At 39.7% G+C, this 72,089-nt stretch overlaps 3 protein-coding genes and 1 pseudogene across 5 annotated transcripts; 2 read left to right on the forward strand and 2 right to left on the reverse strand.

The window, feature by feature from the left end:
- Nucleotides 1-2,207: 2,207 nt before the first annotated feature.
- LOC104587503 (pentatricopeptide repeat-containing protein At4g21065 pseudogene) lies at nt 2,208-3,665 on the reverse strand (annotated as a pseudogene).
- A 16,749-nt stretch (nt 3,666-20,414) lies between these two features.
- Nucleotides 20,415-23,410, reverse strand: LOC104587488 (large ribosomal subunit protein eL21x/eL21w). The gene is made up of 2 exons (XM_010245117.3): nt 23,119-23,410; nt 20,415-20,920 (listed from the first exon to the last, which is right to left on the reverse strand). The coding sequence occupies exons 1-2, from the start codon at nt 23,353-23,355 to the stop codon at nt 20,663-20,665; spliced, it is 495 nt and encodes a 164-aa protein (XP_010243419.1). The 5' UTR covers nt 23,356-23,410; the 3' UTR covers nt 20,415-20,662.
- A 14,317-nt stretch (nt 23,411-37,727) lies between these two features.
- On the forward strand, nt 37,728-43,968 carry LOC104587486 (uncharacterized). 3 transcript variants are annotated; one of them, XM_010245116.2, is made up of 9 exons: nt 37,728-38,001; nt 39,225-39,589; nt 39,944-40,119; nt 40,267-40,312; nt 40,410-40,492; nt 40,687-40,764; nt 40,913-40,966; nt 41,321-41,455; nt 41,571-43,968. In XM_010245116.2, exons 3-9 carry the CDS (start codon nt 40,021-40,023, stop codon nt 43,716-43,718), a joined length of 2,643 nt encoding a protein of 880 aa, XP_010243418.2. In that variant the 5' UTR covers nt 37,728-38,001; nt 39,225-39,589; nt 39,944-40,020; the 3' UTR covers nt 43,719-43,968. The 3 variants fall into 3 exon arrangements, with proteins under 3 accessions (XP_010243418.2, XP_010243417.2, XP_088755074.1); XM_010245115.3 differs by having other exon boundaries at nt 39,994-40,119; XM_088898948.1 differs by having other exon boundaries at nt 37,884-38,001; nt 39,931-40,119.
- Nucleotides 43,969-59,159: 15,191 nt separating this feature from the next.
- On the forward strand, nt 59,160-60,737 carry LOC104587485 (protein LEAD-SENSITIVE 1-like). Its single transcript, XM_010245113.3, has 2 exons — nt 59,160-59,456; nt 59,546-60,737. The coding sequence occupies exons 1-2, from the start codon at nt 59,330-59,332 to the stop codon at nt 60,412-60,414; spliced, it is 996 nt and encodes a 331-aa protein (XP_010243415.2). The 5' UTR covers nt 59,160-59,329; the 3' UTR covers nt 60,415-60,737.
- Nucleotides 60,738-72,089: the final 11,352 nt, after the last annotated feature.

The following is a 72,089-nucleotide window of genomic DNA, read 5'->3' on the forward strand; positions in this document are numbered from 1 at the left end:
CAAAATGATCATTCCTTTTAAAAGAAAACAAATTTTGGAGCACATATATTAAATGTTCTATGAAATGCATTAACAGATTATTGGATGAAAATATGTTTTTCAAACCATAAACTCAAGAAATGATAATTCCTTTTTTCATACATTAAGAGAAGACAACAAATGTGCCACCTTGTTTGATAATAAGGGTATCAATGAAGAAAACTTTTATGCTTACAATTCCATCAAAAAGGTTTCAAGAGAGGCAATGTTGTTGCTTAAAGAAGACTATTTTGGTATTTTGTCTCTTCGTGTAGGTTAACGGGCTTGTTGGTTTATGATTGGTTTTTGTTTTTTTTTTCTATTTTTTGAGCCTTGTATTAAGTTAGGATGAGAAGGTGAGGTTGTGCATTCTATTGTTGTGTTTCAAGGCAAAGTTGGTTTTGTCCCCCCCTGTATTGACTTGCCTCCCTTTTGATAATGTTTAATAAAATTCTTAGGCGGCCGCCCTTCCACCTGGAGTAAACTTAGGGGTATTTAAAAAATAAAAACTCAAGTAAACTGAAACAAAAAAGACACACATATACAACCAAGAACATGCTTCTATTTTATGTTTATTTTTATTTTTTGTGTGTTCTAAAAACCAATTTGTTTTTATGTATACCAAATGCACCAGTTATTTTGGATTAGAAGTGGGTTTGTGTCAACTTAGGATTGTCAAAAATTATGAGGAAAGGAATTTCTTTCTTTGCATCAACCTTCTATTCCTATATCTAAATGTGGAGAGAAAATCCACTTGAGTTGCCTTTTCCAATATTGGTGATATAGGGGTTGATGAGATTCAAAGGGGAGAGAGGCTATGAGCCTTGGTGGTAGCTAGAGATGGAGAATGAAGGTGGTTTCTAGGTTCGATTATCTCTCAAGGAAGTCTTGCTCTTTACTTTGAAGCTTAGAAGGTCTGAGGCATGGTGGAAAACAACAATAGTGCTTTGATTCATGGGCTCAAGAATAATAGAAAGGATTGGCTAGTAGAAGTCTTTTCCATTTCTCACTATTTCACTCCATGCCTCTCTTGGCTGCCTCCTAACCCTTCTATACCCTTCAACTTGTATATGTTATCTTTTTTCTTTATTGATGGTATAGATTTCCTTCAATATACACATGTCTAACCATCATAAGTTTTTTTTTTACCACCTTTGGGTTATAATACTTCACCATTCAAGGAAGAAATAATTTGCATCAAAATTGAAATTTGTTTTTTCTTATTTTGATTTTTAGCAATTGGCGATTGCTAAGCTTTTTAACTCTACTTTCTTCCTCCGTGTCCTTTTCACCTCTATTTTTTTTTTTTTTTTTACATTTTCCTGTTTTTGTATATGTAACCATTTGGTTGAAGGATGAGATTGGTTTAATGAATGAAATTTCAATCATTTTTATTATTATATTTCAAAAAGTTATAACATATTCAACTGAAGCATCTTAACAATTTGTTCTTGGGAGAAATGGTTAAGAAATTTATTTCTGACATATTGTTCAGGTTATGTGCTTAAATCATGGAAAGAGCATTTACGGTTTTGTTTCCCAAAGCATGTTTATATACCTGTTTCAGTATACTTGTATATATGAACATGGATGGTGAGAGAGAAAATGGTGTCTAGAGATCCATGAATAAACCAAAGTAGGCTTAAACAAAAACAACAAATAACAACAGATTAATCGAGTAACCCTTTTGAAAACAAGTTGTGCCTTTTTTCTTTGGTATTACAGGAAAGGGGCTTGAGTTGGGGAAGGGGAGGTTAATCCATTGATTAAAATGTCGATACTATACGCCCCATATCAGTGTATCCAAATATGTTTGGATACATCGACACACAAATACTTTTAAAATTTTAAAAGGTCCCAGACTTATTATGGGGCTCCTCAACAAATGGGTCATCAATCTAGTTCAAAATATGTGAAAGAAGGGATCTTATATTCACATGATTTTGTCTAAAATTCTTATCTTCATTGGGCAGTTAACCTATTTCCTAACCCGTCTCCAAATAACACCATAAATGCATTCTTTAAGAGGGGCATGGATTGGCCTTAAAAGCACACGAGGTTTAAAAGGAGGAAGGCATTACTTTGATAATGGATCGAAACTTGAAAGGGGCTCCATGGATGAAGCCTCAAGGCCTTTTGTATTCCCAGCTCACGAAACTGTTAAATATTGTGAAGGAACTTAGAACATGTCAAAGCCATCTAAGTTGCCCTACCATTTGATCCATCAACAAATAAATTGAACAAGCTTGAGGGTGTGATGTGTCTCTGGTTACAAACTCATGAACCACATTATTTACTTCAATAAAACTATAACCAAAGCTCTTTCTAGCTCCTCTCCTGAGCCTCTCCACATCACCCCATCTTTCTGAAGTTGCAAACACATTCGACAACATTACCAGATCCCCTGCATCATCAGGATCCAGCAACCTTAATCGACCAGCTGCTATCTCTGCCAACTTGAGGTCCCCATGGAACAGACAAGCACCCACCAATGATCGCCAAACAGCAGCATCCGGCTCAATGGGCATTTCACTAATAAGACTATAAGCCTCCTCTATTTGCCCCGCCTTCCCCAGAAGCTCAACCATACATCCATAGTGTTGGACCTTAGGCTCAACTCCATAATCCCTGATCATTCTATCAAACCACATCTTCCCCTCTTGCAACAGTCCTGAATGACTACACGCACATAAGATGCTGGTGAAGGTCATGTCATCTGGCCTGATGCCAACTCTTTTCATCTCATTTAACAAGTAGAGTGCATGTGTACCGCGCCCGTGCATGGCACATACATCGATCATGGTGCTCCATGAAACAATGGTTCTCACAGCCATCTCATCAAACAACTTGCATGCATCGACGAAGCTGCCACATTTCCCATACATGTCGACTAGTGCATTGCCCAAGGGAACCACCTCACAGAACCCACTTCTACAAGCAAGACCATGAACCCATTTACCCAAGAACACTGCCCCTATATTAGCACAAGCTGAAGCAACGCTAACTAAGCTGAACTGATCAGGGCTCTGATTATCCAACCTCATTTGACAAAAAATTCTCAAAGCTTCCCTCCATCTCTCACTCCTTACACAACCAGAGATCATAGAATTCCATGTCACAAAACTTCTGTACCCAAGTCCATAGAAGATGGTTTTAGCAAGGTCCAATTCTCCACAACTTGTATAGAAGTACAAAAGACTTGACTCGACGTGTAAATCAAGCAAAAGCCCGAGCTTCACAATCTGGCAATGCACTTGTTGGCCTGTTCTTAGATCCAACAATCTTGAACAAGCTTTGAGTAGAAAAGGGAATGTGAATTTATCTGGCAGAACACCAACACCTCCTTTATTTGTCATTATAGAGTACCAGAGGAGAGCCTTTTCGGGTTCTTGACTCTGTGAAAATCCTCGAATTATGGTATTCCACATGAAATGGGCTGGATTCTCGACGTGGGTTAGCATTAGACAAGCGTAGTTTAAGTCACCATTATCAGCAATGGATAAGAAGGCCAGGAGCTTGTGGAGAGCTAATGGGTTTGTGTCCATGGCTGTTTTGATGATATGGGCGTGGAGTTGTTGAAGGTGGAGCATGTTGGTGATGCAATCTAGCATGGGTAAGCACCTCCTTAGTCTGTCTGCAATTCCCATCACAATCTCATGGGGGGTGCACTCTTCTCAACAGAAGTTGGAGGAGTCATAACTAATAATTGGCATAATAATATGCTATGAGGATGTTTGTAACAGTGCTTCTCTCTTAGTCTGTTTGCAATTCCCATCACAATCTCATGGGGGGTGCACTCTTCTCAACAGAAGTTGGAGGAGTCATAACTAATAATTGGCATAATAATATGCTATGAGGAAGTTTTATTTTAGTGCTTCTCTCAATGGGTAGGTAACATTCACTATTTTGATGATGTGGTGCCTAATAACGCCTAAGTGTCAATAAATAAGTTCATTATTGTTTTTCTCAAATTTTTAAATAAATCAAGTGCAAAATGTTTAGTAAATAAACATCCATGGTTTCAAATATATACTATATTTAGTTGGGCTTGACACGTATGGGGCATATGGATTGATATGTGTTTTCATTGAGTTTGTTTTTTATGGTTGAGAGAGCACCATCTCAACCTGCTACAAACTCTTTTCTTTGTGCAAATTTCTTAAAATACTCCTATGGTTTAAAAAATTGACTAACTCTGCACTTACTATTTACATATTGTCTTAAAATACTTTAAACTTTGTCACAATTAATATCACAAAAAAATAAAATATCATATTTGCCCTCAACTATTCCTCAAATTTTTAAAATAAAACCCATGAAAAATTTTAGAAACTAGAATTAACCTGTCAATGGGTTAATTACATTGAAGGTGAGATAAGCTGATTACACAGTTTCCTAGCAAAGTTTGAATATAACGTCCACTTATTTTGAAAACTTAGGCTCAGTTTTGAAAGAGTGCAAATGCATACAAAATGTAAGATTTATTTGTATTCTACATATTTGCATTTGTACTCCTTCGACACGAATTGCTGATAGGAGTAGAGACCCCACATGCGGTAGGAAGCCCCACGGCTTTGGTCTGATTCAAAGTAACACCAAACTGGGCTCACAAAGACATACTGGGTTGGTCTTCAAGACCGTCTTCAGTCCCACTGCAACACGACCCTAGTGGCATGTGTCCACGATATTCAAAGGCAACAAGGAGATGGCGCTGCTTATCGATGATCAGTCTTAACTTTTTCCTTGTATTTAGCAGAAGATGTCATCACAAGCCCGTCCGTTAGAAAACTGGACCTCTATACCCAAGAAGGTTTGCAGCTCCAGCTTTAATGGAGCCTATTAATCTCTTGTTAATTTGTCCCTGTTAGAGATTAAAACCTATTCAAGGACCTCACTTAACAGCTTAAGCTTGTAGGTTGAATGTTTTATTGAGTTGGTATCAGAGCCACTTTGACCAAGTGGTCTAGTGCTCAATTCTTATCACCCCCATTATAATTTATTAAGTTTCAGCATAAGGTATGGGTGGGCCGGTGCTGTCCATGCTTCAAGTCCAATGGGCTCTCATATGAGGGGACATGTTAGAGATTAAAACCTATTCAAGGGCCTCACCTAACAGCTTAAGCTTGTAGGTTGAATGGTTCTTTGAGAGTCCCGCTTCTATATACACCAATCCACTTTTTTTTCTTAGATCACGCAGTTGCACTGATGGCACACAGTGTTTAAGAGTCAAGCTAGGCCACACCAAGGCAGTCTTCAGATTCAAGATAAAAAAACCATTATTGGTGGCACACAGTGTTTACGCAGTTACGCTTAAATGGAGTCTTTTCACTTGAATGCTTGTTGTTTTAAGGGGTGAGATTTTGGGAACATGTGGTTTGTCCTTGATTGCCTTCACCAATCCTCCTTGATCTCAGTCAAATTTAATTTTCAAGGATACTGATTCACCAGAGGCAGAGTCGGAATTAAGGACGAAGATGGAGATAGAGTCAAAGAAAGAAATAGAGATAGAGATGGAGACGGAGAGGAAGATGAAGACTGAAATGGAGTGGAACCCTAAAAGGGTATTTTAGGAATTTTAAAAAATATATCAGTTACGTGATGTCATATGTGAATAGAGTGTAATGGAAAGCTAATGGCAAAGGAGGTTTTAGACATTTGTCAGAAAACTTAAGGGTATTTTAAGACAATACTTAAACAGTAAGGGTATAGTTAGTCAATTTCCTAAACCATAATGGTACTTTAAGAAATTTGCCATTAATATAAATGGGTGAAAACTATGTATTGTGACATTATATATGAAATCCACTAGGGGAAAAATCTGAGGCTCAAGTTTGGGCTTGAGCGTAATTCGAATTAGAAACATGAGATCAAATTTGGCTCAACTCAAAAGTTCATATATTCGAGCTTGACAATGAACAAAAAAAAATTATATATATATATTAAAAATTTTGTATATAAATAATTATTTCTTATTATACATATAAGAAATTATCTACGATTATATATATAAAAATTTAAAACATTATATATAATATAAACTCAATTATTCTTAAGAGCTTCATTGTGTTTGAGAATAGTCAATTAACGAATGAACCTATATGTTGGGATAGAACTTGGCTCAAAGCTCGGTTTAGACCTAGCCCAATCAAGCTTTTCATGAGTTGAACTCGAATTACTCATGTAAAGCTTGGTTTGTACCCACCCGTAAAAGTCACTTCAACTAGAAAAATGCATGAGTAATAGGGGTGGCAAATGGGAATGGGTTGGGTCAGGTATGGGTTAACTGATAATCCACCAATTAGTGACCCACATCCACTTGCCATCCATATTAATTACATGTTAGTGTGTCATATCTCACCCTAACCCACTCATATTACTGCCACATGGGAATGCAGGTTGAGTCAACCTTCAAGCCTGAAAATTCTAGTTTAATGTTGTATTTGGATTGATAGAAAAGGTAGGGAAAGGAAGAGAAAAGACATGTAAACTTTTGTTTCTTTACTTCTTCTTTCAAACCAAACACAACCTAAACAAAGGTAAAGTTTTGTCCCTTCTCTTTGTTACCACATGGGTCGAGTCAACTAGTATAACAAAAAAATGCAAGAACTTGCAGAATTTTCTATAAAAATTGTAGAAAATTATTGAAAAATTAAAGAGAATTGTAGGAAATGTAGAATTGTTACAGAAAAAAATGCAAGAAAAATGGAGTTGTAATCCGAAATAAAAGGACTAGAAATGTACTAAATGTAATTATAGTTTTAAAATGGACTAACTATTAATTAAGAAAGTTAATAAAAAGGTAAAAGACTTAAACAAGTTTTTGGAAATTGACTTAAAAGATATCTTACAATTTTAAAATGAACTTAAACATATTGTAACTTTTTTACCCTTTATTTTCTTTAAAAAATTCAAAAAGCAATAAAAGAATTGCTGAAAGTAAGTTCATTTACATAAAAGGTTCTATTTGAGTTGGGGGTTGAGTTCATAATTTCCGCTCTTCTTAAATAAATTCGTATTCAAATCAACGTAGAAAAAAACAAAGCAGAAGAATAGTTGAAAGTAAGTTGATTCGTGTTCAAATCAAATTGAACATGAATTTGTGTTCAATTTTTTTCATTGAATACTTAAGACAATCCAAATACAATGATTGGAGAGAGCCTCACTAACACCCTTGGGTATAGACACAGAATCAAGAGAAGAGAGAAAAGCACGGTAGGAAGGAGAATGTCCACTGTAGGATAAGTATTGTGATATGCAATGAGCAGTGCACTTCCTCTTCCCTTTTCTAAGAGCAATAGGGAGATCAAGGTTATCTGTAACAGTGTTAGTGGGACCAATGGGAACTGAAATAGTAGAGGGATCAAGATGAATACCTGGATCTGTATCAGCCGAATCTGGAGTTTCCAAGGGATCGACAGGAAGTGGTGTGAGTTCTGCTGTAGTGGAATCGACCTCCTTATGAAGTCTCTGTCGTGAGTAATACTGTGAGACGGAACGCAAAGGGGGTGGCAATGTAGGTGACATCGGATGGTTGTCAAGCACAGTAGTAGACACAGGAACTGGAACTGGGAGAGGGATAGACTGCTGACTTACTTCCCCAAAACACACCCCCTGAGAAGGATTCCGTGAGAAGAAGTATGTAGATTCGAAAAAGGTGATGTCCATAGTAACAAACCGGTTCCCAGAGACTGGATCATAACAGCGGTACCCTTTTTGATTCTCTGCATATCCAAGGAAGACACATTTCTTTGCCTTGGGATCAAGCTTCGAACGGTAAGGACCAAGAATATGCGCAAAGCAGACACACCCAAACACCCTTAGAGGAATGTGAAACATCTCCCCCTGAGGAAAAAGAAGGCTGAATGGAGTACTGAATCCAAGTATACGAGAAGGCACCCTGTTAATCAGATATACTGCCGTGAGAACAGCATCACCCCAAAAACGAACCAGAACTGTAGTTGTGATCATCATGCTTCCTGCCGTCTCAACAATGTGTCTGTTCTTTCTCTCTGCAACACCATTCTGCTGTGGACTGTAGGAGCAACTACTCTGATGGACAACACCATACTCCAACAGATATGAGGCAAGATGTCTCTCAAAATATTCCCTAGCATTGTCAGATCTAAACATCTTGATTCTCGTTCCAAACTGTGTTAATACCATCTGGTGGAGTTGCCTCACCAAGGATGGTACCTCATCGCGTGATTTCATCAGGTAAATCTAGGAATATCGAGAGAAATCATCCACAAACAGGAGAAAATAGCGATAGCCACCCATAGAGGGAACATGATAAGGGCCCTACACATCCGAATGAATAACATCAATAGGAGAAGAACATCTTTTATTACTCAGTTTAAAAGAGTGTCTATAATGCTTTCTAAGTTCACAACCTTCACACTTCAACCTTGACAGACTCACAGACTCAAACAGTTTTGGAAACAAAGAACTTAAAGAAGAAAAAGACAAATGACCCAGACGATTATGCCAAAGTATAATTTGATCGACAGGTTTTGACTCATTGTCCTTGCAAACATGATGACTTTGGTGAATTGGAAGAGTATCCAGGAGGTAGATTCCATTCACTTCACGACCATTCCCAATTGTCCTCTTTGAATCCAGATCCTGCAAAATACAACACCCAGGAGAAAAAATTACTGAGCAGTTCAGATTCTTAGTCAAACTACTAACAGATAACAAGTTGGTGCTCAATCTAGGAACATGGAGGACAGAGGATAAACAAATGGAATCCTTAATCTTGACATATCCCTTTCCAGCAATAGGAACATGGGATCCATCAGCTGTGGAGACCCTATCTCTACCAGAACTGAGCTGGAAAGAGGAGAAAATGGTGGAGCAATGGGTCATGTGCTCTGAGGCTCTAGAGTCTATAATCCAAGGAGATCTCTCCTTACCTGAAGCAGAAACATAGTTTGCAGTGACATGTGGACTACCTGTGTGGGCATAGGAGGTAAAGTGAGCTCCACCTATGCTACCTGTACCTTGTTGTCCGGTTGCGGCTGAATTGGAACTAGTTGTATCCCTATGATTCAGAAGTAACCCAAACCTCTCAAGCTCGGCCCTTACTGCAGCAGCTGCAACGGATTCCAAGGCAGCTGTAGTAAGGGGGCCAGAGTGTCACCAGTAACTGCCATGTGTGCATTTCATTTCTTATTCTTCAATCTGGTCGGCACAAGATGTGGGTGAAGTTTCCAACAAGTATCTCTTGTATGCTTTGGTTTCTTATAGTAGTTACAGACTAAGTCCCTTTTGTCTTCCTTCTTGTTCTCATTGCCATTCCGTTTAGATTTCACAGCACTTACCATAGCGGACTGATCAGACATGAGATTTTTCATCATTACATCCCTCCTGCACTCCTCTCCTGACACAAATGCATATGCTTGGGAGAGAGTGACACTGTCCCTGGAAAGAAGATGTTGTCGTGCAATGTCATACTCAGGGTTAAGGCCAGCAAGGAATTCGAACACCCTATACTTCTCTAAGTGTCTTTGATAGGTAGCTGCATCATTGATGGTTTCCCAAGCAAAGGTCTCTAGATGGTCAATCTCCTGCCACAGGGTCTTAAGGACTGAAAAATAAGCTGCAACAAATCTATCTCCCTGCCTATTAGCAATAATCTGATTTCTCAGTTGATAAGCCCTAGCAACATTCTCCTTCTGTGAATAGGTTTCTGCAACCCCATCCCATATCTCCTTAGCAGTATTTGCCCATAAAAAATTTTTACTTATATGTGGCAACATGGAATTATACAACCATGTCATCACCATATAATTTTCCTGCACCTACCGGGAGTTGCCAGTTTCAGGTTTCACCTCTTCACCAGTAATATACCCCAATTTTCCACAAGCCCCAATAGCCATCTTTGTAGATTGGGACCATTCCAAGTAGTTTGTACCATCCAACCTAATTGTAGTAATGGTTCCAGCTCCGAAGGGGTCTCCAGCACCTCCTCCCACAGGTCTCATTTCATTCACGGGCTTATATTCAACTCCGTATCCCTCCATGCTTCTCAAAAGGATATAGAAAACAAATAAAAAATGCAGCAAAAAAAAACAAAACACCTTTTGGAACCAACAACACTTCTTTGGTGTCCTAAACTTTCTCCCCACGAAAGATTCCTTTTCTGTAGGACGGGAAAAGAGAGAGAAAAAGCAACCGCCCTCTCTAGAAGCCTCCAAACCACGTGGGACTTGAATCGCCCCTTATAAAAAGCTCCAAAGAACCTTAAAAAAATAGGGCGTCACTACCTAGGTCAAAATTGAAGAATCCAACAAAAACATGACTCTTCCCCATTCTCCAGTTTTTCCTGATTCTTATGAGAAACCCTAGACCAGCTACAGGGCATATAGATCCATCAAGAAAATCCAAAAACTGGGCTTACCTGAGAGCTTCGATCAGCCTCTTAAATCTCCATGCAGTCGATCGATCTAGGGCTGCATGAGAGAATCACTTCAAGAATCTCCAACCTGCTCTAATACCAAGTAGAAAGCCTTATGTGCTGATTCAGTCAAGCTTCTTGTGAAAGGAAGAGGAGAAAGTTGTAGATTTCAGCAATAGACAGAGGAGAGGAAGAAAAGAAGAAGAAGGTCAAATAGGATTGTGTAACATAACCCTAGCCGCCAGCCCCTCATTCTATTTATAATTAACTTAAGTATGAGATATTACAAAGATGCCCTTAGTAGGGCGGCAACTCAAACTAAATAATTACAGCTCTTTAAAAAATAAAAACTAATGGGCCCAAGGCCCAACAACATCTTAATTTAAAAGAAAATAAACTAAACACAAGTTGGCTCACTCAACAGTACGATTACGCAAACAAACAAATAATGATATTTCAAATCCAAATAGGGCATAGAGGGAGGGATTGGGGCTACCATTGTCCTCATGTGGTTATTGTGTTTCAGTTTGGTGAGTTAATTAGTTACTCAGTTTAGTCCTAGAAATTTATTTTAGGTGATAAAAAGTAAGTTGATTTATTTCAGCGATTCTTTTACTCTACAAATTTATTTCAGTTCTTTTGTTGCTTATTATTTGTTTGAGGTAAGTTTTTGGTTCACCTAGGTTAAACAGTTGTGGTATTCTCTTACGAGAAAATTAGGTTTTGTTATTCACTTGGGTTGAACATTCAAGTTCAATATTTTATAAACCGATCGAGAATTGGAATCGTTTTGGCCAACGATTTCTGGATCAATGGTCGAATCATCCAGTTTGAATAAACAACCCTTGTGAGCTCTAGGAAGCTCATGGCCAACTGAAAAAAAATGGAATCGCCACCCAATTTTTAAAGGTGTTAGGCACCCCTCTCTCCAAACTATTGTAGTAGTTCGATATGAGAGCTATTTAGGCTCAATTTCTAGCAAAAGAAAAAATGAAAAAAAAAATTGCTTAGAACTCTTGAAATCTGGTGAAAATGTTTCAAACTTCACCTAGAACTGATTTGAGGTGATCTTTTTGGATCTTAGGTACTAATTTTCCTAAGACCATCACCTCTCTACCTCTTTTTCAATTAGGAGGATGTTGAGAATGTGAGTTCTCCACAGTTTCAGGACTTCAGGCAACTTAGAACTGAACTAACCTAAAACAAAGATTTTGAATCTAAGTAAAAGACAAAGTGAGAGATTTACCTCTTGTATGTGTGACCTTGACAAAGGTTTCCGATAGTTGGAATGAGTTGGAATGAAGCTTGAATGGATTCTTGAGCTAGGGGAGTGCTTTTGGTTGCAAATCTTTAGTTTAAAAACAGGGGAAGCGAATTTAAGGCTTAAGCTACAAAGGTTTTAGGATTTCAGGTGAAATGGAGGCACTACAAAGGCTAGAGAAATGCACTTTCTCCTCCTCCTCCTCCTCAAGCTCAAGCTAGGCCTCTTTTTATAGAAAAAAAGGGAGGGAAATGAGTCTAAAACTCGCCCAGCTATAGTACCTATGATTCAATAGAGTTTTCACCGAAATGGGCAAAGTTTTTTAGAGGAAAGGGGTTGTAGATGACCATTCCTTCTTCGTGCAACATTTTTCCTTGAATTTGGATGATTTTCTATGTACTTTATGAGTCCAATGAGATCTTGGGATGTGTCAGACGTTGCAGTCCCGTATTTGGGGTTGACAGTGGCAAAAACATAATTTTGACTAATTTGTAAATGTTATTTTGTTTTTTTTTTCCTAGCTTTAAGTCAAGGTATCTTTAGGTTTTTGGGATTTTTAAGTCTATTTGGCTTAAATTTATTGGCCTAGGTGTTTTAATAGGTTAAGTAAAGGATTGACATCAGACCATATCCCCTGTGGTTCCAGGTTGGGACAATTGATGTGGCGATTTAATTTTGTGGGTTGAAATGACATCTTTCTATTTTAATGGTCAAACAGGTGAGTAGGTTGTGAAATTTGTTGTACAGAGGATTTTTGGGTCTCTGAACATAGTGGTGGGTTCATATCAATTAACTAAAGTTTGGATGATGGAGATCTATGAATGGTATGCGCTTAATCAATAAGTTTTGTCAAAATAAAATTTTGGCTTGATGAAGGGTTGAATGAGGGAGTTTCCACATCTGATGAAAGTGATGGATCTTTGATCAGGGGTGTGGATTGATAGATTTGGTTCAGATGATTGAGTCTTAGCTTATGGTTTATTAATTAATGAAAATGCCCAAAACAGAATTTTGCTTGTTTAATGGTCAAATGGGGAGTTTGGTCATGAAAATTGACATGCTGGGGATTCTTGGGTTTATGAATACATTGGAAAATTATGATTGGTCAAATGAATCTTGGGTGATGGAGATTTACGGCTGGTGAGCTTTAACCAATGAGATTTATTGATATAGAATCTTAGCTTGATGGAAGGTCAAACAAGGGGTTTTTGAGTTGAAATTTGGTAAAGTGACATGGATTGAGATTATGAGGCTGTTGGGAGGGTATAATTGTGTTAGGGATGTACAGATCGCAGGTTTTAGGCTTTAGAAGTGTCGTACTATCATATATGTTGAAATGACATCTCTTATGGATGAATGGTTAAATCAAGGATTTTAGGCTACGTTTGGTTTGAAGGAAAAAAGTAGGGAAAGGTAGGGAAATCTTGACAAACCTTGTATGGGTTTCCCTACCTTTCCCTTCGTTTCCTTACCTTTTCCTTCAAACCAAACATAGCCTTAGGTCTGAAATTTGGTTTGATTGGTTGTTTAAAGATTTTATTTCACGTGATGGAGTTTGATTGGGAATCAAGTATGGTGATGTAGCACAATCATAGCCATCAGAAGGGAATCATGTAGATTTAACGGTTGATTTAAGGGTATGTGGGCTGAAATTCGGTTTCTTAGGATTTTGACACATTTTAAAGGGATTTGTGTGGTTTAATTTGGCATCCAGAATGAGGAAATTATACATGTAAAAAAAAAAAACATTTTTTATTTTACATATAAAAATTAAAAAAGCTTGATTAGTCTTACAAACTTCGTGAACCCGAGTTTCATTGAGTCAAACTAAAATTGAAGCTCGATTTAGAGAGAGACAAAACTTTTCATGAACTGAGATTAAATATCTCATTAAAAGCTTAAACCTTGGTTTGTGTTTTATATATATATATATATATATATATAGGAAAAGAAGGCAATGAATGCTTCTGCGATCTTAAGAAGGCAAAATTTATTGATCATTAGTTACTGTTTTACTGAAGGGGAGACCCCATGTATTGACATCGATCAGTAACAAAATAGAGAAGTAGCTATATAGGAAAAGAAGGAGCATGTCATCATCCACTGATCAATTTGGAATTTGGTGGTGGTGTTGAGCAGGGATAATGGCAGAAGCAAAGGCCTCTCTCGTTACACACGCCATGTCCTCCACTATAGGAGGTATAACATTTGTAGTTGCACTCGTTGGGTTTACACCAGGCGGGTACCCGTACATAATTCCCGCACCAATTATTATCGTCAGCAGTTGCTTTTGGCACAATCTCTCCGACTGCACATCAAACAATTGTCATTAACACCATCATCGATCGAAGAACAATAAAGATTAAGGCCATGTTCACTTTTCAGTAAGTTATTTATTCGAATAAATACACTTACCTAGATAAGTGTTTCCTAGGAAAGATTTACCCGGGTAAGTGTACCCACCTTCCTTTATTTTTCATATAAATAAGGTAATGGCCATTTTAGCCATAAAATTCAATTATGAAAAGGGGTATTTTTGTCCCATTCAAGTGTTTGCAACTTTCCCCCATGTGAGAAAGTTATTTACCCATTTAGGAAATGGGTACCACTTACCCAAACAAGTGATACATAGAAAAATAAACTTTCCCTGGTCTCCATATAAATATGAAAAAAGAATATGGGTTTTTTTGGTCAATGGGAATCAAAATCCCATTGACCAACTTTTCCTCCTCTCAAAATCCAAAAAAAATAACCCCCCTTAAGAGAGAAAAATTAAACTTCAAATACATACCAGAAAACAGCATAAAAAAGAGAAATAGAAGAAGAGAGGGAGTGTTGTTGAAGTACTTCATCTTTGGCTCTGCCACACAAGTGAAACAAAGTGCATGCATTCTCCTTGTATTTATAGGGAAAGGATCATGCAAGCTTCAGTGTTCACTATCACATTATTCAACACTACAACGATACAAAGAGTATATATTTAAGTAACGTATACCCATTAATTGAACTAATGGAGCCAGTTAAGGAGCATTTAAATACAAAGTTACAAACTTTTAGGTGCTATACTCCACTTGGCAATTTGGCACTGCTGCTTATTTAGCTTGTACCTTTTTGGAGATAATGGTGGTTTTGTAATTTACACAAATTTTGATTGGAAGGGTAATTTAGGTGATTGATTATATTGTAGCTGTAGGGATATGTCAATTAGACTGGATTTGGTCCAATGTGAGTCAATTACAAATGGATCAGGTATAATTCAATCCAATGAATATTTTGGACGGGTCCAATTTAATGTCTGGACCATTCAACCTGTTCAAATGTGTTTTAATTTAGATTAATTCTAATACAAACCTCGTCCATTGACACTTATATTCTTATCTTCTATCAATGGATGGACTGATCCAATAACTATTTTGAACCATTCAGTCTGGACTGGTCCAATTTAATATGTCTTATTAGCCTGTTCAATCTGTCTAAATTGATTTTAGTTTGGATGGGATCCAATACAAAACTGGTCCATTGACACCCCTAATTGATTGGTATCAATGCAAAATTTGTTTTTTTTTTTCTAGCAATGTCATATATATGGTGCCACCCAAATGGCACCGCCCCAAATAGGCGAAAAGGTGAAAACGTTTTCTGCAACTTAGAAAGCTTAACGGTTGGAAAACTCTTGACTAACAATCAGCCAAATAGAAGATAATGAGAAAACACATAAATCTTGCTTACCGGGGAAGAAACGCCTTAAAGAAATGGCATTGATACCAAACACATTAAAATAGTTTTTATTTTAAGAAGGTAAAATATAGGGATATTTTTGTCATTTTAAAATTATAAAACTATAGTCCAACTGAACTGAATTGTGAAATGTCCTAATTCACTATAGATGATGAATATTCCTCACCTATTTGTGAAATGCCTCTTAATAAAGCAAATATCTATATTACTTAGAAAAGAGTGAATGCCTCTTCTTTTTGGAATTTTTATTGGATATTTTCTACCCCTTGTTTAGGCATACAGTGGGCATAAAAGAGGGCACATGTATCATTTATTCTCACTTCAAAAATTAACCACTTAAACTATTCAGAAATCGTCCACTTATAGCCATTCAAAAACAGACCACGAATTATAAATAGTTTTGTCTTAGAGTCATAGTTCAAAGTATCGATATGCCTCTATATATCGGCAAAAATATATTGGCACTTCGATACACACAGAAACATGGGTTTTTTAGTAATTTTTTCAAAATTTGGTTTTTGGGGAGTTAAATACATGTATTTTTCATTAAAAAGGAGTGGGGTCCCAAAACACCTGTAAACAAACGTATTGAGACCTAAAAGATACGATACAATATGCCTGATACAAATGTATCGTATTGAGATTTTGAACATTGCCTAAAGACACTACGTGCATTTACTAGTGCTTAATGGTGAACCTTAACCGCCTAAGGCCATTATTGGAAATAAAGAAATGAATGGATGAGAAGGATGGATTGATGGAGAAAAAATGTGATACACAATAAATGCCATGGCTACTTTTTGATTACATAATTAAACATGGATAATCTTTTGATAGGGTGCAAGGTTTTGAAAATCAGACCGGACTAGATGGTCGGATAGGAAAATGAGGAATCAGTTAGGTTTCACCCTAAAAGTGTTTTTTGGTCAAATTTTGTTGATTTGGACAGTGACCCGTTGATCTGGATGGTCAAACTTTTGACCTGAACAATAATTTTTTGCCTTTTTTTTTTAAGTCAGAACCAGTTATCCATTTGAACTGGACAGTTGGACCATTCGACCTAGGAACCAGTCCCCAAAACAGTTCTCTGTCTAATTCAGTTTTGAAAACCTTGGTGCAAACAAATTGGATTGAACTCAATACTTATTGATGATCAATGAGTAACTGAAATGGAATATATCTGCACTCAGAAAATGGAATCTACTCATGCGAGTAGATTTCACGTGCGAGCACCCATTTCCAATAATTAATTACAGTAATTGATTACTAATTAACTATTAATTAATAACAATAATTACTAATTAAAATCTAACTAATAACAATAATTACTGATTAATTATAGTAACAATAATTACTGTAATAATATTAAACTAATAAATACATAATTAGTGTAATTCATTACAAATTAATTAGTATAGTAATTAATTTAATATTATTAAAGTAATTATTACAGTAGTTAATTACTGTAATTATACTGTAATAATAATTACCGATTATCACAGTAATTTAATACATATATAATTAGTGATTATAATTAATAATTACTGTTATTATAAATATTGTTAATAACTAGATATTTACTTGAATTTTACTTTAAATTAAAATTATAAATATTGTTATTAAAAAATGCTGTTAATAAATTTAGTAACCCAATTTTAATAATTACTGATTATTATAGTAATTTAATAAGTATATAATTAGTGATTATAATTAATAATTATTGTTAATAAATAGATATTTACTTAAATTTTACTTTAAATTAAAATTATAAATACTGTTAATAAAATATTATAATTATTGTATAATTAAAATATTAAAATTATAAATACTGTTAATATATAATTAAAATTATAAATACTGTTAATAAATAGTAATTATTGTTATATTCAAAATAATTAAAAATGCTATTAAAAGTATTGTTATTGATTATTTAATAAAATATTATAATTACTGACTATTACTAATAAATACTGTTAATTTAATTTAATTTTGGTAATTATTAATTTAATGAATATTGTTAATAAATAATATTCATAAATTTAATAATTATTGTTATATTAAAAATAACTAAATAATATTATTAAAACTATCATTAATGATTATTTAATTAAATAGTATAATTACTTACTATTATTAATAAATGTTGTTAATAACGTTCTGACAACTAACTCTTTGACCGTTTAGTTCAAACGGATGGCCCATTCTGACAACAAAAATTACAAGCAAAAAATTATAGAACCATTCTGGCCACCGGTTTTTGGGTCGACGGTTCGATCATCCGGTTTAAACAAACAGTCCATTCTAACAACAAAATTTATAAGCAAAAAACTGAGTTTGTGAGGTTCATTAAGTAGTACCATACATGTTATATCATTTGAGTGTGACTCATACGACCCGAAAATGGAACCATTTTGGCCACCGGTTTTTGGATCGACGGTTCGGACGTTCAGTTTAAACGGATAGCCTGTTCTGGCATCAAAAAATTATAATAAAAAATTCACGGAACCATTTTGGCCACCGATTTTCAGGTCAGCGGTTCGAGAGCCCAGTTTGAACGGACATTCCGTTCTGACAACAAAAATTACAGGCAAAAAATTGAGTGTGTGAGGTCTATTGAACAATATCATACATATTATGTCATTCGAGCGTGTGACTCATACAACCCAAAAATGGAACCATTATGGCCACTGGTTTTCGGGTCGATGATTCGACCGTCCAGTTTGAATAGACGACCTATTCTAACAACAAAAATTAAAAAAATAAAAAAAACTGCCAAAAACCATTTAACGGGTCAATGAGTTGATGGTTCGACCATTTAGGTCAATGGATCATTGACTGATTCAATGGTTTTGCCTAGGGACCAGGATTGGGGTAAAACGGAATTCGTTGCCTTGACAGTTTCCAATTAAAAATAAATAAAAACGGACGACCCATTCTGACAACAAAAATTACATGCAAAAAAATGAGTGTGTGAGATCCATTAAGCATTACCATACGTGTTATGTCACTTGAGCATGTGACTAATACAAGTTGAAAATGGAACCATTCTAGCCACCGGTTTTTGGGTCAATGGTTTGACTGTTCAGATTGAACGGATGGCCCATTCTGATAATAAAAATTAAAAAAAAAAAACGACCAAAAATCATTGAACGGGTCAATGGTTCAACCGCCTGTGTCAATAGATCGTTAACTGATTCAACGATTTTTTATTACGTACCGAGATTAGTATAAAACGGAACCGGTTGCCTAGATGGCCGATTAAAAAATTAAAAAACAGCCAAAAACCATTGAACAGGTCAATGGGTCAATAATTCAATTGCTTAGATCAATGGGTCATTGAGCGATTCAATGATTTTTAGCTAAAGACCGAGTCAACGAATTGACAAGTTGATGGTTCTATTCCAGCCCCTGTGAAAGAGGGCCCCTCTGCTAGTTAATAAGTTAAACAAAAAAAAAAAAACCCTCAGAAATTCAATAGCATTTGTAAGATTAAAGTCAAATTGAAAAATTCGAATTCAGACAAATGGCTACTATATTATTTTTTCAGATATGAGATCAACTAGAATAACATGTACAATTTAGTTGAAGCTTTTGTAACAAATGAAGCCGTTGTCATTGCTAGAGAAGAAAGGATGCCCATAGCTTGGACGCATCATGCATCCATTTATTTTTGCTGGCATGGCGATGGTTTCTGTTTTGAAAAGCAAAATAAACCATGTTGCTGAACACCCCCTAATAATTGGATTAGATGCGGAATTAACTCTATCTAATCTGATAATATCCAGATTCAATTATAAATTATATAATAATGCATATATAGATAGATATTATATATAATATTTTGTATTTATATGCGTTTTATATAAATAAAAAAATAATTAATTTTTTTTCTTTATTACCTGATGTGAATCCAATACGAAAAAAATCACAGCCTATCCAAAAGTAAGATGCTTTTAACGCATAAAAAGAAAAAAGATGAAGGATGAAGGGTGGGTGATATGATTCAATGACGATACACACCGAAACATGGGTTTTTTTTGGAGAGTTAAATAGAAACACCTGTACACAAATGTATCAAAACCCAAAAGATACAATACAATACGCCCGTACGTATTGTATCAAAATTTGAACCTTATATCCAATATATATGGCTTCACTACAATGTTGCTTGCTGCATATTTGGGGTGGCAGATTATGACCCAATTCATCTATATACCGCACAAATTAAGGTTCAAGTATACGAACACAGTATTGGAAAAGTAATTTTAAGAGACTTATTGAATATATCCAAATTCGAGATATATATGGATACACATACTGACATACACTATGAAATTTATATGAATTTCAAAAACTATGTTATATTAATAAAAAAGACTTGTTTTATATTTCCATTATTAGATTATTTGTGCATAAAAATATAAGATATCAGGATACGATTGGTAACTGTTTAAAAATAATGGAAGAACTAAAATGTGCAAACCTATATCTTAATTCTCAAAACATAATTATAAATTGTGTTAATATTTATAAATGTATAAATTTGGATTGTCAATTTAAGTATATATTACATCCACTAAGAAAAATAATATATTAGATAAAAACCAAGTGCCATTATGAGTTATGACATGGTGGGAGGGTTTTGGTCTTACAAACTACTGACCAGGGTTTAATTCATCTTAATAAAATATTATATGTTTTTTTGATAATTTACTCAGACTTATATGTTGTAACAGACTAACAGTTACTAATCATGAAAGTTTAATGACACATAATATAATTAAAAAGTGACAACTTTAAATTTGAGAAATTGTTTACATCACTGAATGTGACATGATGGATCAATACCAAGCAACCGTATGCATTTACGTCCAAATTCCAAAAGATTGGAGAGAGAGAGAGAGAGAGAGGGAGAAAGAGAGAGCCACCAAAATCTTAGGATGATATCCCCTACCCCCAACCAACGTGAGGCCAAGGAAACAAGCATTGACAAAGGCATGGTATATGAATAACACTAACATTCAACACTTAAAATAACACTAACCGAGTCGCATAATTTATGACAAGCCTCAAAATCTTTTAATGAATGAACTTGCACCTAATACTGAAAGTATGAGAAGTCTTTTCTGAGTCAAAAATAGCAGGAAACCTCAACAAGAAACAAAACTATTGCCAAAGGTTCAATTAACACAAAACCAGTAGATAACCAAAATCCCTGAAGACCACCTATTTTGTGATGATGACAAGAATTAGTATCCTCCTTTGAGATCATTGACAACATCATACGGGATGGGGGTGACAGTCTCCAAGGTGGCACCCTCAACCATAAACCCTGGTTTAGGTCCTTCTGGCTGCCTCTTTGTGCTAATCACCTCTCCTCGGGCCTTAGCCTCGGCCTTCAGCTGATCATTCTGCAACTTGCGATTTTTGAATTCTTCTGTGCATCTTGAAGGTTGCACATGTTCCACACGCACATGAATCCTCTTCCGAATTATCCTGTTGCCCACCTGGGTGATATGCACAACCAATGTTTAATGCAAGTATGTTTGCAATGGAAAAGGCTTGTTCAGATTGGCTAATGATGGATTGATGTCAGATAAATGCACAACTAAAGATAATTGAAAGGAGCACCTGATGCTGTTTAACTTTAAAGATCAAATAGCATAAACATTCAACACTTATTCCTTAATACCATGAACAACAGAATTTATTCAAGTATCAAACATGTACTTGCCAGTTGGCCTCATCCATCATCACCTAAAACTTGTATCAAACCATTTAAAACTAATTAATGTTACAACAGATGTAGTTTTTTCATTCAGACATCCCATGGGAGGCCACAAACATTCCATTAGTTGCTAAACTAAACAATGCATGAAACAACAATATTTGGTATGCTAATAGTTAACTGGGATAAGGCCCACCAAATAAAATGTTTGGTTGTTTACCATGTACAGCACAAGCAAACGAGAAGAAGGATAATAGGCCATCGAAGTAACTTCCTTACACAAACAGCAGAACATATGTCCCAAAATGATTCTTTTAAATTTGGGTTATGAAGCAGATTCCAAGAGAGGAGCCAGAATTCTGACAAAATTCCACAATTTCAATAAAAATCCAACGTTTAGATATTATTAAGAAAACTAAAGTATTTTTATCTCACTCGTTCCCTCCTAAGTTTTTTCCTTGCACATATTTTATGATTTCTATGACCAAATATTCAATTGTAATATTAATTACTGTTTTAGAAAGAGAACTTTTGTAAAACCCTTACTATTGCAAAAGAGTTAGTGCGGAGAAGCTCTTTCTCTTCTGCTGAGTTTGATGAGTTACCAAGGGAGTTTATGTATGCCTGCAATGAAGCTGAGTGGCATGGATGAACTAAGCTCACCCAGTTCTCTCAAAGGCAACGACTGGCTCTTTCCTAACTGATAAAAATCACCAATTTTCCTATTCTCATATGTTCTTCTGGACCATCTCCTACTTACCCATTTTGGGTCAAAGTTTAGGATACCTTCTATTTATTTTGTATGGTTATTTAATCATCATCATCACCATCCATGCCATATCCCAACTATATGGGGTCAACTATTTTGTATAGTTACTTCTAGCTAATAAAAGATTGGCTTCTGACAAATGGAGTTCTGAAATAGGATTAATGCAACCAAACACATGGGCTGGTACATTGCTCAGCTGCATAATTTACTGTACAGTTATGTTCCTGTTAGGTTGTTACAGCCTTGAAACCAAATCAGAGTCACAAAATTTCAAGACATTTTAATAAAATTCAAGTACATTTTTAATAGACTTGAGCAAATAACGAATTTCCTCTGTTCTAAAAAAAACAAATGCATCAAATGTCAATATGGAAGTGCTGAAATAAAGAATAAAATAGGAAAAAAAGACATAATAGAGAAGTACAAATGCCCATAGAACATATCAGATTGGATGAGATTCAAAGAAATACAACAGCTAATCGCCAAAGAAAAAGGTCATTCTACATCCACTGCTCCCCACGAATACTAATAAGAATTAATCAAAGGTATTGACTCGAAAAGGACCATTTATATTCTGGGTCTAGCTTCTACTCATTTAAGTAAACAATAAACAAATCAAAACAGATAACCAATCAAGACAGCACAAGAAACAAATAACAGTTTCCATTGTTCAATTCTACAAACCCCACCTGCACCCATTCAGACAAACAGTACTTCCAAGTTCCAACGTCGGCAGAATGGTTCCCTATCTGCTAAGCTAATTAACCAAAATGTAATTTTCTTTCTTTACTTGTTTAGATCCAAGTTACCAAATGTAGCAAAACTCATTATATCATCATCTCTAGTTTTCAGTGTATACTCATTTCAACCAAAATTTGACCGACAATTTTACCATATGAAGCTTAAACACCCATTTCATCAGAACCAGAAAATACAGTTCAACCCCGATAGACAAAACCAATTTCAATTCAATGCCCAAATACTATACAAATCAAATGTTATTTTCTTTTCCTCCTTCCTATCGTATCACCAAACGAAGCTCAACCCATTATAACATCCACTGTAATACTGACCACGCCTACCCGTTTCATCCAAAATATGCTTTACTACTTCCATTAAACAGAACTAAATCAAGCAATCCTTCAACTACACCAGAAAATTGGGCAAGTAAAGATGAGAAGAGATCAATCAGAGTAGAGAACACCAACCTGTTTGTTGACTTCGACGCCAATGGCCCGTTTGGTGACGTTCCAGACCTTCCCGGTGCGGCCATGGTAGAACTTATGGGGCATGCCCTTGTGCACGGCTCCGTTCACCTTGATGTCCACATAGTCTCCGATGCGGTAAGTTTTCAGGTAAGTCGACAATGGGATGTATCCCTTCTTCCTGAACGGCCGAGAGAACAAATCCCTCGTCCTAGACCTCAGACCGTGACCCGCCGGCATCTTCCCTTCTCTCTCTCTATCGGCAAGAAATGAACTACCGTCTAGGGCTTCATGTAAACCCTAGTTGTTCACCTTTATAGGCCGGCTCTAAAAGACTGAACTCTAAGTTACGCCTTCGGTGGCAATGACTTAACCAGCGCACTCATGATACCATGTTTCACATCCTACAGTAGAAAACATCAATCAATTTGAGTAGATGCACATACGCCGTTAGATGAACAATATCTTCTCATTTGAATTTCATGTTTGATATTATTACTTCGTGAGATGACCCACCCACTCAAACATCAATGTCGATTACCTGATCGGAGCCGTTGATTAAGAAGGATATCATCTAACTATGCTATTGTAATAGGCAAATTTCTTAAATTACTTTTATTATATATAATAGCAATTAAACAGTAACAAGTATGAATTTTTTTCATATCAATTACTTGAATTTTAGATATATGATAGTTAGGATATGAATTGAAAATTAATAAAAATAATAATATATATAAAATAAACTTAAATATTTGTATTAAATATGCACATGTGGAAATTTTAAATTATAATAAAAATTATTATTATTATTAATTTATTACTACTACTACTAAATTTTGTATTACATTTTTATCTTAAATAAAATTAACTTTTATTTTAACAATTATTTTTATTTAATATGATGATTATATAAAATTAGAAATGTTCCAAAATGTCTTTGACAAAACTCTATAATTTTTTTATCTTTTGTGTCCTATCTTTTTTTTAAATATTTATTAATCAATTATGACATCATGAGTTTCTTTGAAAAGTTGGACCATTAACCCACCATTTAATAAGAAAATAACTTTGCTTTCGGATCAATTTTAAATTATATATTTTATCTACATTATATACATAATTTTTACTTATCACACTTAATTTTTGTTTGACATAATTAATATATAATTTTTTATATATTATTTTGATTACTTGTACCTTTTTATTATTTTTTTAAATATTTATTATTTAACTATTATATCATCAATTAATCCATTTGACCCAAACCACTAACCCATGACCCAAAAATAAAAATAGCTTGATTTCTAGGTTGACATTAAATTTTGTATTACGTTTTCATTATTGATAAAATTATGTCTTATGTATAATATTTATTTTTGTTTAATATAATGAATGTATAATATTATATATGTATCCAATATTTTATTCTTTATAAATATATAACATTATATCTTATCTATAATATGTATTTTTGTGATTCTTTGTACTTTCTATTTTTAAAAATTTTATTATTTGACTATGATATAATTTCATTTTATGTTGATTTTAATTTTGGCATTCCATTTTTATCATTTACAAAAATACTTCTTACATTTCATACTTATTTTTGTTCAATATAATGAATATACAATATTAATGACATGCTCAATTATTTTTATTTTTTTTTTGTATTATATATTTTATTTATTTTAACTTTCTATTATTTAATTATGACATTATTTATTAATAGATTTGGCTCTAAATGGTTAAATTGCTTACGCACCACCGAGAGGGAAGATAATGGTTTTGTTTTTAAATTATTTTTTAAAAATATTTATTTTTATATTATTAAAATTAATGTTGTGGATTTAATTAGTACAATTTAATGATGAGAAAAGTATATCTTAAATATAAGATTTAATGAGAGATAATAGGAAAAAAAGTTTTACTTTTAATTGGTTTTAAATTTTACATTTCATTTCAATCATTAATAAAAACATTTATTATTTATCGTCAATGTTTTCAACTTGTTGTTGACCTAGTCAATTGAACCGTTTGAACCATCACTCAGCCGTGATTCTAGGTCGGGTTCTGTTGAAACTCTCCTTTTTTGTTAAAAACCGTCTAACTTGGGTGTGGTTCAACCATTGACTCGTTCGACCCATTAACCAAGTCACAGGTTGCGCACTTAATTATGTGTAAACTTTTGGAAGCCATAACTTTGCACTCCAATGTCTGACTGGGGTTATCTTTTTTTTTTGAGTAAATTTTCAAGATCTATACGTCCTAAGGCCATTATGCGCCTTGCCTTGCTATTTTTGTGAAAATGGCCCCAAATTGCAATTTATAATATTTTTATAAATAAAAAATTGAAATTGGAATTAAAAAACACAAATAAATGTAACATAATGCATATATGTAATATATGTAAAACATAACTATGATATATGTAAAACATAATAATACTGTTTATTGATAAAATATGTAATTTTACACACACACACACACACACACATAGTGTTGAGGTAGAATGGTTTGACTCATTTGACCTTGACAGTCGAACTGGTGACCTGTGACCCAAAGGCAAAAGCAGGTCGGCCTTCGGGTCAATTTTTAAAGCATTGTTTATCATACTTATTATGGTTTAATATGTCAAATATATAATGTTAAAAAGATTCTCATTTTTTTAATTTTTATATTCTTTGTATTTTATATATTTTTGAATTTATTATTTAATTGTGGCAACATGGATTGGCCCCTTTGACCCAAATGATTTAATTTCTTACCACTACCTAGATGAAAACACTATTTTTTTAGGTAGATTTTAAAAGTATAATTTTTTATGTTATTGAAATTATTAATTTATGTATGTATTTGATTATAGAATTTAATGATGAGAAGAAACAAAGAAGCCTTAAATATATGATTCTATGAAAGTGAATGCAAATTAATACCTTAAATGTTGGATTTAATGAGAGATAATTGAATGCATTGAATATCTTAAAGTTAACTCTTTTCAATAACTAATTATCCTATTTGCTCTTACTTCACCATGTCTTTAAGATTTTATTTTCCAAAACTTACCTTCTGTTAGTGCATTGTTGATGTTTCTTAATAGATGTGTCCAAATCAGCATAAATAATAATTTTCATAATCAAATTGCCCTTGGATGGTGGGTTAGAGGAAAAGGGTCTTTTTTCAATTTTTAGTTTTCATGTTTTTTTTTTTCATTTTTAGTGTTTTATTATAATTCCCAATGTTTTTTTATAACTTCTGTTTTTTTACATTTTTATATTTTCTACAATCTATAAATTTTTCTGTATTTTTTGTTATTTATTTGCAATTTCTGTGTTTTTCTATAACTTTTGGTGTTTTTTCTACAGTTTTTATTTTCTGATTTTGTTTTTCAATTTCTATAGTTTATATAATTTGAAAATAATTTTTATTTTGTTTGCAATTTCTATAATTTTTTATATTTTTTGAAATTTTTATGCTTTTATGTATTTTATATTTGAAAATATTTTTTTGAACTTTTTCCTATTTTTCATGTCTAATTATTAAAATATATGCATATATTTTATATTTTAAAATGAAGGTTAAAATGGTATAACACCCGTTAGTTTGTTTAAGTCAAGTTAGTGACATGGTGAGTTTTAGACAATTTGAAAAGTTATAGTGAGTTTAAGAGAAATGTTGAAAACTCAAGGTGAGCTTTAGACAATTTCCCAAATAACAATAATACCCTTTCTTTTATCGATATTGATTTATGTTAAAACCTTTTACGGTGTTTTTAGTCTCTCTCTCTCTCCAGTAAAATCTTGAAACCGACCAACAATAGTAAATCATTTTCGGTGGAAATTGGCCAACATCAAATATTCAAAACATTTCAATATCGCTTCTTCTCTCTACAAGTTTTTTGAAGTCACCCTAATTCGATTTAGGGTGTCATGAATAATAAATGATGGGTGTAAGGATTGAAAGGACCGACTATGTAATTCTCGTTTAATTGGGTTTTACTTTTATTCTACTTCATGTCTTAGGGGATGTTTGGAAGTGTGGGCATTTTTTTTTTTTTGAAAAATGGTGCCACGTTGGATCCACGTAGGCGATTCCACAAACAACCACTTACATGACTGTTTGGTTCAAGCCTTTTTTGAAAAAACACTAAAAAATGGGCATGCATCATAAAAAGCATCCTAACCGTAGCATGAAACGTCAGATTTGATGTTTCATGCATCGGTGAGCCGTTGCCCCCAATGGTTGAATGATGTGGCGCTTACATGTATATGCACATACATGAAAACAGTGATAAAAATTACCTTACCAAAATAGCATTTGTGTTGCTCACTGTCTACGTGGTGGCATAAACACTACCAAACATATGAAGGTGCTTTTTTTGTGAAAAATGAGTCTAACAAGCGTGGGCGTTTTTCTTTGAAAATCGATCCCAAAAAACACCCACGCTTCCAAACACCATCTTAATTTACTTCATTTGTAATGCAATCAAACAAAATAAGCTAAAATTTGAAACAAGAATTGGTTAGAATTTATACTTAAATCATTTGCACTACTATAGTTTTGCACCAGTGCAAATTTATTTGCATTGCAACCAAACACAACCTAAACAATGAAAAAAACTGTTTTGTTTTTTTTTTTTTGCAATTAGGCTTCAAATATAAGAAGGCAAGATGAGGGTTTTCTTGCTTCTTTTGTCGTTGAGCCCTGACCCAAAATCGACAATGTCATCGCACAAAACAATTAGAATCAAGAAGCCTGCCAAGAAGATGAGGCAGAGTTGGCCCATCTCTTACTGGATCCGTACGAGGATCGACAATACGGAGAAGGGGATAGAGATGGAGACAGAGTCAAAGATGGAGATGGGATACGAAATCAGAAATGGAGACAAAAACATAGATGGAATCGGGAATGGAGATGGAAAACAGAAATGGACACAGAGTTGGAGGTGGAGATGGAAACAGAGGCAAAGTCAGAGATTGAGATGGAAAACAAAGACAAAGATGGAGTAGTGATCTACTTTCTTTGAGTTTTATTTTGAAAATTTGAGGAAAAGTGGAGGGAAAATTGGCATTTCATTTTTTTCGTTAGCATTTAACAGCAATATCAATTGTCATAAACAATAAGGTACTTTAACACAATATGTAAACAGTAAGGGTAGAGTTCGTTAATTAGCTAAACCATAAGAGTAGCTTAAGAAATTTTCCCTATTCTAATTTGTTGCTTTGGTAAAATATAAAAATATATCCTAAAGCTTCTAACAATCATAAAAAACTCTTATGAGTTTTCACTTTTATAAAAAACCTGCCCTATAATTTATCAAAGACTTGCAATTACCTCCCTCTCATTTTTGTTGAAGTAATGAAGTTTTCAAAATTATGCAATCATCCTTACAACTTATTAGGGCATCTTTAAATATAATTTAAAATGACAAATTTGTCCTTCTAAACTTTAGTAGGCATAATGTTTTTATAGAGTAAAATAATTTAGGGCCTGTTTGGTTAACAGTCATAATCAAAATGGGAATCGAATCCTTCAACATCAGAATTGGAATGGTCTATTCCCATAGTCCGTTTGGTTCAAACAAAAAAGGGAATGAAAATTGGAATCAATAGGAATGGAATTTCATTCCTAGGGAAGGGAAGGGAATGGCCATTCCCTCATATAGGGAAATGCCATTCTACCAAGAATTGGAATGGGATTCCGATTCTGCCCAACCAAACAATTGGGATTGAAATAGCCAATTCCAATTCCAATTCCAGACCCCTATTCATGTGAACCAAATGGGACCTTATTCTTTTCAATCCAACTTAGAGATTTTTTAATTAAAGGTAAAAATTGTTTTGGGGGTATTTTAGTGAATTTATATTTAAATTTGTAGATGTAATGGTAAAATGGGTAGTTTTAGAAAATTAATGCATTAGACCAATGTTTTCCATCAATGACAATAAGAAAATTAAGGGAGGTAATAACAGGTTTCTTCAATACTATAGGAGAGGTTTTTGTGAAAGTAAAACCTGATGGGAGGTTTTTATATTTTACCCTTGTTCCTAATATCCTAATATTTGCTTAAAGAAGGAAAAATGAAAAACCTCTTTCATCTTCAACCTTGCATGGTTTATTGGGTCAACAACTTAGTTCAGCCAATTCCTTTCACTTTATTTGTAAACAAGGCCTTGTTAGTTGCACATGAATAAGTGTTTCTTAGATAATTTCCTCATAATAGATGCAGTTATTTATATTCTTTGGTTATTGAAGTTTTTTTTTCTCTATTATCATGCTTACCTTTGTCTCAACCATTTATCCATACTCTTTTTGTTCTATATTAATTTTGATCTCTTTTTCTCGTGGTTGAAAAGCAACTTATTCATTATGGAAGACAAGTCTTCCTTGAGTAAATGACCAAAAAAAATTTCCTAAGGAAAAGTTTATTTATTTAAGAAACCATTTGTGATTTGCATTTCTTATCTATACAGAGAAACCTTTCACAATGTCTAAACCCTAATTAAGCAAATGTAGATTTTAGCTTGGATGCTTTGTTATAGCATTAGCCATCATTATTTGGTTTTGATTGAAAAAACTACCCGGTGATGATTGGCTCTTGAAATAACATTTTTTTTTCTAATTTTGATTACAATTTAAAGCTCTAATGGGTTTAACTATAATGTTAGAAAGACATGACATGGGAAGAACTTACAACCAATAAACTGGCATTATAAAAGTAGAAACCGATCAAGTGGATTTTCACCCATATTCCCCAAGGGTTGTGATTGGTCAAGACCTCTGCTATGATGTCTTTCCGGCATCATAGATTTTCCCCTAATAAATATCATAAGAATTCCCAAATCTCAAGTTTCCTGAAGTGTAATTCAAATGCATCTATACTTTAAGGTTGCAGTCCTTGATGCTATTTTTATTGTATATTTCTAAGTTAAGTGCTCAAAGCATGTCTTCTTCAATCTTCACTTGGGAATTGATGCTTCCAAGTTCCAATCAGTTAAATTGCAAAGCTTCTGAAGGTGAATCATTTTCCTCTTTTTATTATTATTATTTTTTTTTCTTTTCAGGGTCTTTTGCAATAAAAAGAAGCAATTTCTATGCATATTTATAAGATGACCCAATTATGATTCATATACTTACAACTTACTTTTCTTCTTAGGCTTAACGATGAGTGGATTTCTATTTGAACAATCTACTTTAGATACTTGGGTTAGGGGGAAGAACTAAGAAGGGGAGTTTTTTTGGTAAAGGAGGATGATTAATTAGGTTTATATATTTGTTATTTAGGCTCGCTTTGGAAGGATTGCAAATACAAGTATATAGGGTACAAAACCTTGCATTATTATTATTATTATTATTATTATTATTATTATTATTATTATTATTATTATTATTATTATTATTATGTATCTGTGCTCCTTCCAAACTATATCCTTAAAATAATAGAAAAAATAGAAATAGACTAATGGGATAACCACACCACAATACAGGTGAAAATGGGTCACTTCAGTTCAGTTTGTGGTATAAACTAGAACCTACCTTGTAGGGGGTGGTTCTAGGTTTTTTGAACCAAAACCTACCCTGTGAAGGTCGATTTTTGGGTTGGTTTCAAGGTCTACCTATGGAACATGTTCTTTCTCTACTTGCCCCCGTAAAAAAATGAAATGTCATTTAAAAACTTGATTTTTAGTAATGATAATATATAGTTTAAAATTATATTATCTTTATTGATTAAATTGAATAATTTAATATGTAGATTATTATAATATATTAATATATGGTTCAATTTGTCATTATAATTTTTAATTTGTAAATATTATCTTTTACATTTTTTATTATTCACATTCAAATATTAAAAAAAAATGATCAAATCACTTAAAAAAATATTTTAAGGTTTATTTCAAGACAAATTTGGTTCCAAGGCTGGTTCCACCAAGGCTGATTCATTGGGTCAGTTTGGGTGAGATAAACCCCTAAACCCTGGAACCAACTTGGGTGGGGGTCGATTCCAGGAATATGGAACCAAACTCTACCCTGTAACAGATTGGCTAGGGTCAGTTCAAATCCGATTCGATGTTGGTTCCATTTGATTCTGGGTAGAACCTACCCATTTGCTTTCCCCTAAATCACGCCACACAAAAGAAGAGATTGACTCGTGTATACAACAATTGGTGGCATTTGATTGGATCTAGGTGTTGGCCAATGCTCTTAGTCTACAACAAATCTAGACTCAAAAATTTATAATTCCTTCAAACATTAGTTCGCCTTCTTTGGGGGCAAACAACAAGCATATGAGCAAATTTTTATCATGTTGCCCTTTGCGTTTGTTCAGATTTTGATAAGCCACAACCATTTTTTTTTTGAAGGTTTGGTCAATGAGTTTTTCTATGAGTCAATTTTTCAATTTCACCAAGAAAATAGCATTCATCTTGGTTCAGTATAGGTGGTGGAAAGATGTATACAATGAACATAATTTATTTATAGTTATAGTGAAATCAAAAGTAGGGGTGAATATTCTTGAGTCGCCAAAATTTTTTCCACGACATACTTCCTCCTAGAGTTCATTTATTTCTTTGGAGGTGCCTTAATAATGTCCTCCCAGTTAGAATGAAGCTTGCAAAGAGAACAATTAAGGTGAGGCAATGTGCCCCCTTTGTGTGGGTAAGGAAGTGAGATAATTGATCATCTTTTTGTGGCATGTCAAATTACAAGAATAATACTCTTTGGCAGCTCCTTAGGTCTCAGGACTGATGAACTCATACACCAATCTTTAATAGAGTGTCTATCTCAATGGGTACTAATGGATGATGCTTTCAATGAGAATGTAGTCTCTACCCTTGTTAAAGGAGTGATTCTTCTTTGGCACATCTGGAAGATGCATTGCAAGGTAGCCTTAGAACATTCCCCAATTAGTATTTGAGGGGGTGATATCTAGTGCAGAGGCTCAATTATCTAATTTGGAAAGCCAAATATAGAGGTCTAAGTCCATTCTAAGGAACCTAGTGGTGATAGAGACTAATAAATTGGTTAATCATTGGTGTCACCCTCCTAAGGTGCTATGAAGCTAATTTTTGATGGTGCAATAGGGGTGGACAAAGCTGCTATAGGTTTAGTGCTAAGGAATCACTCTGGGTACTTTATTTATGGGCATACTATTCCTTCACCTTCTATGTTTGCAATTGAAGTTGAAGCCATAACTCTCTTAGAAGACTTAAAGTTCATTGTGGAGTTGGGTCTGTCTTTGGTATTATTAGAGGGAGATGCAAAGGTTGTTATTATAGCTCTGTTGGAGTCTATAGTCACTCCCCCTTGGCAAATTCGCCGGCTTGTGTCAGATTGCAAATCTGTTTGAAATACTCTTTCAAGCTGCTTAGTGACTTTTGTACCAAGATTAGCCAATAAGGTAGCGCACATTACAGCTCGTTATGGTTTGTCTTCTTCTAATATTATTACTTGGCCTATGTGCCCTGCTTTCATGGATGAATGTATCGATTCTGACAACTCACTAAGTACTTCATAATGAATTGGCCTTATCAAGCTTAAAAAAAAAGTAGGGGTGAATAAGGTACACTTGATGCCCATTAACCATATCACAAATTTCTTGTGGTTTCATGGATTTAATCTCACACGGTCACACCTTATGTTTTGGAGGGGTGTCAACTAACCATCTGAAGTATTGAATCATCACCAAGCATCACAATTAATAAAAATTACATGAGGAAAACTTAAATAATATATTATAAATTATAAAATGTGAGTAAAGAGTGCACTCGCTAGAGCTCTCACTTGGTAGCCAAATTGCAAAGCAAGAGGTAGAGTGACAATTTGGATTCAAAATTGCTTTTTTCCATTCTTGTTTAAGTTCCTGCTCCAATCCAAACACAACCTTGCTTTTTCTTACAAAATGAAGGCAACTAGAACTAGATGATTTCAATATTCCTGCCAACATGCACCTACACATGCTTCTTCCTATTGATTATTTGTTGTGTCATGGTTCTCATGAATCTAACTCTAAAAGACTTTATGTTTACAACTTACCCGTGAGCTGACATGCTTGAGATTTGGTAATATAATTTTGAGTATGAAAGTAGCCATTTTGTGCAAAAAAAAAAATCAAGAAATTCTTATAGTTAGTACTTTAGGGTTTAGAGTTTAGATTTTAGGATTTCAGGGTGCTTAAGTTAAGATTTTAGATTATAGGGTTTAAGGGCTTAGGGCTTAAATTTAGATTTTAGATTTTAGATTTTAGGGTTTAGATCTAAAAATCATGGTTTTCAAAACTGGGTCAGACCGGATAGTCAGACCGAAAAAAGGTAACCGGTCAGCCCCTGGGTTTGCTTATACTAAAAATTGGAATTTTCTAAAAAACATTGAAAAAGTCAGAAAACCACTGACCCAGGCGGTTGGACCGCTAAACTGTTCAACCCGGGCAGCGGTTCACAGGTTACTCTTTTTATTTTCAATGTTTTAAACAAAAAAACAAAAAATAAAACGCCTTCCCCAACCCAGAGTCGAATGTTTAGTCCCTTTAGGGTTAGAACCAAATTTTCATTCTAACCCTTCCCTCCTCTCAACCCTCACACCCAACCGGCCACCTGCAACGGCCAACACCTCCAGCGTCCGACGGCGACACACACCGACCGACGGCGATTAACGACGAGTTTACAGTAGTAAGAGTTTCGGTGGCCAACACTTGCAGTCTCCAGTAGTAAGAGTTGTGGCGGCCAACACTAGTAGTGGTGACTAGACCTGTTCATGGGCCGGGTAGCCCGATGGCCCGGCCTGCACCCCGGTCAGGCTTGGTCATGTAATTAGGCCCGCGGGCCTGACCTCGGGCCTAACACAGTAAGCCCGACTGTGTTATGGGCCGGGCTCGAGATTTGTCAAAAAAGCCCGGTCTGAGCCCGGTCCGACCCAATTCAGCATTATATATTTTATAAAATATATTATATAAAATATATAAATAATATAATATTTATAATTTAATATATACATTTTTCTATTTTTTTTCTTTATAATTTCTCTCTCACTCACTCTCTCTCTCTATTCAGCCGCTTCAGCAGTAGTAACAACATGGGATAATTTGGGCTCGGGCCCAGGCCCAAGCTTCAGGCTTTTTATGAGGGCCGGGCTCGGGCCCAAGTTGTAGGCCCGATGGTCAGGCTCGGGCCTTAGAAAAATCTGTTAATACAGAGTAAAAGCCCGGCCTGGCCCGACCCATGAACAGGTCTAGTGGTGATCGACTTGTAGTGGTGGGTAACGAGTTTGTAGCTGCTGTCCGACAAGTTTACAGCGGTAGACGGGGAGTTTGTAGTGGTAGTAACACCACCATTGGTTATTGGCGATTCTACAAGTTGGAGTAGCACTTGCAGTGGCAACTTGCCTACAACCAAGCCCGAGCCCACCGGCGGTGAGCCCACTTCTAGATATGCTTACTTCTTATGGAGATTTGTATCAAAATTTAGAACATTGAAAACCTTGTTTGTTTGCATGGCAATCACTATTTTAACTTACAGTTAATCCTATCATATTGGGAATCTTTCCCAAGTTCAGTTATTCTCAGTGTTTACTTGATAGTTGTTTCTGATTAAGTATTTCTGAATGAATCACAAATTTTGCTTTTCATGTTTTTGTATTATCTATTAGCTTTCCTTTCTTGTTTTCCTTGGACAATTCCTCAAACTCTTCTCTCCCTTTATTCTCAATGCAGAGGGTATATTTTGGCCTGTATTTATAATAGCCACTCTTGCTACGGTTGTGGGAAGTGAGGCTATAATTTCAGCTACTTTCTCAATTATCAGTCAGTGTAGGGCACTGAAGTGCTTTCCCCATGTGAAGATAATACACACATCAAGCAAGACGCATGGTCAGATTTACATACCAGAGGTGAATTGGATTTTGATTGTCTTGTGCCTTGCTGTTGTTATTGGCTTTAGAGACACAGACGTGATTGGCAATGCATATGGTATTCTCTGCTTTTTGTCTCTATATATCTGTCTATAGACATGGTACATGGAAGACTTGCTTTATCTGCATTTTTTTTTTGTTTTATTTTTCTGTTTTTGTTTTTGTGTTTTTTTTTCTGCATTTATTTACAATTCTCTGTTTTTTTTTTCTGTATTTTGTTTTGCAATTTTCTGTTTTATTTTTCTGTATTTTATATATTTTTTTTATTTTTTCTATATTTTTTAGAATTTTTCTGTATTTTATTTTTATATTTTCTATGTGTTTTGTACTGTGTTACTTTTTATTTAGGTAGTTTTATTTTCTTTAGTTTTCTGTTTTTTATTTAATTTATGCTATTTTTTATTATTTATAAATATATTTTTTTATTTTTAATTTATTTATGATGTTACAAGTTGAACCGCTTAACCAGAAATCGGTTCCCTGACTGGTTCTATTTCCGATTCATTTTTAAAAACCATAATAAAAATCAGGAGGTGGTAGGATGCATGTCCTCCAACATGGTAGGAGCCAAGTATTGCCCCAAAGTGAAAAGATAGCATCAATCCAACTTCCTTTTTTGTCAGAAATAGAAACCATTGACCATTTTATTAAAGCTTTGCTGAAGGCTTCAGCTGCAAGATGGATGATGTGCATCGGTGAAGCTTTTTACCCTTGTAAATTATCTTGAAAACAAATCATAAAGAAATGAAGCCTCCTTCCCTGCGTTCAATTCTATGAAAAATTAGAGTGCCTCCAAGTGATAGTGAACCAATCACTTCATCTTTAGTTTGCTTAGCATTTGAAATTTTGATCACATAAGAGAGATCATCAAAGATGAAATATCAACAAATATTATATATTTGTTCATTTCTCTAAATCCTGATATAAGCGTATTTTAAAATTTATGAAAAAAAAAGAGTTCAAGTCTAAGATCATCTGCTACTTTAATTTTATTAAAAAAAGGTTCAACCATGATGCCGGAAAGATATGATACCGAAAAAACTTCTAACCAATCAATCGGGATCATAAACATGGTAACCAATCAGATGAGTTATATGATTGATCAAAGCCTTTCAGATACCATGACTTTCCAGTATCATAGATTTTCTCTCGAAAAGGGACAAAGGTTATATTTGGATCCAGTCTATTCCTCCCAAGACTGAATAATAATGTAACTGGATTAAAAGTTGGGGAAATGATGTTGTAGTCCAACTTAAGAAAATCAACACCTGTGGGTTCAATTGAATTTGTGATGGTCAAGGTCTCTTCAGCCCCAATTGACTCAGAAAATCAACACTGATAAAGATGAAGAAGAGTAAAGTCTAAAGCTTGGAAACGATTACTTCTGCCGATGGAAAAAAAAAAAAAAAACGGAGAAGTACCGATAACTCCAATGCAAACTGATTTTCACCCTAGAGTTATAACATTTAAAAGGTCAAATACTTCCATTCTACACACTAATGCCCGCTTGTGAATTGATATCAATTCCGAGCTGGCATCCACTTCAACTGTACTTTGAGCTTATAAATTCTGACCCTGAACTGAATGGTCATTCTCCAAAAAAGCAATCAAATTGTACTGAATTGATACTATTGAACTATGACGGCCCATCTCCATATTTGGCCTGCTATTGATCTGAAGTTTGAATCCATCTGAAAAGAACAACATTCCAGGGTATTTTGATTATTCAATGTAAAGCCAAATGAGCGGCTCAGTTGGTATGTTAGCTAGTTTATTTTATGGAGACAAGGATTCAAATCCCACCATTACTAAATTTGTGGAAGGAGGTTATAGGTGTGGTGCTGCACTACTCAAACAGTCCCTATGAGAGTCAGGTTGCTGTTTGTATTGTACTTAGAGGTGTAAACGGTATTCGAAAATCTAATTTCGAATTCAATATTCAATATAATTGAATTGAATTTGGATAATTCGAATATCTAATCGATCGATTTTGGATATGACCTGATTTGATTTGATAAATATCTGAATTTGATCGATTATTTAATTCTTATATATAATATATAAAATATTTTATATAATTTATATATATAATAATTAAGTTATATAAATAATTAATATATTAATATATTTATATATTTTATATCAATAAAATATTTATTTTATATATTTATTAATTAATTAATTGAATTCGAATCGAATCGAATCGAATCGAATATTTAATCGGATTTGAATTCATATATTAATTTTCAATATCTATTGAATATCGAATCAAATTCGAATATCAGATTTTTAATCAAATTGAAATTCAGATATACCTAATCCGATTTGAATTCGATCCATTTACACCCCTAATTGTACCTTATATAGAATTGCAACTTGGATGGGCTCAACATGTTACAATTCGAGTTTTTGCTCGAGTTATGTCTGAGTTTTAAAGCTCAGACCTGACATAAATTTGGATTATTGGATTAATCTTAGGTTGGGTTTGGGTTAATAAACTTGGGGCTTAGTTTTGGGCTGGGCCAGACCCGAATGCAAGGTTTGTGGGTTAGATCTGACCCAACCCGCCCGAGTTGTACCCCCTGCACATACTACATTTAAGGGAGGGATATATACTTAGAAGGAGCAGTGAAGGGCATTTTAGTAATTCGGAATCTCTGATGAGTCTCCGAGGATAATAAACGCAACAAAGCTTCAATCGCTTCCCCATCGTCGTAGAGCCAGCTGGTTAATATGATATAGCCCACGCTTTTTCGATGAAATTACAAAATCGAGGTTCTGTCTCTGGGAACAATCGTCGAAGGCGTGTTTCTTGCGTTGTTTTCTAGAGTTCCCGTTTCATAGGGAAGTCCCGATTCGCCACTCCTCGCTCTCTCGCAGTCTCGCGGCCGTGTGGAAGGGCTCAAAACAATAAAAAGACTTGGTTTTCTTTTCTAGTCATCAAATCTGCAGATGCTTCTTCAAACCCTAGTTTTACGGCAGGTACGAACTTTGTACTCCATTTCTCTCCTCTTCTTCTCTTTTCTTTTAATGGGTATCCGTCCATTCTCTTCATCCTGCGTTAGGGTTTAAGTTCTCTCTCTCTCTCTCTCAGTTGTATTATCGAAATCCCTACAAAATTATCGGTTTATAGTTTACATCTATTCAATGCCGAAAAGTAGAGAAAAGAGAAAAGATAGTAAGGGCCCTTTTCTCCTTTTCTTTTTCTTTTTCTTTTACCCTTATCTTGTTTAAAGGTTTCATGAGATTTAAGTGCAGAATCATGGAGTTTATTTGTTGTAGAATACGCATTCAGTGGCGGTGTTTTAGGCTGGTTTGATTATTTTGTATTCTTAATATTGATACGTGAAAGTAAATCCGGAGATGTAAGCTGGGGATTTGAAGGGGTGGGGGGAATAATTGGAGTTTAAGGCTGGGGAGAAATGGATGTGGTTTCAAGGCATTACTGCATAAATATAGTCGTGCTAAATTGTTTACAGAATTAATCGGGGAGAGAGATGTTGTTTAATCTGATAATTCTAGTTACTAACTTCAAATGCCCCCTGTTAGAGTTGTTATCATCTACATCTCCTGTAATAAGGGCCTCTTAAAAACGATTTTCCCCTTTCTCGGGGGTGGGGTGCAGGGTTGGATGTGCTTGGACCTAAGCAAGATAAAACTAGTGTTTCTATATTCGGTTATTTAGTTTGTTTTGTCCAATTTCTTCTTCACTTTTACTTCTGATATTTGGCATTATTAGCTCAAGCACTTGGTCATTTCCAAGAAAGATAAGCAACTGAGGGAATACCCTTGGGTACCATTGAGAGAAGGAGTTAGCAGGGTGATTGTGTCTTAAATAGCATTGGCCTAGAAGTAGCAACTTGGATTGCTACACTTGAAGAGTTTGAAGTTAATAGATTCTTAGATTTTGATAGCGGATGGAGAGAGCTCACTGAGTACAACAATGTTTATCCTGTGCATCCTTGGCATGAGACTCCATGCGTCCATTGCTTGACATCTTAAAGTCTTGTGGCTTGTGAACTATTTTTAACTTTCCAAAATCCAAATAAATATTTGAAAATGAAATCCTTGTTCGCAAGATATGGTGGATGTGTTATGTTCAATGAATTCTGTCATTGTGCATATGATATTGTTACTATTTACTGAATTGTATCACATTGATATTAGAGGCTTACCATGAAATTTTATACCAAATATGCATGCAGCATCTTTTGGGTTAGCGGCATTAACAGATAGGATATTGGCAACTTGTTCTGATAGCATGGCCACGAAGATTGACTCAGCATCTGCAGTTGAACCTCACCATGTGACCAAAGTAGTCACTACCACTACATCTTCAACATCAACTACTGGTCCTAGGGTCTCTATGTTTGGAGCAAAGTCTGGTTTTGTTATACCAAAAAACAAATTATCGGGTTCCTTAGTTCCTATTGCACGAGGTGGTGGAAAGCTAGATACTAGTGATGCAGCCAAGGAAGAGAGTACCAAGCAGGTACAGAGAAAAACCAAATGGGGAATTGATCTGACACAAGATGCTATTGTCCGAAAAGGAAGGGCCTTGGCATATCAGGTAATTTTGAGACTTATCGGTTATGTTTGTTGTAACATGTAAATCATGGTTCTCTGCAAAATATGCATTTGGTTAAAGGTCACTTCGACCTTTGAGGATCTTTCTGTGATTGCATAATTTAAATTTCAATCTTTGTGGTGAATGTTGCATCTGTAATCTTGATGTTTTGTTTCCTTTTAATATTTTAAAGCACCATAAAAGATTGCACTTGTTTGTGTCTACAATTTGCACAGTGGAGTATCAGCTGCTCAACCTGTGGCAATCGAATTTTTTTTTTCATTTTTTCCTTCCATTTAGTGCTTAAATGTGGGTATCTTCCTTGTGAAATTCTCACATGGAAGCTTCCCATTCCAGGTGGCATTAAGTGATGTTACTGCCTGTGTGGTGGTACAAATTTTGAGCAGACTCGAGTGGATCAAATTACACAACAGATGAAATCTGGAGTTCTGAAGACTGGAGATGCCCAAGCCTCAGAATCACCAGCTGAGGTTCCAACTATTGAAACATCTGATCGTCGGACTAATGATGAGGTATTGTTTTGTTCCAGATGTTGCATTTCTCACTTTTATCATCTAGAAACTGCTTTTTTGTAGGAGTTATTATTTTTTATTTTTTTCTTCTTTCTTATTAAATTTGTCTATCATGAGTCTTGATTCTGAGCATCCATTCTTCTTCAGGCACGGAAACAGGAACTTCTGGAACTAGAAAGGCGAGAAGCTATTGGTTTGTTCAGGACCCTTTACTAAGATTGCACTTTTGTTCTTCTTTCATACACCATACTCACATTCCTTTTTCTTTCATTTTTTTTTTGGGTTTCCAGGTGAAATATTAAAGTTGAATCCAAGTTTCAAGGTTCCACCTGATTACAAGCCATTGCTGAAAGAGGCCGTGGTTCCTGTCCCTGTAAGTTGAGCTTTAGTCATTGGCACACTGATGTTGCATTCTTTTTTTATATGACTCTTCTTTTTATCTTCTGAAAACTGGAAGCTGTCTTACTAGCCATTACCAATCATGTAGCAATGTATTCTTTCTAAAGCATCCCCAATAAAAGTTAGTACTGTTCTGTGAAGAACTTGAGCTTTATTTTCTCTCTGCAGCTTAAAGCATATCCGGGATATAATTTCATAGGCCTAATATTGGGATCTGGGAGCAATACTCAAAAGCGACTAGAACAGGTTAGCATGTCTGATCCTAGTAATGCTTGCTAGAAGTGGTTCTCATCTGGTTATTTGTAGTCAGTGTGATGCTAATTGGAAGGTTTTGCTGTACACTGGTTTCATTTTCTGATTCTAACTTCTTTTTTTTTTTTCAAAATTAAATTAGGAAACTGGATCAAAAATAAGAATTCGTGGTATCAAAGTGGGAACACAGGAGAAGGTAGGTATCACTTTATAGAGAAGAGGAAGTGTTATTGATGAGAATAGCTTACAAACACAAGTTTTATGTCATTCTATGTAGCAGGCTTTTTTTTGGTATATTTTATCCGATTTTCCTTCCTGATATCACTTATGTTTTCTCTTTCACCTTTTTATAATATTTTTCATTATATTCTCTAAAAAGCTTGTCATCATCTGTCAAAACAAATAATATCATGCTCTCCTTGATTATTTTATTTTCTTTCCTCTATTTGAAAATATTTCCTTTACCTTCTGCATTCTATTCCATGACTAAAATTGATTAGATGAATTAGTCCTGGATGATTTATTTTCTTTGAAATTGCTTCATGTCCAGGTTGAAATTACTCAATCAGATGGGAATGAAGACCCTGGTGCTTATGAAGAATTGCATGTCCATATATCTGCTGACACATATGAGAAAGTTGATGCTGCAGTTTCCTTAATAGAACTGCTGGTCACCCCAGTATCTGTGAGTTTTAAATTTCAATTTACTACAGATGGCATGGATTTGATTCCTCTCTATCTAGTTTCTTTCTAGTTTTCTGTATTTATCATGCTAATGGTTTTCCTTTTTCTAATGTCAGGGGAGTAAGGCTGTGGTTTCCACAACTCCAACTTCAGTTTCTGGGGAGAGTGCAAACATGTTTGATCCAAGCCAGAAAGATGCAAGCAGTGGTTATAACATGCCTGTTCCTGCAGTTAATCAGGGAGTGCTGCAACCAATTATGGGATCCAGTCAACCAGGTCGTCCACAAACTCAATTTCAGCCATACCCAACTCCATGGTTCCCAACAGGCTCACCTAATGCTCTTACACTTCCGCCTTCTGGCTTCAGCCCCCATCCAAGTTCTTTGGTCTCCTTGCCCAACAATCCAGTTCAGGTATCTCCCTCTCCACTCAATCCTTCAAACGTCCCTCCATTTTTTGGAGGTGGCCCTCCTGCTGTAGCCGGGTTTGGCTCTGTTCCAAGGAACCCACATTTTGCTCCAAGACAACAGCCATCAATGCCAGTTTTGCAGCAGCCCTTTCATGATGCACGTCCTTTGGGCAATGTTCCTCCAAGAAACCATTCCATGACAGGCCCACAGCCCCCATCAGCATATGCTACTATGCCAACTCCACCCACTCCTAGTGTACCACTTTCATTTACTGGTAACCAACCGAGACCTACTGGACCAGCACCTGTGGCAAGACAACCAGTGCCGTCAATGCCTCAATTGGCATCAACAACTCTGTCAGGGCAACATCCTAACAGACCATTCAATCCTGTTGGAAGTTCTGCCGGATGGTCTACTGTACCTACAGGCCCTCCAGTCCCTCAAGGGCCAGGCAACATCATGCAGACAGCTCCACCTCAGAGACCTCCTCCTGCAGTTCCACAGCCTATTGTTCAATCAGGAGTTCCTCCACCAAATGTGCCATCAATGGTATTCAGCGGACCTCCAGCAGGGAATGTGGTATCTCCGGCTAGCTTCCCTCCCCGACCTACTCCCCAATTACCTGGTACTCCAGCTAATCATGCAGCTGCTGCACCAACATTTGCTTCTGCCCAAATTCAAGTTGTGTCAGGCACTGCATCATCAGTTTCTGCTCTACCTGCAGCACCTGCAACGATGCTAACATCATTACCTTCAGCTGGACCATCACCGGCATCAGGATCATTGCCATCAACATCTAGGGCAGCATCAACACCAATGCCTCCACCAATTATTCCACAAGCACCATTCTCAATTGTGACCCAAACAACAGGAGCAAATTCAGCATCAGTACCATCATCCATTCAGTCTACACCGATTGCACCCTCGCAGCCAGTAAATATACATGCTTCTGTACCTAATCTATTACAAAACCCTATGCTTAGTTCTGCACAAGTTCCTCCACCCGTTCCTTTGGCTTCATCCCAACCACAACCAGGGATGCCACCTGCTGTTTCTGGAAGCATACCAAGTTTCACTCCCATGAAGCCCCCAGTGACAAGTGCTGGAAATATTCCACCAGTTACAGCTCCAAAGCCTCAAAGGCCAAGCTCAGGAGACTTCACATTTCAGCCTATCAGACTGCCATCTTCTCAAACAGTTTCAAGGCCAAGCAATCAACTTGTGCCTCAGAATACTCCACCGTTGCTACCAAAGTCTTCAATGCAACACCCACAAGCACCCCAACCGGCACTCCAACCACCTTCATTCCGGCCAGCCATGTTCAATTCATCACCACAGCCTGGCATGCAAAATTTTCCCAGGCCCCAGATTAACAACCAGATGGGTAGACCTCATGCTCCGGTAACATCAATAGCACCTGGATCTGCTATCCCCTTTGCTGGTAGCCCAACTGCTATCCCACCACCACCGCCCCCTAGAATCCCAGCATCTCTGAATCCACATCATGTTGTGTCTACTCCTTCCCAAGTGGGACCACGGAGCTTTGGTTCAGCATCTCATATCCCTGGTCCGTTGCCCCTTCGACCGCTGAATCCACTATTGCAGCAGCAGAATCAGCCAGGTCCAGCTCCAACTAATCGACCAGGAAACCCCTCGTTTCAAATCCACCAGTTTAACAGCAGTCTGTCCTTTTCTTCTGGTAAGTCGATTTCCACTCCTGGTGGAAACCAAATATATGATCCATTCTCACCCACTTCGGTATCTTCCCGACAAGGGGACTCTCCAGCAAAGGCAAGGAAACAGGAGAATGACCCGGAGTACGAGGATTTAATGGCCTCAGTTGGTGTGCGATGATCTATTAGACTGAAATTTCAGAGTTACTGCTAACGTACGAGCTAAGAAAGAAAATTGGAGGATATTCCGTGATAAGTTTTTGTCGATCCAGGTATACCGGGAATCTCAAGGAGTTGGGCTAGAAAAATAAAGTAGGAAGTAGGAACAAACGATGCCGCACTTAATTGAAAACTGATTTTATTTGTATGGTGCTCTGTTTGTGGATTGGTAGAGCTCTGAAGTTTTATAAATTGTGTCAACTGTTATTGTACCTTGCATCCATGATCCGTCCATGGTGAGCCGAATTGAATATAGATTTGATATAGGGGTTAGGGGTCTGGAATCGGAATTGAAATGGTATTGTCATTCCCATTCCAAGTTTAATAACAACTGTTTGATTGGGCGGAACTGGATTCCCATTCCCATTCCCATTCCCATTCCCATTCCCATTCCTGGTGGAATGCTGGTGGAAAGGCATTCCCCCATTTGTGGGAAAGGCCATTCCCTCCCCCTCTTTCCTCTTTTTGGGAAAGGCCAATGAATGAATGGAAGCTTCTGGTAAGAAAAAAAGAATCAATACCGTTTGTCCCAGCCATGAGCCATGTATATCTATGTTCTTGAAGAAAGGTTCATGGTGTCACAAGAATGCAATTTGAAGAGACAGATGTGCATGGGATGGCATGTTGGATTGAAGGCAATCTTAACCCATCCCGAGCTCATTTTCTCACCACGTTGTCTTCACATAGGCGATTTTGACTTTACCAGATACAAACGTTATGTGAAATTCACTTCAAAGGAAATATCATTTAGCAGGTTTTGGTACAGTGGTGTGGTGTTGCCTTGCTGTTGTAGTTTGGGTTGATCAAATGTGTATTGTCACACGATATAAATCAAATTTGATGTTTTAAATAGAAATATCAATACAAAATTTGTATTGATCAATTCGAAATTTGTATTAATCAATCCAAAATGCAAGAACAATACCACACCACTGCTTGGGGGAGGCATTTTCTCTTATGTGGTGTGGTGCCTAATAGTATCCAATGATTTTTATGTATAATCAAAAGCAATAAACAAATGTTACATTGTGATTTGTGTCCAATCCTCTTCTTTCCCCAATTTTCAATGCATAAATCAGATACAAATGCAACACCCAAATAACAAGATGCCAAACACCACCAACTAACAATGGCCGTTAATGAGGCAAAACATGTATTTAGAAAATAGTTAGAACCGATTGATAATGGCACCAACATGCTAATCAAATTCACTTTTACCATGGTTAGATGCTTTCATTCGATCAACTCTTTATTTCTAATTTTCTATATACAAATCCTAAATTGTAAACCCTAATTTAAACCCTATATTCTAACTAAAAATGCATTGGTTGGATCGGCATCACGGATTTTTCCACTAATAATTCCTCCAACATTCTTGCCACAAGATTGTTAGGTGATTAAACGGATAGCTGTCTCATTTGGGGCTGGATCTGTTTACAACAAAAGGCTCCTCCAACACGTTCTAACCTAATCTGTGTCATACATGGAGGGTCCTACTCCTAGTCTCATAGCAAATGTGTCGGATACACCATGTTGGGACTGTGTTGGGACAGTTTTTGTTGTTTGTTCATGATAAGGGTTGAATTAGCCGCCAATGAGATCACGATGCGTAGTGACATTAAAAGACCTGGCAGCACCTTGGATGCCCCCACCAGCAACTCGGTTCGAGCTCCCTCGATTATGTTCAACGAGGGCCAGACTGACACTCGAGCTGAGCTGAGTGTTGAAGGAAACACACTTTGCCCAGCTGATCTGATATTAGAAGAAATACAACCAAGCTGCCCCACGTGTACTTAACGACAAACACCTGGCCATGCGATCATCCCATTTGCCCATTCTCTCAGATAGTAGCCCATGGGCTTTCTCCACGTACGCGTGAATGTGGCACATGAATCACCTAAATCCTATAGATCAACCATGTATCTTACCCACTGTTCAAAATCGTTGATTTTGGTCAATAAACCGCTGAACCATCCAGTTAACCGTTTGAACCGTTTTTGTCATTTTCCATTTTTTTTTATCAGAACGGATTGACCGTTTGGATTGAACGATCGGACCGTTCGAACCGATAACCGGACCCTGACCAGTTCGTTTTTAAAAACCATGATCTTACCCATTATCCCCACGTGTTGGTCGACACGATTTCCCCAACCTATATCAAGGTAAATTCAGAAGCTTGGTGTTTACATTGCATTTACTACCTTTAGTTTACCTTGAACAACTCGACCAACCTATTAACATGAATGTTGGAGCACCAAGCCCTGGATATCACTCCAAGCTCTCCAACCTACCTTTGCCTTGCAACTTCTTTATTTGGTGACTTTAATCATCATCAAATTGATGTTATTTATTAAGAAATTATAATAAATTAGATGTCCGATTAAACCCAACCCCCTTACCCTTGAATGCACAAAGGATAGGATTGGAAAGGATTTTGCAATTTCATGTAAGAAGAGAATTTAAATTCTCAAAATCCAATCTACTACAGATTTTGAGGCAGACATGGGTGAAGAGAATTAGGGAGGCAAATAAGGTATTCAAGTTATAAAACCTTCCTAAAACTTGCCTCATTACCATCCCTACATCTGAAGCATTTTTTCTTCTTCTTCTTTTTTTTTTTTTTTTTTAAGATGGTGCTTGGTATCAATGGTGTTTTTTAGAGCACCAATGCTAAGCTCAACCCCATATAGGCGTTTAACGAAAACAACACAAAAAATGCTATTAAATTGAGCTACTTATTAGATAAACGTGTCTCTCGATTTTTTATTGCTTGGCTTATATAGTGCCTAATGGCACCAAGGCATAAAAAAATGTTTGATGTAGATTTTTCCATGAAAGACCCCTTGTATTATGGGGTCACTGATGATAGAATGTGTTAAATTACCAAAACACCCATCTTAACTTTCTTTGTTTTCTTTTTTCTCTTAAACCCTAACCTAAACTAGTCTTCGTATTCCCTTCTCCAAACTTTGTTGCTCACCAATCACCATTTTCTCCTTTCCTCATTTCCTGTTACATTTTCCTCTACCCACTGCTCATATCAATCATCACTCACCCTCAATATTTACGATTGGTTGGTTACCCAAACAAATAGCAGAATAGGATTGGACAAATCAAAGAATGGCACAACCAGCAAGTTCACCCGTCATGTGGATTTCCAAGACAAAAATCACCAATCGAAGAGGATTGAACAAATCAATCATCGCTATGGTCACTGGGAACTGGGAACCATGGTTCTCAACCGACCTCGGGAGGTCGTCAACATTAGTTGAACCAAACTGCCCAGGACCTCGGTTCCACCTCGAAGACATCAACGACTCAGGCACAAGATCGACACTCCAATCGAATAATGCTGACCTGCCACATCAGCATGGGGAATGCGTTTCTGGGCACTCAACCCCTCTAACATCCTCAGGAATGTGCCCAGCAACTAACAATAACGACAAGAGCCTCCCCACTTCTTAGGGAAACGACAGGCGCCTCATCCGGAGAATGTTCCATAGGAACCTAAGAATTTGCTCACCAAAATTCATTACTTCCGGGAATCTCACAAGTGCCTTAATCACTCCTCATCTCCATAAAAAAGGGGTACCTTCGCCTTTACAAGCTATGCTCTCTCAGAGAAGCTCTAGCTCACCTTGGTCTCTCTACTCGAAATTCTCTTTCACTTTGTCTAAGTCGGCACTAACTTGGCCATCAGAGTTTCCTCACATAGGCTCACAACACTCTTTAACATTCTCTCTCTTGTAGGGCTCATGCCACTCTCCGCTCTCGCACAAAGACCTAAGCAGATTGAGCACCATCACTTCTAGATGAACTTCTGAATTTCTACTCTTCCTCTCCAAATTCTACAGAAATGAAACTTTTCGCCTAAACGAATTCACCACTCTGCAAACTAAAGTTTACTATTTCTGATGGTGCCGGAGATGGTTGGTGATGAAGGGGAATTTGGCCCAACCTCGCAATCACCCGACACGTGGCAAAAGCAAACAACTCGGGACAGCGGAGCGCCCAAAACGAGCACCAAAAAGTAGCGAAGTCCAAGCTCACTACCGAGCCCGAACTCCAGACCGCTCTACTAGGAGCCCGAGCTCCCTACGAAGAGTCCGAGCTCCCTACTGGGAGTCCGAGCTCCCTATTAAGAGCAAGCTCCCTATTAAGAGTCCGAGCTCCCTATTAAGAGTCCGAGCTCCCTATTAAGAACCCGAGCTCCCTACTGAGAACCCGAGCTCCCTGCAAGGAGCATGAACTATATTGGGCCCCAAGCCTCACAAAGTTGTGACCCGAGCTGGCCCATGGCCGCTCGGAACACTCCCCAAACCGAACTCAAGACATCTCGCTCGCCACTCCAACACTTCGCTTCCGAAACACCAGGCTGACCAAACGTACCTGACACCAAGGATGTCCGTATCCAAGGGCGACACACCTGACTGATTTGGGATCTGACGCCTGACAGCCGCACTTCAAACGGCCTCCTGCTACCGCCACTTGCCACCGTCGTTGCTAGCCGTAGAGACGGCTCCGACAAAAGGAGCAGTGGCGGTTCTGTCCGGCCAGAGGAAATGACATCCGAACTGGCAGGAGTTCAGAAGTAATCATGCCCGATCTGACGAAGCCTGGAAGTGAGTGCGCGAGGTGGTTATAAAAGGCTCCTACCCCCCAGGAACGAGGTATGCTAACTTTTGCGCTATCTGGTCTATCTTGCCTTTGAAAGACTCTAACTTGAGCTTCGGAGCCCTTACGCCGGGTTCTCCCCGGAGCTTCTCTTCTCCTTCCGTTTCAGGTCCCTGCCACTCAGTTCAGAGGCAAGATCGTTGACAGTTAAGATCGGCCGGATTGTGCATCATCAATTGGCGCCGTCTGTGGGAACGCTTCAAAAGGTCTCCCTCCAAAACTCTCATACCCCTTTCTTCTTCTTTGAAAAACTCAATACTCATGGCCTCTTCCAGCAATGCCGGACGCGGCACAGAGACAAACACCACCGGGGAACAGCCTCAAGTTCTCGTGGTGTGTGTTGGGCAGTTCACCATCCCCCTCTCGGTGGACGGAATTCCCAATCTGAATACGCCACAAGCAGTGGCGCCTGTAAACCTACCTGCCACAAACATCCCCTTTCCTCTCCCCATTGAGACTACCTTCACTGAACCAACCGCCGTCCCCCTGGCAACTAGCCAAAATCGATTGGACGACCTAATGCAGTGCATGCGGGCAATGCAAGCCCAGATGCAACAATTCCAGCAACACCAACTTCACGAGCACCAAGTGTTGCACAACCTCTCCCAGTATCACTATCAATAGTAGTTCCCCCAACTACCACCGAACCAACCACTACTTCCACCTCGCCACCCTGCTCCGAAGCCGGTCAAGGCCTCTCCGCAGGATGGACGCCTCCACCAAGGAAAGGCCTCCAGGCCCCAGCTCCCCCCAAGCAGCCAGGCCTCGTCCCCAGGCCGGAGAGAGAGAAAAGTCATCCCCGCCTCGCAGCTCGCACGCGGGTCGGGAACCTCGCCCGCGAGATCGGCACATCGGGGCTCCAAACCGGAGTTCCCACTCGTGGAAAACCAATTCGGCGCACTGGCAGCAGCGGACTACCAGCACTCCGGGCCCATCGAGCTCGGCAACACGGAGGCCAGCAGCGCCAGTACAAGGCCCACTCAGCAGCGAAGGCGCCGTCAAGGTCGACGAACCACCACCCGCGTCCTGTCAGAGCTCAGAGGCAAAGGTGAGACGAGCTCGGACGAGGTAGGAGTTGCCCCGATTCTCTCAGTTCCTTCCCCCCTCGCGTCAGAACTCCTGGCAGTCCCCCTGCCCAGAGATTTCAAGCTCCCGCCCCTAGACAAGTATGACGGGTCCTTCGACCCCAACGACCACGTTGATGCTTTCCAGTCCCAAATGCACCTCGCCAGAGCCAGCGAATCATGCATGTGCTGGCTTTCACCACCACCCTCAAGGGGGTAGCCCGCACTTGGTACAGGAACCTGGCCCCCGGGTCGATAAAGTGTTGGGCTCAGTTCGTGCAGGTCTTCACTGCACACTTTGTCACCAGCAAACGGTGCCCCAGAGCAGAGGAAAGCATCTTCGGGGTAGTCCAAAGGGAAGGAGAACCCATACGGGGTTACATCAAACGATTCAATGAAGCATGCTTACAGATACCGCGGTTAGACCCCGCGGTGCAGCTCGTCGCAGCAAAAAGAGGGGTGACGCACAAGGAGTTCAAATGGCACATGGTAGCCAACCAGCCCGCGACCGTGGCCGAGTTCCTCAAGCTCGTGGACAAGTTCATGAGGACGGAGGAGGAAATCAACCAACGAATCGAGGGCAGAAACGAGAAAAGAAAGAGGGGTGGCGAGCCCTCTAACTCAGCCGACCGAAAAAACCCGGCCCGGGACCCAAAACCGAACCAGTCGTTCTGAGCTCCCCTGCCAGTTCGGACGGATTACATGCCACTGAACACGAGGCGGACCGAGATCCTAATGACGATTAAAGACGCCCCGTACGTGAAATGGCCACCTCGCCTAAAGGGAAATCCGAACGAAAGAAACAAGAATTTGTATTGTAGTTTCCATAGGAATCATGGTCACAGTACCGAGCAGTGCAATAACCTCCGAGACGAAATAGAGGGGCTCATCCGTCGCGGATACTTAAGAAACTTTGTACAGCACAACAATAATAGCAATAAAGCGGATCGGCCTGGCGAGCACGAAAAGGACGCCCCCGAAACTAGCAGCAGGCCTACCGAACCAATGCAGCGACAGCCTCCGGCAGAGAGGCCAATTCGGGGAACCATCCATGTAATTGTGGGAGGTTCGGTGGTAGCGGGGTGTACATCGGCGGCAGCCTGGACTTCAATTCGCGAAGCGGTCCTCGAGGAGCGGAACCCTCCGAAAAGGCCAAAGACCGAAGAGCCAATCCTCTTCACAGAAGACGATGCGCGAGGAGTTCGCTACCCTCACGATGACGTGCTTGTCATCAAACTAAGGATCAACGACTTCGAGGTTAGGCGCGTACTCGTAGATTCAGGCAGTTCGGCGGACATCCTCTTCAAGTCGGCGTTTGATCGACTACAGCTGCCGAGGAGCGAACTAAAGCCTGCAAGCACTCCCCTGGTGGGCTTCAGCGGAGAGGAAGTCAGGCCCCTTGGAAAAATAACGGTGCCTGTGGAAGTCGGCACGTGGCCTTGTGCGGTCAGACTCAACCACGACTTCCTGGTGGTCGCGACCCCCTCCCCATACAATGCCATAATAGGGCGGCCAATCACGCATATCCTGCGGGCGGTGGTCTCCACCTACTATTTGGCCATGAAGTTCCCTACGGACTTCGGTGTGGGGGTAGCACGGGGCGACCAGCTCGAGTCCCACAAGTGCTACATTGCCGCCCTAAAGGGAAAGACCAAGGCGGCCGGCGACCTCGATCTGGAGCGGCCCGCGGAACAAGGCGAAGAACGAGCCTCGCCTACGGACCCAGCTCGCGCACTCCAGATTGGTGCTTCCGTCAAAGAACCCCTACGGACCGAACTGGTAAGTTTTTTACTCCAAAATTTAGATATTTTTGCATGGTCCGCGGCCGATATGCCCGGTATTGACCCTGGTCTTATAACTCACAAACTTAACATTGACCCTTTAGTCAGACCCATTAGACAGAAGAAACGGAACTTAGCCCCAGAGCGCTGGAAAGCGGTCGACGAGGAAGTCGAGAAGCTCCTCGCGGCAGACTTCATAAGGGAAGTCCATTACCCGAGCTGGGTGGCCAACCTTGTGCTGGTGAAAAAGGCGAACGGCAAGTGGCGCATGTGCGTCGACTACACCGACCTGAACCGAGCTTGCCCGAAAGATTGCTTCCCCTTTCCTAGGATCGACCGCCTAGTGGATGCGACCTCGGGACATGAATTGCTAAGCTTCCTGGATGCCTACTCAGGCTACAACCAAATCCGGATGGACCAGTCCGACGAGGAAAAAACCAGCTTCATAACCGAGTTCGGTCTATACTGTTACAAGGTCATGCCCTTCGGGTTAAAAAATGCCGGGGCGACCTTCCAAAGACTTGTAAATAGGCTGTTTCGGCCCCTGATCGGCACAAAGATAGAGTGTTATGTAGACGACATGGTCGTCACGACACGGTTTTCACAAGAACTAATAAAAGACTTGGACTCTGTCTTCCAAATCCTGCGTCAGTTTAGCATGAAATTGAACCCCAACAGATGTGTCTTTGGCGTCACCTCGGGCAAATTCCTAGGCTACGTTGTCAATCGGCGCGGTATCGAGGCCAACCCGGACAAGATAAAAGCCATCCTAGATATGAGACCGCCTTGGAAAGTAAAAGAAGTTCAGAGGCTAAACGGCCGCATAGCCGCTCTAAGCCGCTTCATGTCCAAGTCGGCAGATCGCTGCCTACCCTTCTTCAAAGCAATCAAAGGCAAAGGGTTCGAATGGACCCAAGACTGCCAGCTTGCATTTGACGAGCTAAAAGGTTACCTCGCCAGTGTGCCAACCTTAGCTCGGCCCGAGGAAGGCGAAGTCTTAGAACTGTACCTCTCGGCTAGCGACGAGGTGGTCAGTTTGGTACTAGTAAAGGAGGTAGACCGGGTCCAACGACCCATATATTATGTTAGTAAAATCTTGCAGGGAGCAGAGACAAGGTACCCGCAGATAGAAAAGCTAGCGAACGCACTGGTGATAGCAGCACGGAAACTCCACCCGTACTTCCAGGCTCACACCGTCATCGTCCTGATCGACAAACCTCTGTGACAAGTTTTACTCAAACCCGAGGTTTCCGGCAGACTGACGAAGTGGGCCATCGAACTCAGCGAGTACGATCTCCAGTACAAGCCAAGAACTGCCATTAAGGCCCATGCCTTGGCAGATTTTATCGCAGAATGCACGTTTAGCATCGAAGCCCCTGAGCCAGTTGAGCCTGAGATCCCCAGTTCGGGCGAACTCGGAGCTCCCAAGCCAAACGAGTCCGAACCCCGTGAAGTAGCAGCCAGTGTGGCATCCCTCCTGGTTAGACCAAGCACGAACTGGGATGAGGAGCCCTGGATCCTTCACGTAGATGGCTCCTCGAACCAACAAGGCAGCAGGGCTGGAATAGTGCTACACGGCCCGAGCGGAACAAAACTGGAATAGGAACTACGCTTTGAGTTCGCGGCATCCAACAACGAGGCGGAGTACGAGGCACTGATAGCCGGGCTAAACCTAGCGCACAAGGTTGGAGGAAAGCACATGGTTATCTGCAGTGATTCCCAGCTCGTGGTCAACCAAGTTACAGGCGAATACGAAGCGCGTGAGCTCACAATGATTGCATATCTGGCAAAAGTAAAGGAGGCTCTGCTCAACTTCCATCCACACTTCATCAAGAAAATCCCGAGGTCAGAGAACGCTGAGGCCGACGCCCTGTCCCGACTAGCTAGCACGAGCCACAACACCAGGAGAACCATGTACGTAGAGGACTTACCTCGGCCCAGCATTCTCGGTGGGGCAGAAGAGGTCGCTCCCGTCACTGAAGCAGAGCCGAGCTGGATCGACCCACTCGCGAGCTTCCTACTAGACGGAACCCTCCCCGCGGACCGCAACGCAGCCAAGAGGGTGCAGCGCCAGGCAGCCAAATACGTCATGATAGACGAACGGTTGTACCGACGATCCTACACGCTCCCCTACCTGCGATGCTTGCGCCCAGCCGAAGCCGAGCTGGTACTCCGCGACACCCATGAAGGCTTGTGCGGTGGACACCTGGGGGGTAGAGCCCTCGCCCAAAAAGCACTTCGACAAGGATACTACTGGCCAATGATGAAGACAGAGGCAATCGAGCTCGTCAGAAAATGCGACAAGTGTCAGAAGCATGCCAACATCCACCACCAGCCCGCTACCGACCTCAAATACCTCACCAGCCCATGGCCCTTCGCCCAATGGGGCATCGACCTCCTGGGGCCATTCCCACCAGCGACAGGCGGGAGAAAATTCCTAGTGGTGGCAGTAGATTACTTCACAAAGTGGATAGAAGCTGAACCCCTGGCAATAGTTACAGCCCGAAACATACAGAACTTCTTTTGGAAGAACATTGTATGTCGCTTCGGGCTACCTCGAGTACTGATCTCCGACAACGGTAAACAGTTCAAAGATATCAAGTTCCAAGAATGGTGCCAAAGTATGGGAATTAGTCAGAACTTCACGTCGGTCGCACACCCGCAGGCAAATGGCCAAACAGAAGTAATGAACAAAGCCATCCTCCGCGGACTGAAAGCACGATTAGACCGAGCCAAAGGTTTGTGGGCAGACGAACTACCAAGTGTTCTATGGGCTCACCGAACCACGGAAAAAACCGCCACAGGAGAGACCCCCTTTAACCTCACCTATGGCATCGAGGCAGTGATCCCGGCGGAAATCGAAGTGCCTACGTTGCGACTAGAAGCGTACGACGAACAGACGAACGAGGGCGACTTACGCACCAACCTCGACCTACTGGACGAAGTGAGAGACCTCGCGCACATCCGAACTGCGGCCTACCAACAAAAGGTAGCTCGGTATTATAACGCGCGAGTAAAGAAGAGAAACTTCCGAGTCGGCGACCTGGTTCTCCGTAAGGTCATGGTGCCCGAACCCGGCGTAGGGAAACTTGGACCAAACTGGGAAGGACCCTACAGAGTAAAGAAAGCACTCAGTGGGGGAGCATACGAGCTCGGAACCCTAGAAGGAAAGCAAGTACCCCGAGCATGGAACGTCGTCAACTTAAGAAGATACTACCTATAAACCACCAAGTTAAGTACCCCGAAGCCTAGGTAGAAAACGAACTGGACCGAAATGGTCAGTTCGGCAAAAAACGTAGCTCGAAGACAGGACAACTAGCACTTGAACAAAAAGCCATTTCATTTCAGATAAAGGTGTTAGAAAACGAACTGAAGGACCGAAATGGTCAGTTCGGCAAAAAACGCAGCTCGAAGAGAGGACAACCAACACTTGAACAAAAAGCCATTTCATTTCAGATAAAGGTGTTAGAAAACGAACTGAAGGACCGAAATGGTCAGTTCGGCAAAAAAACGCAGCTCGAAGACAGGACAACCAACACTTGAACAAAAAGCCATTTCATTTCAGATAGAGGTGTGTACATTCAAAAAAAAAAGCCATTTTACAAGCCAGGGGCTACTTCATCATTATCAGAAGCCACTTTAACAACACCCGAAGGACCTGCCTCCCCCTCGGAGTCCGGTTCGGCATCCGCAGCATTAGCCATCTCTTGAGTAATGCGCGAAGTGGATATGGCACTGGTATCGAGCTCGGGGTACGTATTCCGGATCATCCACCGGCTTAGCTTGAAACCCCTCCTGTAGGAGTCCACCATCAGATCATCGAAATCTGGCGAAGCAATATAATCACTGACAGCTTTCTTCTTCACGTCTTCGATGCCTTGAGAGAAGATCTGAGTCCTCTCCTTGATATCCTCCTGAAGATACTCAACCTGGTGCTGCAGGTTCAGCTTCAATTCCGCCATATGCTTCACCACCACTCCCATGGCCTCGACATCTCTCTGAGAGCTCGCCTGCCTAGACCACGCGAGGCGAGCAGCAGCCTTAGCAGCACGAGCAGCCTCCTCGGCAGCTCGCGCCTGCCTCGAGCATCTCTCCACTTGGTTCGCTAAGGCATGAATAGAAGAGTTCACCTATCAAAGGAAAACGGGATCAAAGGAACGAATAGAAGAATAAAAGCCGAAGAACTCTAAAGAAGGGAGCACTTACCACCATAGCATGAGTAACGGCACGGCATGCCACTTGGTGCAGAGGGAGCTTGGTCCACGCCGCAACTTCCTCGGGAAACATCGCCTCTTTACTCCGTTGAAGAGCATGAACAGGCGACAACACGCTCCTGAAGTCCCCCGGGGCCTCCGATCCCGACGGCCCAGCTCGCGTATGGGCAGACTCGGAGTAAGCGGGAGCCCCTGTGTGTGTGGTTTCGGCATAAGGAGCCCCTGCCGGCTCCTGCGTAGGAGAAACCATCTCGGGCTCCTCCGCCGGATAGTCTGGCACCTCGGGCTCCGCACCCTGGGGTGGTTCGGCGCGAGCTCGCTTAGCCACCCGTTTTCTTCTCTTCATGCCCTGGAACAAGTGCCCACCTCGGGTCCCTCGAGAGTCCATCCTACCTGCGAAAAGGAGTTCGGCATCAGTAAGACACGTAAAAGAAGAGCAAGACAGGATCGCTAGGGAAAGAACCTACCCGAACTCAGGCCCGCAGCAATAAGCTTGGCCTCCGTCAGATACCGTTGACACTCCAGCCCAAGCCGCGCCCATTGCCGGAGGCCCTTCGCCGTCTCCTTATCGAGTGTGACGTCGGAGTCGGGAGCGGCCATCCCCCAGCCGGTCTGAAACAGCCACCCCAGCGCACTTCGCACCCCGAAATAGTCCCGCTTCCACGCCGGGACCTTATTAGGGAGTCCGTGTAAGAGCTTGAAGCCTGGGCGAGGAGACAGGCAGTATGCCCGCCTACGCCCAGGAAGGGGACCCGCTTGCTTTTTCAGCATTAAAATAGAGGAAAAAATCTCCAGATCCAAAGGAAAGTTCTCGTCACAAAATAAGGAGATCGTCCCCACTAAGTTCCTAATGGAGTTCGGGTGAATCTGGCCGACCGTCACACCGAAGTGGTTTAGAACCTCGACGAGAAGAGGAGGAAAGGGCAGTTGCAGCCCCGCAGCAAGCTGTTCCCGGAAAATCATGATCTCATCAGGACCGTGTTCCCAAGGGAAGCTACCCGTAGGGATGAAGTAGGCGTGCTCCCCGGGCAAGTCGTAGTAGTCTATGAGGGATTGAAGTCCCTCAGGCGTCATAGTCGAAGGGTCGGACTGATCTACAACCCGGCCACGGCGGGAGATGGACGCCGACCTACCCGAAGCACCTCGGGCTGTAGGCTCAACCCCTTCCTCGGGACCTACATCGGGCTCACTTGAACTACCGGGGGACGCAAATTGGTTCGTAGAACCTACATCGGACCCGCTTGAACAGTCTGAACCCTCCGAACTAGACATCAGAGAATGGAACGGTATTCCAAAAGCACTCACCCGGGAAGAAGACTGAAGTAGACCACAAAAGCTCGAACAAGCAAGGAACCTGGGACGCGAGCTGAAGAGCCTGGACGCGAACTGAAACTTAGGCGCGAGCTCAAGAGGTACAACAGTAGCAAGGACGGGGGCCCCCCCTCCGCGTGCTATTTATATCGACAGCGGCCGGAAAGCAACGGCCCAGATCGAAGCCAATCCAATGGCCCACAGCCGCGCTAAACCGCACGTCTTCCGAGGCCAATCAACGCACGTCTTTTCGAAACTGACGAGGCGTCGCGCACGTCCTGTTAGAGGACGGGTGTCAGCACGCACCTTCTCGAAACTGACGGGGTGTCGGCGCACGTCTCCTCGCAATAAAAGCGTCTGCAGCCCAACTCTCGAATGACTGCCGTCACGTCTCCCAAACGCGCGCCCTTTTTTGAAAATCAAATTAAAGCGAGCGCCCTCAGCACAGACCAAAACCCTCCTGCTACCTTACGAACTCCCCGCGCCAAGACAGGACCCTTGTCGCAGGGAGTGGGGGGCAATTGATGAAGGGGAATTTGGCCCGACCTCGCAATCACCCGACACGTGGCAAAAGCAAAAAGTAGCGAAGTCCAAGCTCACTACCGAGCCCGAACTCCAGACCGCTCTACTAGGAGCCCGAGCTCCCTACGAAGAGTCCGAGCTCCCTACTGGGAGTCCGAGCTCCCTATTAAGAGCAAGCTCCCTATTAAGAGTCCGAGCTCCCTATTAAGAACCCGAGCTCCCTACTGAGAACCCAAGCTCCCTGCAAGGAGCACGAACTATATTGGGCCCCAAGCCTCACAAAGTTGTGACCCGAGCTGGCCCATGGCAGCTCGGAACACTCCCCAAACCGAACTCAAGACATCTCGCTCGCCACTCCAACACTTCGCTTCTGAAACACCAGGCTGACCAAACGTACCTGACACCAAGGACGTCCATATCCAAGGGCGACGCACCTGACTGATTTGGGATCTGACGCCTGACAGCCGCACTTCAAACGGCCTCCTGCTACCGCCACCTGCCACCGTCGTTGCTAGCCGCAGAGACGGCTCTGACAAAAGGAGCAGTGGCGGTTCTGTCCGGCCAGAGGAAATGACATCCGAACTGGCAGGAGTTCAGAAGTAATCATGCTCGATCTGACGAAGCCTGGAAGTGAGTGCGCGAGGTGGTTATAAAAGGCTCCTACCCCCCAGGAACGAGGTATGCTAACTTTTGCGCTATCTGGTCTATCTTGCCTTTGAAAGACTCTAACTTGAGCTTCGGAGCCCTTACATCGGGTTCTCCCCGGAGCTTCTCTTCTCCTTCCGTTTCAGGTCCCTGCCACTCAGTTCAGAGGCAAGATCGTTGACAGTTAAGATCGGCCGGATTGTGCATCATCAGTTGGTGATGGATAAATCTATATAAATATATTAAGCTGAAATGTTTACATAAAAAGGAGGATGAGGAAAATAGAATCTAACAGTATTTTTTGCATTTTTTCTTAGAAATTATAAGAATGCCACTCTCTACCAATTCTCTCTTTCTTGTTTTTTCTTTCAAATTACAAGAATTCCACTCTCTTGCTTTTTGTTTTAAATTACAATAATACCACTCTCCTATCAATTCTCTCTCTTTTTCTTATAAATTACAAGAATGCCACCCCTCTCTTTCTCTCCTTATAAATTACAAGAATGCCATTCTCTCTCTCTCTCTCTCTCCAACTAAGGGAGATTTTAGCTCAGCATCTTGACTACTAGGGGACCTACAATCAAAGGTAATCTAGTTCGAGCCAAGCCGAGCTCGAACTTCTAAGCTCAAGCTCAAGTCTCTAATTCGAATCGAGCTCGAGCTAGACGACACCTCGATCAGTGAGGGAGACCTCAGCTCGGCACCTCAATCACTAAGGGAGATCTCGGCTCAACACCTCGACAATTGAGGGAGACCTCAGTTAGGCACCTTGTCAATTAAGGGAGACCTTAATTCGACACCTCGCCTATTAGGGAAACCCCAGCTTGACACTTCAATAGTTGAGGGAGACCTTGATTTGGCACCTTGGCTTGGAACCCCGATTGCTTGAGAAATCTACAATTAAAAATAGCCGAACTTACATTTTTAAACTTTCGACTTAAGTCTCTAATTCAAATCGAGCTCGAGCGTGATACTTTATGACCGAGCCCCGCAGGCCCCCTCTGCTAAATGTAATGAAGATGAGATTTTGGCTCGTTTGGAAGCTAAGGGACGAGCTAACGGCCGTCCCGTTAGCCACGCACGAGGGAAGAGGGAATTCGTGCGTCTAGACATGTTGTGCGCTCCCATTTGTGTGGGGCGTTTGTGCGGCGCAAATTTAAAGTCAATTATTTCGATGCTCTTTTTCTAGGATTGCCTCGAAGCTTCTCGAAATGGCATCAGGGTTCAAGGAAACAGGAACTACATACTGAGTACTTCAGTTCTTCTACATAAACCGTCGCCGATGTGCCACCTGTTAAGCAAGCGAGTGTCGACGGACGAATTCACGGTCTTCCTGTTAAATTTACGAATTACGAGATTGAGATGGAGAAGATCAAAGAACTGCGATCCATCAGAGCCCTGATCGTCAACAAGATCGATCGCAGCGAGCTCAAGGAGGGTGATCACATCTACTGCTGGAGATCACACCTTTACCTCTACGCCCACCACGGTACGTCTAATTTTAACCTTTTCTCTCCTTCTCTTTTCTCTCTGCGTTTCAATGCTTCTCTTAAGTCATGGTGGATTTGCAATTTGCAGGGATATACATCGGCAACGAACAAGTCATTCACTTCACTCCGGCGAGAGGCGGAAATTCCTCGCATTTCGCCGCCGCCTCCTGGGATGCCTCCAGCAGTGTTCCTGGATTTTCGTGCCCAAAATGTGACAACTCCAGCCGTGACCGTGAGGGAGTCTGCAAGTGTTGCCTGGATTGCTTTCTGCTGGGCGGTGAGCTCTGCCGCTTCCAGTACAACGTCTCCCGAGCTTTCTTGCTCTCCAGGATCCGTGCAGGAACCTGCAGCCATGCTAAATCCAGCCCTCCTGCTCTGATCCTGCACCGCGCCAAGTACCTCCTGGAGCGTAATGGGTTCGGGAGGTACCATTTGCTTAATAGGAACTGCGAGCACTTCGCGATCTACTGCTCGACGGGCTTGATGGTGCAGAAGCCCCGTGAGATCGGACAGGTTGGGGCCTTGAGGGGCTTTCTTGAGAAGCTCTATCAAAGCGGGAAGCTCAGGGCCTTCTGCGTCTTCCTCCGCAACGGTTTTCACAACGGACGAGTGGCGTCTGTTGTTACCTTTCTGCAGACCCTACTGGGACTAGGAGGTGTGACGATTGGGGACGTGCTCGGTAGCAAACCTGAAGAGAATGTAGCGGAGCTTGTTGAGGGGCTTTTCAGCAAGGGCAATCCCTCAGAGGCCATTAGACAGCAGCTTGAGAGCATCGTTGCAGATCTTGTCCAGCTCCTTGGTGGGAGTAACAGCAAGATCAGGAAGCTCGGCGCTCTTGCTAATGCTTCTGCTCTGCCTATAAATATTTATTCCAGTTTTGTTGGGGTGGTTATTTGCTACAGTGTCGCCCGCTATCAAGCAGACATTGGGATTCGTAAGGATGTTCGTGATTCGTAAGGAACACGAAGGAGAAACCCACTTGATGTCTTTTAAACAGAAACCACTTTGCCTGTTTGGTGATTGCCTATGGAGGTTTTGAGCGCCGATTGCTGCTTCTTTTCCAGAAGCATGCAATGTATGTGCTTGTCTCTATAGTTTTATGCTTTTGGGTAATGTCTTGTTATAAACTTAATTGGCCAATACATTCTCTAGGTCTGTTTTTTCTTGGACTTCTGATTCTGTTTGTATCTCTGATCTGTTAGGCCTTCACTAAAGTCTTTAATTTTGTAGTGGAAGAAGAAATATTATCCTGATTTAGTGATCATATGGCTGAAGCAAAATTTTTTTGTCATTGTGGTTTGCAATTGCATTGAGCAGAACAGAAACCATGAACAACTGAAATCCGAGAAAAGAACGGGAATTGAAATAATGGTCAAGAGGAGCAGTCTTGTGTTTCTGAAATGGAATAAAGAACTCTTAAGAATATAGAGTTCGAAAAGGAGAGAGGTACATGCATTTGGGTTTCTCAGTACTCGTCGTTCGCTTTCTGTTGCTTGATGTTCATTAAGTTCATTTCATTTCAGTTAGTTAATTAGTTAGTTACAGGGGGCAAATAACCAAAAATTTGGTTCTAACCCTGCCAAGAAGATTGTTTATATGTCTTAAGAAAATTAACAATGTTCTTGAAACAATTATGGAGGGAAACCATTCTATTAAGAATGTTGGGGGTATGCCATACTATTGGGAATGTGAATGGGATTCTAATTCCGCCAACCAAATAGTTGGATCCATTCTGATTTAGATTCCAGACCCCCTTCCCATGAACCAAACAGGCCCTAGGTGTTGATATTTTCGCACGGATGGAACAAATTTTCACCATTTGAATCTGAATCAACATTGCTTTGAAGAGGAAATAGCTTTGGGGTGACATTGTTAAATCAGGATACTACAGTTTCCTTAAGGGCTATGTCAATTTGATGCAGACTTGTAAGCTAAGGGCTACTTATAGGGTTCAATTGTTTATGTGGAAGGCATATTGGGGAAGTGTAAATATTAAATAATATATTTAGTAAAAGATTATACACCTACTAGTAATTAATTTTGTAATTCTTGTTGAATGTAGAGCAATCTACAGGATGGTATTCCCAATTTATTTAACTTTGGAAGAAAAATAAAAGTAATTAAGTAATTATTATTGAGTAGTATTGTTTAAAATTTAATAAAATACTTGATGGTGTACGATCTGGCGTTCTTTACTAGCAGATAGTTTAAATGTTGGGCTGGTGAGGTTGCCTAGTCGAGTTGCAAAGAAACAATCAGAGTGTTTGGGTTGCTTTAATTACTCGGGGTGAACACTTTGATACTTAAGTTAGTGAAGAGAGTTTGTAAGTTAGAAAGTGAGAGAGATAGTATGATTGAGAGCTAAATCGCACTTACCTTTTTCTAAGAATAGGATGCCCTTATATAGGCACAGGTTGTGGTGGGTTTCACGTAGAGTGCCCGAGATCATCGACTCGCCTGGTTAGGTGGTGGTTTCACACCCGGAGGTGGACTTCTTGTAAAGTGATAATGCTTATCTGGTTACCTCCAAAGCAGGTGGGGTAGGAGTCAGTTTTGTTGACGTGTCTATGTGAACCTAGAGGAGTTGGGGATGACAACCCGCTCGTGGATGAGGTTGCCCGTCACGCCATGCATGCCACCAACTGGGCCTCGGTTTGGTTGGCAGAGGCAGGTTGCCTCTTACATTGACCTAGCACCTTTCGGGGCGTATGTAGGTTGTCTTACCGAGGTGGGGTCAAGAAGGTCAAAATGGGTGCGAGGTGTTTGACGTGTTCCCGAAGTCGATGGTTACGTGGTGTTGAGGTGTCGTACGATGGTTCTGAGGTGCCATGTGTCGTGATGTCACTAGAGAACTAAATCACCTCTCACCAATTGCTCCCACTCTCGAGTCGACATCGATTCGGCGAAGGGAATAGTTCATCATGGATCCTCGGCCCAGAATGATTGGTTTGATCGGTCTTCTGTTAGTTTGGTCTGCTCGCCCGAATAAGTCTAGCAAGTAAGGTTGTGCGTGCGGTGAATTCAAACTTCAATATGAGTGCGCAAATTCAAAATTTGAATTTAAACTTGGAAATTGGAATTGCGTGCCCCCCTGTGGATCGTTGGATTGAGTGCATTTTGGTTGTTGGTTGTTTGTGCCCCTTCGCTATAAATAGGGGGGCCCTCAATGGGTTCCATTTGCACTGTTTTGAGCTTTTGGCAAGTAAAGCGAGAGGTTGGTGGTGAGACTTGTAGCGAGGCCACTTGCAAATCGACAAAGATTGTTTGGGTAGGCAGGGCTGATCATTTACTCCAATACGCCGGTGAGTCCCACTCTATTTTTATTTGTCTTCAAGTGAATCAGAGAGGGAGCCTTCCCAGTCTACTCGAGCCAAGGAAGGGGCCTCAATTCAAGAATGACGGGGTTCCCAAATAGGGTTCTCAACCTCTAAACACGAGCCGTAGACAGGTTCTCAGTTTGGACCTACTGAGTTGAGCAAGGAGGAGATCATAGGCCTAATCTCTACTTTTTAGATTCCGAAACCCTTTGATTGAATCCTTCAAGGCCCGAACCAAATTTTTTGGAGTCACAGCCAAGCCAAGGTCTGCGTCTTTAGGGGGCTCTGATTGTTGGCCTCCAGTTTCTCCTCTATCCTTTCATTTATGAGATTCTCAACCATTATGGTGCTTCTTTGGGTTAGCTCCATCCTAACTCCATTAGGGCGATAGTAGGAACTATATCGGCTTGTTATCATCTTGATTTTCCTTTAGACATAGAGATCTTCTCAGGATTGTCAAATAAAGAGGATTCCCCACGAGCCCTACTATTTTTACTTGAGCTACCGGCATAGCTATACTCCTAGGTGGCTTCTCGACCAAGGTGAGGCATTGGAAGAATATGTATTTCTTCCTCTCTTAAGAGAACTGCTAGCCTATGGGCACAACCTCACAATGTGAGTTGATGAGAGGCTTTAATATCGAGTTTGATGAGGCATTATGCACAGAGGTTCAACACCTCGTAGCTCGACGATTAATGATCGATCGAGTTTGATGAGGCATTGTGCAGAGAGGTTCAACACCTCATAACTAGATGATTAATGATCGATAAATTTTTAGCCGAGCCAATGTTTGTGCAAGCTGCTTTGAGCCCTATAGGAGACACCACCAAACATATCATGTTCTCAATAGGAGACATTGTCAAAGAAGAAGAATTATCCAAAGGAGTTCAATATAGCCAAGGAAGCATATTTACATGATGAGAGAAAATGCATAGAGAAGCAAGCAGCAGCAATGGACCATTATTTTTTGGACACATTTTTTTTAGATCATGGTCATTACATGACTCTGATACATTAGTATTTGTGGAGTGCTAGTAAATGAGTTTATGCAACTGTTGTTAGTTGGATGAAGATCAGGAGCATGGTTCACAAGTTTCCAATTCAATGGGACACTCTTTCCTCCCATTTGCAATTTGAGAGAGTTGAATTTAGACTTTAAGCCAGATGATGATATCAGTGTTGGTTCTCCTAGGTTGCTCTAAGAATTTCTGTGTGGCATGTCTCCCAATCATGAAGGGTTATGAGCTCAACTACCTCTTCAAATTTTAGCTCCAACAACTGCAGATATTAACTGAACAATCTGTTTTGCCTTGTCATGAAAATTTGATTAGTCATATTCTCTCATTTGTTATTTGTCAATTTCCTGAAAATTATACAAACTACGAAGACCTTTTGTATTTCATACCTAGATGGGACATAATGCATATATATGTATTTGACCTCTCAAAGATCTGAAACTTTGGCATTTTTTTTGCACTAAAAAGAAAAAAAAGTAAGGCAATAACAACATTTATGTTGCAGAGGCTACCATGTCTAGGCAACTTTATGTTAGTCTGAATCCATTTTGCATGAATCAATTTTCCTCTCTTTTGTGTTTTATACATCGTTTATGCTCCTGGTTCAATTTTGCATCTAATTAATAATTGACACGTAGGTTGTTCGGACAAGCACATGTAGGTTCAATTTCGCAAGACTCTAGACTCGCTTGCATTTGAACTCACTTGAGCTTAATTGCAGGCTGAACATCTTTAAAAAGCATGGATCTGTCTCGCTTTTCAAATTCACAATAGGCAAAGATTTTTGAACATCTTTAAAAATTAGGCCCTTGTAGCTAGTAGCTCATCAAGTTAATTTTGGGGTTTTATTGTTTGGATTCAACAAAGGTTCTAGCATTAAATATGTTTGGCTCAACTTACTTGGCATTGTTGTTGGAGATCTTTGGTGTTTATGGTGTTGGAGAAAGAGAGAGTTCAAGTGGTGTTCATTATAACTGAATACTTGTGGCTTCAATTGTATTCATTTGTCTTCAGGATTGTATTGTGAAAAAGTAGACATTCCACTTTTAAATCCTTTTTGTCTTACACACCCAAGGTTGGGCAGCCGCCTTGGTGATTGGACATGAGAGAGAGTGTGAGCTACTATCTCCTTCAACTCCCTGTTTTGTAAGTTCAAGTTTTGCATAAGAGGGCTATTATCCCGTTCACCTCCTAGTCCGAGGTTGGGCAACAACCTTAGAAACCTATAGACTATCTTCTAGAAGAAATCATACCTATGACTTGTTGAATATGTTAAAACATGATAGAAGCTTTTCATTGATCCAATTATGTTGGTGCTTCCAGAGATGTCATATCGGATTGAGTTGTGGAGACTAATTGCCATTATATATGTAGTGAGCAATTGAGCATTAAAGGGATCCTTGGAATTGGATATATGTATTTGACATATATCCTTGGACATGAACATGTGATTTATCTCCTTTTTTATATGTATTTGACAATGTAGCTTCAGCCATCTTGGGAATTGATTGCAAGAAATTGGTTGCTGTCGAACGTTTTACGAAACAAGGAAATAGATGACATTTGACGATTCTGTTGGACATGAAGCTAGATTTGCATTATGGGTGATAAAGCTCTTCTGAAATCTAAACCCTTTTGAGTCAATTGAATTTGAATTTGTACAAAGGGTAGCTAGTTTTGTAGCTGAGTTGTTATTGTACAGTCTTGTGGGGGATCATGGTGTAGAAGGAAGATTCTCTAGTGATCTAGTTGGTTTTTTGCATATAGGTGTAAATTGGATTGTGTAGGGCTAGCATGATACGACTTTGCCTGTTGCCCGTGCTTGGTGGGTTGTGCCATGCTGGTCCATAGGCCATGTTGGGCCATGCTTGCCTCTTCTGGGATACTTTAGAGGTCAAGCATGGCACGAGCCCAAGCGGGTCAAGCCTGGCCTTGAGAGTCATATTTAAAAAATAATAAAAAAATATAATGAAAAATTTAAAATAAATTAATAAAATAGATAAAAAATTGAAAAAATCTTAAAATTATATATATATATATATTAATGTATTATATATTATTATAAATATCATATATATCATATTATTATATAAACATGCGTGATTTTTATGTGAAATATCATTTTATAGTTTGTTGCTATTTTAATGTTTTTAGGGTTATTATCTGTGTGATAACAAAGAACGACATGAAGAAGATGGGCAAAAGATTTTGAAGATGGCTCCTGAAGAAGTCAAGATTTTCTTGTATGCAACTAATAGTCGAGATTACTTGTTCCTGATGGTATAAAACTTTGGTGTTTCAGCTGGTTGTAAGGACCATTCTTGATCTAGACAAAGCAGAAACCTTCTTATGGCTGTTCTTTTGGATATTCAGGTTCATCTGGGGCACGTGTTGGAGATATGTGTTTTAAGAGAGTCTTGTGGCTTATTCTTGTCCTAATTGATCTTACAAATAAGGAAGCTTTTCCTTTCTTACTGTTGCCAAGATTGTTTTAGATGCATGAATGAAAAAAAGCTTGTTGAATGTGACTTTTTGGTGCCTTAAAATTGTGTGAAGGGAATCAAAGTGAGAATGTGGAATTTGTCTCATGATGTAACAAGTGCAAGTTATTGCTCTCTATTTGTCTTTGTAGTTTCAGTGTTTAAGTAAAGTGGTTTTAGTTAGGTTCTGTTGGGCATTTCTCTCTGGAGTCTGTTAAATTCAACGCCTGTTAAGGTTGCAAGAGATTTAGACTCATAAGTTACAGTGAACTCCTTAGACATGTCAGGCTCAAGATTTTGATGCATCAAGGGAAGGAACATATGATTAATATGGAAGAGATGATAAATCTCATAGTATAGTAGAGCGAGGGAAAGGGCACAAGTTTACTTTAAAGGAGGGGATGCGAGGGAATGAATGGCCTAAATTGGCCTAAGTTTACTCAAGTATGGTGGTCTCTAACTATTCAATATTTTCCAGAATGCTTTTGGAGATTTATAAGAATGACATATTGTGTTCCTGGATTCCTTTTTCAATCTAGCATTCTTGCCAACTATATATTACTCATCTCAACTGAACTCAAGAGATCTTTGTCTCAAATATATGGAATTGGCTACATAAATCTGTATATGTGCCTGTTTAGTCTGTATTGGAAGTGTGTGAATGTGACTATATGTATCTAAGTTTAGTATGTATTGGAAGTGTTGATAAATGGTTTTTAATTTGTGAATGGTGTAATGCATAATATGTTAAACTCAAGAAAAATTTCAGTTAACATAAATTCCATTTTCATCTTCACTGAACTTTTACTCTTTCATCTCTCAAAAGCAACAATCAGTCTCAAACCTTGCCAAGGTAAACTAAGCTCTTTCATAGTTATTGGTAATTTATCATTGTATTGATAACATGCTGCAGAGTGCAGAATCTGTTGAGTGACAATAAAAGCGAAATCATTACTGATGGCAATCACACGAGCTCAAAGGTAGTTAGTTGATCCTTCAAGATGAAAATACGGGCATTCGCCATAAAGCTATCACAACATTGTCATTATTGGTTTCATTTTATGTTGTCAACATGATGAATTTGGTTATTTTCTTTTGTAGGGCTTGTTGTTGATGGAAGGAACATAAGTTCTAAGGCAACCATCAAGAAAGGCAAAGGGGATCTTGGCAACCGGAAAGGTCTTGGCAACACCACCAAACATATCATGTCCTCAATAGGAGACGTCGTCAAAGAAGAAGAATCATCGAAAGGAGTTCAATATAGCCAAGGAAGCATATTTACATGACGAGAGAAAATGCATAGAGAAGCAAGCAACAACAATGGACCATTATTTTTTGGACACATTTCTTTTAGATCATGGTCATTACATGACTCTGATACATTAGTTTTTATGGAGTGCTACTAAATGAGTTTGTGCAACTGTTGTTAGTTGGATGAAGATCAGGATCATGGTTCACAAGTTTCCAATTCAATGGGACACTCTTTCCTCCCATTTGCAATTTGAGAGAGTTGAATTTAGACTTTAAGCAAGATGATGATACCAGTGTTGGTTCTCCTAGGTTGCTCTAAGAATTTTTGCGTGGCATGTCTCTCAATCATGAAGGGTTATGAGCTCAACTACCTCTTCAAATTTCAGCTCCAACAACTGCAGATATTAACTGAACAATCTATTTTGCCTTGTCATGAAAATGTAATCAGTCAATTTCTCTCATTTGTGATTTGTCGATTTCCTGGAAATTAAACAAACTACGAAGACCTTTTGTATTTCATACCTAGATTGGACATAATGCATATATATGTATTTGACCTCTCAATGATCTGAAACTTTGGCATTTATTTGCACTAAAAAGAAAAAATAGTAAGGCAATAACAACAATTATGTTGTAGAGGCAACCATGTCTAGGCAACTTTATGTTAGTCTGAATCCATTTTGCATGAATCATTTTTCCCCTCTTTTGTATTTCATACATCCTTTATGCTCCTAGTTCAATTTTGCATCTGATTAATAATTGACACGTAGGTTGTTTGGACAAATACACATAGGTTCAATTTTGCAAGACTCCAGACTCGCTTGCATTTGAATTCACTTGAGCTTAACTGCAGAGCAAACTCCTAGGTGGAAGTCACAAATCCCAGATTTGCTTGAGCCTTGCCTGAATGGGGTTTTTTCTTGAGAAGGATAGAAATATTTGACCCACGATTTGACAAGCATTACGGTTTTGTATTAGATTTGAGTCTTAAAACATTGATTTACACAGAAAAAATGGGCAAAAAAATAATGATCCAAACATTACCAAATAAGATATTTACCATTATTAATTACTCAATTTTCATGTTTAAAAGAACTGATATTTAGCCATCACCATTCTAGACTCTAGAGGATACAGGCTTTGGTCCCACCAAATGGGCTTAAATTATTCCCAAGTTATAGTAAATGGACTTATACTCCCCTACTGTTTGCAAAATCCTTTAGGGGGTGTTCTTGGTTTGGATTTTGAGAGGGAGGAAAGTTGGTCAAACCAATAAACACATGTTCTTTTTTCAAATTTATGTGGGGAACAGGAAAAGTTTATTTTCCTGGGTATTTCCTAGGTGGGTAAATAACTTTCTCCGAGCACTTCGCGATCTACTGCTCGACGGGCTTGATGGTGCAGAAGCCCCGTGAGATCGGATCTGTTGCGGCCTTGAGGGGCTTTCTTGAGAAGCTCTATCAAAGTGGGAAGCTCAAGGCCTTCTGCGTCTTCCTCCGCAATAGTTTCCACAATGGACGAGTGGCGTCTGTCGTTGCCTTTCTACAAACCCTACCGGGACTAGAAGGTGTGACGATTGGGGATGTTTTCGGTAGCAAACCTGAAGAGATTGTAGCGGAGCTTGTTGAGGGGCTTTTCAGCAAGGGCAAACCCTCAGAGGCCATTAGACAGCAGCTTGAGAGCATCGTTGCAGATCTTGTCCAGCTCCTTGGTGGGAGTAATAGCATGATCTAGAAGCGCGACGCTCTTTCTAATGCTTATGCTCTGCCTATAAATATTTATTCCAGTTTTGTTGGGGTGGTTATTTGCTACAGTGTCGCCCTCTATCAAATAGACATTGGGATTCACAAGGATGTTCGTTTGGTTGAGGTTGAGCAACTGGTTGTCGAAATGAAGGCAGCAGAAGGTGGTGCTGAATCCATATAACTACTGGTTGAGGAGATTGAGTGCATGGGATGCCTTGGGAACACGAAGGAGAAACCCACTTGATGTCTTTTAAACAGAAACCACTTTGCCTGTTTGGTGATTGCCTATGGAGGTTTTGAGCGCCAATTGTTGCTTGTTTTCCAGAAGCATGCTCATCTATTTCAGATGCAATGTATGTGCTTGTCTCTATAATTTTATGCTTTTTGGTAATGTCTTGTTATAAACTTAATTGGCCAATACATTCTTTGGGTTTGTTTTTCTTGGACTTCTGATTCTGTTTGTATCTCTGATCTGTTAGGCCTTCAGTAAAGTCTTTAATTTTGTAGTGTATTGGACGAAGATAAGAAGACTTGCGAGAGTCCACTCGTGAAAGTCCCGGCTTTGTATGTTACAGAAGAGTCCGGAGAAGAGTCTCGGATTTGTACATGTACTAATATAGGAAGTCTTTTTACTCTTTGGATTAGGAAGTTTGTTTTAGAAAGTTTTGGGGAGCAAGGAACTCCACCACTGTTTGTATATATATACCATAAGGATCAATGGAACAGACACACCTTTGGCTTCCAAAATTTTATCATGGTATCAGAGCTAGGATACTATTCGTTGCGCGACCGACGGTTATCATTGCTGTGTTTGCAGAGTTTCTTGATGGCAGCAGAACTTGACGTTTCTCTGCTCTTGATGGTGGCAGAACTTGACGATCCTCTATTTCTTCAAGGACTGTAGCTCATCTCCTTCGCATCCGAACACACCTCACAGTCTACTATACCATTGCTTTTCGGCACGTGCTCTCTCGCCCCCTCGTATCCGTATCTATCCTCGTATTCTGGATACGGGGACGGCGATACCAGGCCGGCGTCACGCCGAAGGAAAATATTTTCCGGAGGAGGTGCTTTCTTCTGCGTGGAATCGATCGGATAAGGAGACAAATAATTTTCCTCTTCAAGGATTCCGGCGGAGAACTGGGTTTATGAGGATTTGGCAATATTGAACTGTTGTGATTCGTAGAAAGCGGAGACTCAAATAATTGGATCTGCAGTTTGCATGTGAAGCTGCATACTGTGTGATGATCTACAGTGTTTGGCATTATGTGTTTGGAACTAGCGTCGCCTGAGAGATTCCCAGGCGGTGACTTTGACGGTTTCCGTTGGATAAGCGAGACAAAGATCTGATTAGGCGAGATTACGATTTTCTGACTTAGGAACGATTGGAATTTCTTGAACTCCATAGACAGGTGAACGTTGATGTTGCCGAGATCTATTTCACGCTCCCCATTGAAGAACACGACTGGAAACAAAACCACAGTGGAATTGTCAATCACCGGATGTCGTCACTGCAGCCGTGGCATAAAGGAATCGCCGACTGCCAGATAAGATTATAAGCATGATCAATCAACTCCCTTCTCAAGATCTTCCTGGAAGGAGATTTTGGAATGGTATTGATGAAAGCAACTCGGCGTATCTTCTTATATGGGGCCATTTGTTCAACTACATAATCCAGTACCCTCAACGATATGATTTCTAGAACCTCGCACGAGAACCCCACCCACTGAAGTTCTTGGGCTCGCAATGCCGAGGATCCGCAACAAGTAGTGTTCGGTCGTACCTCACCAGAATGTCTTTGATCTCCATCTTCGACTGTCGTCTACGTACTTCTGGTAGAACGTAACCAATGCCTTGGCGATGCTCTGTCGAATTGCATATATCTGCGAGGTAATGGCGACGACCGTTTTGTTTCGACCAAAACATTGAATGGACTCTATCGGTCACCATGGCTGCCAACAATGACAGGAACGGTGAGGGCTCGAGTAAGTCTATTGGACCCTCTGGCGGATGTGGCTGAGGTACGACAAAGGCTCATACTGCACAGTCGTCAGCGGGGCGTGAGGTGGCTGCTAATGCAGTTGTGACTGGTGAAGACAGGACCGGACTAAACGGGCTTAATGACGAGCAATGGCAAACTCTTGTAAGCATGCTTAATTCTTACAAAACCAGAACTAACGGAAAACTCTCTGGTAAGAATTACTCCACTGAATGGATTGTTGACTCTGGGGCATCACATCACATGACAGGGAATTTAAATGTGTTTGTCGACACCCATGATGTTGCACCTTGTCCTGTTAGCTTACCCTACGGTGCGCACACCGAGGCCATGAAAGAAGACACTGTTAAACTTGGAAATAATTTTAAATTGCTGCACGTATTATATGTCCCAAAACTCAATTGCAATTTATTGTCAGTAGGTCGGTTACTTCGTGACAAAGATTGTATTGTGACGTTTACTAATAAGTTGTGTGTGATACATGACCGCATCTCGAGGACTCTGATTGGTGCGGGTGAACAGCTTGATGGGGTCTGTCTTCAAGGGTGTGGCACTAGTTCGTGCTTACAAGACAGATGGAATTGGATCATGCGATTTGTGGCATCAGAGATTGGGACACCCTTCTTATCAAACGGTTAGTTGCTTGGTGACGAGCTACCTGGTGACGAGCTCCCTAGTGGTGAGCTACTTGGTGACGAGCTCCCTGGTGGTGAGCTACTTGGTGACAAGCTCACTGGTGGTGAGCTACTTGGATGAGCTGCTGGGTGCGCTGCCTTGTTGGTGAGCCTCCTAGTGTAGTGCAACCCGACTGCCCTCTGCATGAG

This window comes from Nelumbo nucifera, chromosome 2, assembly GCF_055504915.1.
Source record: "Nelumbo nucifera cultivar China Antique chromosome 2, China Antique-T2T, whole genome shotgun sequence".
Lineage (NCBI taxonomy): Eukaryota > Viridiplantae > Streptophyta > Magnoliopsida > Proteales > Nelumbonaceae > Nelumbo > Nelumbo nucifera.

What these genes read in the sequence shown, in the direction of transcription:
- LOC104587488 (XM_010245117.3), bottom strand. Translation starts at nt 23,355, where the DNA reads ATGCCGGCGGGTCACGGTCTGAGGTCTAGGACGAGGGATTTGTTCTCT. An exon ending in GCGTCGAAGTCAACAAACAG is followed by an intron (nt 20,921 to 23,118) that starts GTTGGTGTTCTC and finishes CATATCACCCAG; the next exon opens with GTGGGCAACAGGATAATTCG.
- LOC104587486 (XM_010245115.3), top strand. Translation starts at nt 39,281, where the DNA reads ATGGCCACGAAGATTGACTCAGCATCTGCAGTTGAACCTCACCATGTG. An exon ending in ATCGTCGGACTAATGATGAG is followed by an intron (nt 40,120 to 40,266) that starts GTATTGTTTTGT and finishes ATTCTTCTTCAG; the next exon opens with GCACGGAAACAGGAACTTCT. An exon ending in TGCTGGTCACCCCAGTATCT is followed by an intron (nt 41,456 to 41,570) that starts GTGAGTTTTAAA and finishes TTCTAATGTCAG; the next exon opens with GGGAGTAAGGCTGTGGTTTC.
- LOC104587485 (XM_010245113.3), top strand. Translation starts at nt 59,330, where the DNA reads ATGGAGAAGATCAAAGAACTGCGATCCATCAGAGCCCTGATCGTCAAC. An exon ending in TTACCTCTACGCCCACCACG is followed by an intron (nt 59,457 to 59,545) that starts GTACGTCTAATT and finishes TGCAATTTGCAG; the next exon opens with GGATATACATCGGCAACGAA.